General features: G+C 51.4%; 1 protein-coding gene and 2 long non-coding RNA genes across 6 annotated transcripts; 1 reads left to right on the forward strand and 2 right to left on the reverse strand.

The window, feature by feature from the left end:
* Positions 1 to 8,084: 8,084 nt before the first annotated feature.
* LOC311510968 lies at positions 8,085 to 19,765 on the reverse strand. 4 transcript variants are annotated; one of them, XR_014709171.1, is made up of 4 exons: positions 19,487 to 19,744; positions 14,705 to 14,789; positions 12,860 to 13,092; positions 8,085 to 9,129 (listed from the first exon to the last, which is right to left on the reverse strand). It is a non-coding gene; the product is annotated as an uncharacterized lncRNA (long non-coding RNA). The 4 variants fall into 4 exon arrangements; XR_014709170.1 differs by lacking the exon at positions 12,860 to 13,092 and having other exon boundaries at positions 19,487 to 19,755; XR_014709172.1 differs by lacking the exon at positions 14,705 to 14,789 and having other exon boundaries at positions 19,487 to 19,735.
* A 239-nt stretch (positions 19,766 to 20,004) lies between these two features.
* ADIPOR1 (adiponectin receptor 1) lies at positions 20,005 to 52,897 on the forward strand. Its single transcript, XM_084611135.1, has 8 exons — positions 20,005 to 20,151; positions 38,137 to 38,327; positions 39,646 to 39,774; positions 40,910 to 41,081; positions 45,407 to 45,593; positions 46,407 to 46,594; positions 50,416 to 50,609; positions 52,074 to 52,897. Exons 2-8 carry the CDS (start codon positions 38,142 to 38,144, stop codon positions 52,200 to 52,202), a joined length of 1,185 nt encoding a protein of 394 aa, XP_084467261.1. The 5' UTR covers positions 20,005 to 20,151; positions 38,137 to 38,141; the 3' UTR covers positions 52,203 to 52,897.
* Positions 33,263 to 34,435, reverse strand: LOC311510872. The gene is made up of 2 exons (XR_014709157.1): positions 34,314 to 34,435; positions 33,263 to 33,890 (listed from the first exon to the last, which is right to left on the reverse strand). It is a non-coding gene; the product is annotated as an uncharacterized lncRNA (long non-coding RNA).
* Positions 52,898 to 63,829: the final 10,932 nt, after the last annotated feature.

The raw sequence follows: 63,829 nt of genomic DNA on the forward strand, positions 1-63,829 counted from the left end.
TATGTTTGCTGGCATTCAAACAACATCCGTTCTTTATCTCTCTGTGTTATCCTCAGGAGAGTGATATCATTCATGCTTACTTGGTTGAAATAGGGTGCTTTTCTTAAGGGGACATTCAGAGGTGCCTGTTCCTGCTGGGCTGTTTGCCTGTGGCTGAACAGAAATGTTCCCCGCTGTTAGCCACGGGGGAGGGTGAGGGGCTAGCCACGTGGTGGGGGGAGGCAAAATGCGACCTTGTAACGAAAGCACATGTGCTATGCATGTAATGTTAACAGCAAGGTTTACCGTGAAAGAGTGTACCCATTGTTCTATAAAATGTGTCTTTTTAAATACCACTGTCCCTTTTTTTTTCTCCACCAGCTGCATGTGTTTCAAGGGTCACAGGATCTTCTCCTTCCCAGAGGCTTGCGAATATTAGAAGGTGAAAAAAATGCACTCGTGATTAAATGTTCTCTGAACTCATGCTGTCCTTCCCCACTGACAGCACAGATGAATACGTGGAGGCAGACAATGTCAGAGTGCAGGAAAGCACAAAATGACTGGGAGGAGAGGTGGCGGGCTGAGGAGAGTAAGTGGCAGGCTGAAGAGAGGGCTGAGGCTGAAAGGTGGTGGCAGCGTGATGAGAGGAGGCAGGATTCAATGCTGAGGCTACTGGAGGAAATGGCTTAGAGAGATCTGGCAGGCCCAGAGCCGGGGCTTCCATCAATTTTCTTTTCAGGATTTTAAATGCCCTGTCAGCCTCTGGGGTCCAATAGAAGGGGTCATGATCTGCTCCTTTTACACAGTCGTACAGGGGTTTAGCCCACAGTCCAAACTCTGGGATCCATATCCTGCAAAAGCCTGCCATACCCAGAAATGCCCTGAGCCGCTTACGGTTACTTGGGGTAGGAACTTGACAGATAGCTTCCTTTCTTTCGCTTGAAAGCTGACGCTCCCCTTGCCATATGTGAAACCTGAGGTACCGTACCTCTGGGAGGGCAATTTGAGCCTTACTCCGTGCTACACGATATCCCCAGAGTCCAATAAAATTCAGGAGGCTCACGGTGGCTTTAAGGCAGGGTGTTTGGCCCACAGTGGCAATTAACAAATCATCTACATACTGCAGAAGGAGGGCCTCCTCATTATCCCACTCCTGTAGGTCCCTGGCCAGAGCCTGGCCAAAGAGGGTGGGGGAATTTTTAAATCCCTGGGCCAACACTGTCCAGCAAAGTTGCTTTTTAACCCTTTTTCGGTTCCCCCACTCAAAGGAGAAGATCTCCTGTGATGGGGTGGCAACTGGGATGGTAAAGAAAGCATCTTTCAGATCAAGGACTGAAAAATGGGTATACTGTCCCCCTATAGAAGCCAATAAGGTGTACAGGTTAGGGACAAGAGGGTGCAGAGTCTTAACCCGTTCATTGACTGCCCTTAGGTTCTGTACCAGCCGATACGTGCCATCAGGCTTCTGTACGGGTAGAATGGGAGTGTTCCAGGCTGACTGACATTCCCGGAGAATACCATACATTAGGAATCGATCTATAGTTTCCTGTAAACCTTCTCTGGCTTCCCTCTTGATTGGATACTGTTTTACTTGCACTGGGCCTTTCCCTGGTATGAGCTGAATAGTAATAGGGGTCTGGTGGGTGGCCTTTCCTGGAATCCCTGATGCCCACACGAGGGGGTACACCTGGTCTTCCCACGGGCTCCATTCTGGGGCTTGCATGGCTGAGGGCTCAACTGCAAGGGTCATGATCCAGGCATTCTCAGGGGGTAAGGTAAGGGTTATTTCGTCCTCAGTAAAATGCAGGGTGGCACCGAGGCGACAAAGTAGATCCCGTCCCAGCAGAGGTGTTGGACACTCAGGGAGGTATACCAGCTTGTGGGATATAGTCCTGTCTCCCAAAGCACATTCCGCTGGGGCATACACTGGGCACTTGGTGTCCCTGCCTGTGGCTCCCACCACAGTAAGGGAATCTGCTACTGGCAACTGAAGAGGCTGATTTACGGCAGTTCGGGCCGCTCCAGAGTCCACTAAAAAATCTATTTCTGAGCTTCCCACCCGCATCTTTACTCGGGGTTCCGGGGGTAGGGTGGTCCGTCTCCCCTGACACCCCTATTCCTGCTCCACCATCGCCATCATAGGGGCACCCCCCTTTTCTTTCCTCTTTGGGCACTCATTTTTCCAGTGTCCCTCCTGTTGACACAGGGCACACTGGTTGCAACCCAGTCGTCTCTCCTGCAGGCCCGGACGGTCGCATCCACGGCCCCTTCCTCCCCGGCCACTTCTCTTAGTGCCGGCCTGTACCGCTGTTACCATCAATCTCACTTGCTTTCTCTCCTTCTCTGTCTCTCTCAGACTATAAGCTCGGTTTGCAGTCTCTAAAATTTGTGCCATGGTCATGCCCATTAAATCGTCCTTTTTTTGTAACTTTCTCTTAATATCAGGGGCTGCTCTGCTTGTAAAAAATCCCTTAATAATTGACTCAGTTGCCTGATCATCGGGGTCTGCATTAGTGTTCTGTCGAATGGTGTCCCGAATACGCTGTAGAAAGGCCCCTGGGCTTTCTTTTAAATCCTGCATTACTTCATATGGCTTTGCCCAATTATTATGTCGGACAGCCGAGTGACGGAGTCCATGCAAAAGCAACTCCTTATAGGAGGTAAGGCGGGTCATATCCCCAGGATCATTTGGATCCCACCTGGGGTCTGCTCGGGGGACTTGTGCATCCGGGTCAGGGACATTAATACGATCCCGGTCGTACCGTCTCTGCGCCTCCTCCCTTGCCTTGGACACAACCCGTTGTCTTTCAACCTCAGACAATAGGGTTCGCAGGAGGACGTTACAATCATCCCAGTCCGGCTTGTGACTACTGAGGCACCCCTCAAAGACTGATATAAACCTGCTTGGGTTGGTGGAAAACTCTCCTGCCTGTGCTTTGAAAGCAGCCAAATCCACAGGATTAAAGGGCACATGAGTATAAACCTGCATAGTTGTGGCCGGACGCCTGTCTGATCCAGACCGGGCGACTTTAGTTTCGGTGATTAAGGGGTATAGGCCAACCATTGGGGACTTACAAGGTGTGGGTGTAGGGGCCGAAGGGGACACCGCCTCTGCCATTACAGTGGGGGTGGGGGTCTGGGGACTAACATTAGCTGCTACCGAACCAGTCGGAGTCAGATTACAGCGCTGTAAAATATCTGGTCGAGTACATAAAGTCAGAAACAAATGCGCATAGAATCATAGAATCATAGAATATCAGGGTTGAAAGGGACCCCAGAAGGTCATCTAGTCCAACCCCCTGCTCGAAGCAGGACCAATTCCCAGTTAAATCATCCCAGCCAGGGCTTTGTCAAGCCTGACCTTAAAAACCTCTAAGGAAGGAGATTCTACCACCTCCCTAGGTAACGCATTCCAGTGTTTCACCACCCTCTTAGTGAAAAAGTTTTTCCTAATATCCAATCTAAACCTCCCCCACTGCAACTTGAGACCATTACTCCTCGTTCTGTCATCTGCTACCATTGAGAACAGTCTAGAGCCATCCTCTTTGGAACCCCCTTTCAGGTAGTTGAAAGCAGCTATCAAATCCCCCCTCATTCTTCTCTTCTGCAGGCTAAACAATCCCAGCTCCCTCAGCCTCTCCTCATAAGTCATGTGTTCTAGACTCCTAATCATTTTTGTTGCCCTTCGCTAGACTCTCTCCAATTTATCCACATCCTTCTTGTAGTTTGGGGCCCAAAACTGGACACAGTACTCCAGATGAGGCCTCACCAATGTCGAATACATTACATGTGTAATGTCACACCAATGTCGAATACATACATATGTTCATTTCATTTCCTTGTTCTCTGACAGAACAGGAGTAACTGAAGGATCGTGTTGTAATTAACTGACCCTCCTGGTGGCCACCACTCCTGGTCCTCTAGTTGATATTGAGGCCAGTCAACTGTACAGAATTGTTTTAATTGGCTCTTAGTCATTGGATCCGCACCAAATACCTTCCAGTTTGCTAGAATGCACTCTAGGGGCGTACACCGTACCCTAACCTCTGAGCTCTGTCCCTGTCCCATACCTACAGGGTAACTCTGGGCGTCCCCAGGTTCCAACAGAGCGTATAATCCGGATTTTAAAAGGTTCCTACCTTATTCAAGGGACCGGTTCTTCACCGTGGCCTGCAGCTGCTCCTCCCCCATGTCTAAGGGACCGGTTCTTCACTGCCGTCCACAACAGCTTCTCCACTATATGAGTGCGTTGCACCGTTGTGCCCTCTGGGGTCGATCAAATCGCGTCTCCTCCGAGGCCCCCGATGAACTCACCGGTGCGCGCTGGGCGTCGGCTCTCGCCGCAATCCTCGACCTCCAGGAGGGGTCCGGGCAAGGCTAAATTGCAGCCTCGTCGCCCACCCAGGGACGCCAAAAGCTGTTGCTGGCACCCAGTGCCGAGAGGCTGAACAACAGCTTGAGTTGGTTCGTTACCCGGTGTGCTGCACCCAATAATCACAACGGGGTGGAGAAGCAGAAAAGTTTATTTGCAGCTGCAAAAAGGTACAGGGAGAATAAAACCTTCAGGAAGTTACACAGGCTTTTATACATCCTTTTCCCCAGCATACTTATCCAATAGCAAGCTGCCCCAAGTATCCATATAGCCAGCCAATCCAGTTCCCAGCTAGTTCCCTGATTCTTTGTATCATTTGTTAAACTCTACATAAAGCTGCTTTATTCAGCATTGTTCTTCCATATCTCCCCTGTTTGGCCTTGCTTAGTTTCAGGCAGTCTGACTCTGCAACATACTGTTGCAGATTTTTAGCATAACTGCTGCGAGTGCCTCCAGGCGGGGGGGCCAAGGACACTTGGGCCTAGTACGCAGAGCTGCTGCGAGTGCCTCCAGGCAGGAGGGGGGGCCAAGGACACCTGGGCCCAGTGCGAGGGGGCTTCATCGACACGCGTGGTCTTCCATCCCCTCGAGTTACCTAGTGGCCATGCCCCAGTGTTCCCAACACTGAGGAGGGCTGGCCTGGGGCTGAACGTCCCCCCAGTCCCTGCTGGGCTGGGGCCCCTGGGCCTACCCGCTACCCCAGACAGGGTGGAGCTGAGGCAATGCTCTCACGCCGGCGCTGGAGCGAGTTTCCCCCGGCCTGCGCTCAGAGGGCCAAGGCAGAGGTGCCGGGACCCGCCCTGCCCCAGGCTCCCCCCGCCCTGCCCGGCGCCTGGGGGTCGTGCTGTGCAGGAACAGCAGTGCCACAAGCTGGCAGCTGCCCGCAGCCTGAGCCTGCCCTGGAGCAGGGCCTAGCACAGCTGCAGGCAGAGCACACTTCCCCCGAGGACAGAAGGGCATCCTGGGCCCAGACATGGCACCGTGTAGTGCCCCCTGCTGTCACAGGCCAGAGAAGAGGGACTGCCGAGCAAGCTGAGCCCTGTGGGGAAGGAACACCACCCCCTGGGCGGGCTGATGGGCTCTGGAGAGGCATCCAGGCCCACCTCAGCCAGAAGAGCAGCAACCTCCATGTGGCACATTGAGAGCAGGTCAGTGCTGGGCAGCGGGGTGGTGCGCCTAGGTTCTCAGGAGAGCTCTGAGCCCCCTGCACCCAAGGGGGAAAGTTGCCCCCTCTGGCTTCGTGTCAAGGTTTGGACTCCCACACACGCCCATGGTGTGATGTCTGCCAGTGCTGGGAGGGTCCGATCCCTGCTTATTCCCAGAGCCTGGTACCTCCCAGCAGGGAGACAGAGCCCACAAGTCTTCCACCCACTGCTCCGCCAGTCACTGCCACCTTGGCTTGGAGGCTCCTCCGGCAGGCCCGAGAGCTGCCAACTTCATGAGCAGAGAGGGCAGAAGAGCAGGCAGAGGCAAGGCAGCTCTGGGCTCAGCTGTCCTAGAGGATGGGAGTGCAGGTGCCAGAGCTGACCCCAGGGGACAACTGGTCTGGGGGCTTCTCCAGTGGCAGCGTGAGAGCTGGCCCTGCATGGTGCAGGCAGGTCATGCCCATACTGCGGGCACTGGGACCCTTCTCACCCTGGCTCTGGAGTGCAGTGTAAAGGCAGTGAGCAAATGAGCAAGGGCCCCAGCCTGTGCCAGGACCTGTCCGGCCACACACACTTATGAACACGAGCGCACTGAACACGAACATCAGGTACTTCATGCAGCCCGGCATGCCTATTGGGAGGCCAGCCCGAACACAGGGCGCCTGAGCACAGCTGGTGATCGGAGCCGTGCACTGACTGGAGAGCCCTGCAGAGAGAGGTACAGGAAGGGATCACTCCTGTCAAGGCTGATTCCCCACTCTGGCACTTTGAGTGCAGAAGGGGGGGCCCGCAAGGACTCTAAAAATTAACACTGGCCCCTCCAGGCTTGTATTATTTCATAGATATTTAGGTCAGAAGGGACCATTATGATCATCTAGTCTGACCTCCTGCACAACACAGGCCACAGAATTTCACCCACCACTCCTGCAAAAAACCTCTCACCTATGTCTGAGCTATTGAAGTCCTCAAATCATGGTTTAAAGACTTCAAGGAGTAGAGAATCCTCCAGCAAGTGACCCGTGCCCCATTCGACAGAGGAAGGCGAAAAACCTCCAGGGTCTCTTCCAATCTGCCCTGGAGGAAAATTTCTTCCCGACCCCAAATATGGCGATCAGCTAAACCCTGAGCATATGGGTCAAGATTCACTAGCCAGATACTACAGAAAATTCTTTCCTGGGTAACTCAGATCGCACCCCATCTAATATCCCATCACAGGCCATTGGGCCTATTTACCATGAATATTTAAAGATCAATTAATTACCAAAATCATGTTATCCCATCATACCATCTCCTCCATAAACTTATCGAGTTTAATCTTAAAGCCAGATAGATCTTTTGCCCCCACTGCTTCCCTTGGAAGGCTATTCCAAAACTTCACTCCTCTGATGGTTAGAAACCTTCGTCTAATTTCAAGTCTAAACTTCCCAATGACCAGTTTATATCCATTTGTTCTTGTGTTCATTTTGGTACTGAGTTTAAATAATTCCTCTCCCTCCCTGGTATTTATTCCTCTGATATATTTATAGAGAGCAATCCTATCTCCCCTCAACCTTCTTTTAGTTAGGCTAAACAAGGCAAGCTCCTTGAGTCTCCTTTCATAAGACAGGTTTTCCATTCCTCAGATCATCCTAGTAGCCCTTCTCTGTACCTGTTCCAGTTTGAATTCGTCCTTCTTAAACATGGGAGACCAGAACTGCACACAGTATTCCAAGTGAGGTCTCACCAGTGCCTTGTATAACCGTACTAAAACCTCCTTATCCCTACTGGAAATACCTCGCCTGATGCATCCCAAGACCACATTAGCTTTTTTCATGGCCATATCACATTGGCGGCTCATAGTCATCCTATGATCAACCAATACTCCAAGGACCTTCTCCTCCTCCGTTACTTCTAATTGATGAATCCCCAGCTTATAACTAAAATTCTAGTTATTAATCCCTAAATGCAGGACCTTACACTTCTCACTATTAAATTTCATCCTATTACTATTACTCCAGTTTACAAGGTCATCCAGATCTTCCTATATGATATCCCGATCCTTCTCTAAATTGGCAATACCTCCCAGCTTTGTGTCATCTGCAAACTTTTTAGCACACTCCACTTTTTGTACCGAGGTCAGTAATAAAAAGATTAAATAAGATTGGTCCCAAAACCGATCCTTGAGGAACTCCACTGGTAACCTCCCTCCAGCCTGACAGTTCACCTTTCAGTAGGACCCGTTGTAGTCTCCACTTTAACCAATTCCTTATCTACCTTTCAATTTTCCAATTGATCCCCATCTTATCCAATTTAACTAATAATTCCCCATTTGGCACGGTATCAAACACCTTACTGAAATCTAGGTAAATTATTCCCAAGGTTACAGCTTTTCTCTGACCTTGGATTGGTAGATGCTGCCACCACCCAAGTGCAGAACCCCTTTGAGAGCCCAGGAAGGCGCACTTGGGAATTCCTTCCTGTGAGGTACCCTCAAGCCCTTTCAACCCCCGATCTGGGGAAGAGCTGAGAAAGAAAAAAAAAGGAAATCAGCTGTTGCCACCCAGATAATTAAACAACATGCACAAACCTCTTAAGACACAAAAATCCAATTCTGTTCTTAAAAAAGTAAATTTTATTAAAAACAAGAAAGAAAATGAAAATACATCCGGGGACTCAGGCTATTGCTAGATTTTAAAAGAGCAACTACAAGGATTATGCACCAAGAATAGCTTTCTTGAGGTCCAGCTTAAAGGTTACAAGCAAAACAAAAGCACCTGGGGTTAGCACAGAGGAATCCACAAGCCATAAAGGCATAAACCTAATTGCGTCTTTCTAGACATTTCCTGATCTACTGACATAGCTGGGGTTTCAAATGAGGAGTTTCTAGGTATGATACTGATGATTTTTTCATACCTGGCCCAAGCTTCTTACAGCACAGCTCTTCCCTGCCGCCTCGCTCCAGGAGAACAGCCACAGACAGACAAAAGGGAAGTCTTCTCTCAATTTTAAAAAGTTCTAGCCTTCCCATTGGCTCTTTTGGCCAGGTGCCCACTTACTTCCTTTTACCTATACATAGCAGTGAGACTTTTTAACCCTTTACAGGGTTAAAAGAGCAATTAGAGAACAGCTAGTAAGAGGGATTTTATAGCTACTAGCTGGCGGGCTGTCCATAAAAGGGAGCTACCCCTCCCCTTTCATTATCACGCCCCCCAAATCACAGAGGGTGTTGGCCAGCCTGGTTCAGATCGGGTCCACACCGGCTGGGATTTCTTCCTGGAGGTTTAGGAAAACAGAGTTAATAAGATACATGCACCTCTAATTTTACTACTAATTACCTGAAGAACTAAACAGTATTTTCCACATTTTAAGGACTACAATGACCTAGAATACAGGGACATTTTAACCCAGCTGATTCTGGGAAACCTTCCCGGGAGAGTGCATCAGCCACTTTGTTAGAGGCTCCTGAAATGTTGTATCTCAAAATCAAAGTCTTGAAGAGCTAAGTCTTCTCCACCGAAGAAGTTTTTGTGTTAGTATTTTTGACTGTGTGAAGTCACTTCAGTGCAGCATGGTCAATCTGCAGGTGGAAACGCCGTCCCCAAATATATGGGCAGAGCTTCTCCAGAGCATACACCAGGGATGGCCAACCTGAGCCTGAGAAGGAGCCAGAATTTACGAATGTACATTGCCAAAGAGCCACAGTAGTAAGTCAGCAGCCCCCCATCCGCTTCCACCCCCTGCTCCCAGCGCCTCCCACCCACCAGCAGCCCCGCCAATCAGTGTCTCCCCTTCCCTCCCCATCAGCTGTTTCATGGCATGCAGGAGGCTCTGGGGGGGGGGGGGGGAGTGAGGGCACGGCAGGCTCAGGGGAGGGGGCAGGGCCTGGGGCAGAGCCAGGGGTTGAGCAGTGAGCGCCCCCCGGCACATTGGAAAGTTGGTGCCTGTAGCTCCAGCCCTCCCGGAGCCCATACCTAGACAAGGAGCCGCAGATTAACTTCTGAAGAGCCGCATGTGGCTCCGGAGCCCCAGGTTGGCCACCCCTGCTCTAATTTCTATCAGACTCTTTCCAAATAGCTCTCAGATTTCTGTTCTTGCAAGTTCTCTGCCACTTCCATAGATATCCACAAGATGGCACCAGTGTATAACAAGTTTCTTTGCTCCTCTTATGGGAGGCTTTTTATGTTTGAGAATAACAGCCGTGTTAGTCTGTATTCACAAAAAGAAAAGGAGTACTTGTGGCCCCTTAGAGACTAACCCATTTATTTGAGCATGAGCTTTCGTGAGCTACAGCTCACTTCATCGGATGCATACCGTGGAAACTGCAGCAGACTTTGTTTTATGATCTCTGTGTGTATATAAAGTCTACTGCAGTTTCCACGGTATGCATCCGATGAAGTGAGCTGTAGCTCACGAAAGCTCATGCTCAAATAAATTGGTTAGTCTCTAAGGGGCCACAAGTACTCCTTTTTTATGTTTGCTTCCTTTCCAGGGGGGTATTTCTGCCTTACCCAGACTATTCACAGGAATCCCTTCCCATTTTACATAGTTTTGTTGACTATTTCAAAGCTCTACCCTGCTGAGGGAAATGCAGGAGATCCCATTCTCCCCAGGGCCCAGGGAGGAAGGGGAGAGCAGAGCGATTCATACGCTATAAGGGACCACGCTGACAATCCTGCCTGACCCGCCCCCCCCGGTCACAGAACCTCTCCCAAAAGCTGGATGGAAGCACGTCTTTTAGAAACATACCCAAACTCCTCACAAAGATTCCAAAGGAAGGCGAGTGCACCCCCTCCCAGGAAAGATGTCCAATGTTTATTCACCCTCATTTCAAGGGTGAATTTGTCTAACTTCAGCCTTGTTCTGCATTTGCCAGCAAGGCTGAAAAACCCCCCACTCTCAGATCTCTTTCCCACAGGCAAGGACCTAGACACAGAGACCACATCACACCTCAGTCATCTCTTCGACACACTGAACAAGCTGAGCTCACATCGTAAGACCTGTTTTCCAGATCTTGCATCATTTTTGTAGCCCTCCTCTGACGTGTCTCCAGCATTTCCACATCCTTCTTGGAGGGTGGCCCCAGAAGTGGACACAGTGTTCTAGTAACAGGCTTCCCAAAGCCGTGTATCTTCCCATCTTCCACTTGATAGTCCCCATTTTATACAGCCAAGCCACAACATTGCACTGATAGCTCAGGTTGAGGCAAATATCTCTGATGAGCCCTAAGTCCTTCTCCGAGTCACTGCTTTCCAAGACTGAGGCCCCCCTCCTGTAGGTATAGCATCAATTCTCTGTTCCCCAAGTACTATCTTGCATTTGGCTGTGTGTGATGGGGCGGATCAGCCCTGCACTAGTACAGAGGGGGTTAATCCTTCCCTCCTAGCAGAAGCAGCCTGCGGCATGGTCCACCTGGAAGTCCAGTATAAAAGCCTGCAGAGCTGCTCAGTCAGGGTGGGACTGCCGGAGGGGAAGGAGGCTTGACACTGTCTCCAGCAGAAGAATGGCCTGCACCCCAGGATGCAGAGACCAGTCACACTGCAGAGGGGAAGCAGAGGATGCTGCAGATATGGTTGAATCTGAGGAAGGGGTAGGAAGTGACCCAGGGAGTCCTTAAAGGGGAATGGTGCTAAGACTGTTCAGGCTGACATGTTTCAGGAGGATCCCCGCCGGACCACTGCTGAGAACACATCACCAACAGGATCCTGGAGAGGCCTGTAACTCCCCTTTCCTCTATGATTGCAGAATCATGTCTTACAGCTGCTTACAGTTTGGCCCTTTAAATCAGGGTAAATAAATGAACCAGTTTCCTCTGGAAGTGCCCTGAATGCTTATCTGTACATGAGAAGATCTCCTAATACAGCGGTTCTTAAATTTTGGCAACCTGAGGTCCATTTTGATTTTAAAAATTTTCATGGACCCCCAAGCTGGCTTCTAATTTTCCCTGGGGGTGCTCAACCCCCACTCAGTCCCAAGCCCCAACCCCACTCCACCCCTTTCCCCAAGGCCCTGCCCCACCTCTTCCCACCCCCTCTCCACTCCTGCCCCTCCTCTTCCCTGCCTCTTTCCACCCCCTCCCCTGAGCGTTCCCTGTCCCCACTCCTCCCCCTCCCTCCCTCCCAGCTGTTCCATGGCATGCAGGAGGCACTGGGAAGGGTGGGGAGGAGTTGGTCAGCGGGGCCAGCAGCCCCGGACATGACATGCAGACCCCGTGGAGTACCCTCCTGGACCCCAGTTTGAGAACCACGGTCTTAATAGGAAAGAGCTAGGTACTATTATTGGTGCTTATTCTACCTGGAAGCTAGTCTCCCCCAATGCCACAATTGCTCTTGGTATCTTCTCTCTCTGTTATGATTGTTATTACAGAGATTGCCCAGCTGCTGGAAGCCACATATTTGTGAGATCTCAGCTTTCACTGAAAGAAAAGTTTCTAGATCTCATGATTGCAGAGAAAATCTTGAAAACATTTTTCTTAAATCTCATCATTTTGGGAGCCTAACGTTTTTTGAATGCTGGGGGTTGACAACACTGGCGTAGGGGCCTGATTTTAGGTTTGAAAATGCTGTCTGAAGAGTTTACTGAGGGTTGGATTGTGCCCCGTGTTTGTGGAGTGGGGATTGGAAAAGCCCCTTGAGTTTCTTCTGGGGCTGGAGGGAGGAATGTAGGGAATTCAGAATGCCGGTGCTGCTGACTCTGGCACATAATGTGATGTTGGTCCATGCTGCAGCCACTCTCACACTGACACTAAAAGCTCCAGCCTTCATATTATTTTGTGGAAGCAAAACCAGCCTGAGACACTCCCCCAGACAGTTTCCTATAGCCGAATAGACTATGCACTAAACTGCCAGCCCAGAGACCAAATCCCAGCTTTTGCATTGGTTTCTGCTAAGGGCATTGCTAATGAGCTACAGAGCCCATCACCTGTAGATCACCAGTTTGGAACCTGCCCACTTCAGCAGGTATTAAAAATTGTTCCCATCTATCAAATATGTGGTGGCACCTGCATAAAATGAGTTGGCTATCTAGCTCCCACATCAGAAACTCCCCACTGTACGTTACACTAAAGCGTGAGTTCAGGTCAGGAGCTCTCGTTACCTGCCTCAACACGCACTTCAAAAGTGTTTGTACAGAGTCAAGCACTTTTAAGCCCTGTTCTCAGCTGGGTCTCCCTGCAGATGCTGTTGCAGCAGGGGCCAAAATCACCTTGTTAAAAATGTGCAAGAGCTGGTAAAAGACTAATCGTCACACACATGTTGGGGAGAAGTTCCAAAATCAGACCACCAGCCAAAAACCATGATTCTGCGCTCCTGGCCTTGGCAATACTGGAATTCAGTAGAAGACCCTACACTCTGAAAGATGCTTCCCCCATTTCTCTGAGGCTACTGACCTTCAAGATAACATACGGTCCATCATGTCTGAGGCTTTTGCCTATGGTTGGGTTGAGGCCAGAGTTCACTGAAGCTAAGACTATCGGTTCCTGTTATGGGCTGGCTTTATGTTTCTGCCTGCGAGGGTTGCTCCAGCGTTGCCAGCTCATGTGATACTATCATGAGTGTTGTGAGATTTGGTGTTTTTCTCAAAGCCCCAGCTCTTTCACTCAGGTGAGAATTCCAGCTTCCACTAAAAAAAGAAAGTAAGTTTCGAGCCTTCCTGGTTGTGGAGTAAAGCTGGAAAACATGAACCCTAAAGGCTCAAAAAGCAGAGAGCAAACAGACCACAGTGTTGACTTTTTTAAAAATCAGATGATTTTTGGGGTGTGACTGCTGCTTTTGAATGCTGGAGTGCTGAATGGCAAGACTGTGCACAGTTTATAAATGACAAGAGAAAGGACCAGAACCTGGTAGGTGACTCCTAGGGCAGGAGACTTTTAGAGTCATTGTCATAGAGTTTAAGGCCAGAAGTTACCCTTAGATCACCTAGTCTGACCTCCTGTATATCACAGGTCACCAACATCACCCAGCACTCACACACCAAACAAAATGAGACCAAAGTATTACAGCCCACCGGAGCAGGGGCAGCGAGTTGTATGGGCCCGTGCTGCCCGGGCTCCAGCAATATTCAGGGCCCGGGGGCCCGGCTCCATCAATGTTTGGGGCCAGGTCTCACCCCTGGCCCCAGCTGCTGCCCCCACGCATCTCCTCCAAGTGTCCCCTGGCCCCCACTTGCTGCCCTCGGGGCCCCCGCCCAGAGCATTCCTGCCTCTCCCCTGCAGCTCCACGCTGACTCGCGCATCAACTGCCACCACCAGGTCCTAGTGCCCCTCCGCTCACTAATGGCTGGGCAGGCTGCCCTTACCCTGCCTTTCCACCTCGGACCCTTCCCTTTCCCAGCAGGATCCTCCACCAGCACAGGGGCCCCCCCACCCGCAGTCACCGCTCCTGCCCCACGGTGGGCAAGGGGCAGCCCTATCCCTCACCCCCATTGAGGCTATAGTGAGGGGCAGCAGGGGAGGAGAGGCATATGTGATGGCAGCCTCCCTGGCACCCACCACAGGGGAGGCAAGGGGGCTTCCTGGACTTGAGAGGGGCCCTAGGAGCAAGTGTAGTGACAGTCGTGTGAGGTGAGTGTGCTGCCGGGGGGAGAGAGGGAGGCCCCTCCCCCAGAGCTCACTGCTGCCAGAGGGGAGAGGGCTGGGGGGAGTCCTCCTCTCTGTCCCCACTCCAGGGGCAGCCTGCCTACACCTCAAACTCCCCAGCTCCACCCCACCCCACAGCCTGCACCCCCAGCCAGAGCCCTCACCCCAACCCTCTGCCCTAGTCCTGAGTCTCTCCCACACCCCTCATCCCTGGCCCCAGCCATAGCCCTCATCCCCCCACACCCTAAGCCTCTGCCCCAGCCCTGAACCCCCTCACACACCCCAAACCCCTCATCCCCAGCCACACCCCAAACCCCTCATCCCTGCACCCCCTCCCTCCGCACTCACTCTGACCCCCAACTCCCTCCCAGAGCTTGCATCCCCTCCCTCCACACACCCCCATCTCCAAACTCCCTCCCAGAGCCTGCACCCCTCACCCCCTCCTACATCCCCAGCCCAGAGCGTGCACCGCAGACCCCCTCCCCTACCCAAACTCCCTCCCAGAGCCCAACCTCTATCCCATTTTGCACCCAAACTCCCTCCCAGAGCCTGTACCCCAATCCCCTGCCCCAGCCCAGGGCCTGCACCCAAACTCCCTCCCAGAGCCTTAGGCGGGGGGGAGTGGGAGTTCTGGGCACCAGCAAAATTTCTACAAACCTGCCACTCCTGCACAGGAGACTAGATCATTACATGTCACAGGCAGAGAATAGGAGGCCCTGGGGTGCACCAGTGCTCGAGGCCCCTGCAATGGCAGAGAAATGATTAAATGGGATATACCCAGATAATCCTGGCAAGTGACCTACATCCACACACTGCAGGGGAAGATGAAACCCCACCCACGGTCACTGCCAATCTGACCTAGGGGAAATTCCTTCCTAACCCCACGTATGGTGATCAATTAGACTCTGAGCATATGTGTAGAAAGAATAGTAAATATGGCAGGCGACCAGCTTGGCTTAACAGTGAAATCCTTACTGATCTTAAACACAGAAAAGAAGCTTACAAGAAGTGGAAGATTGGACAAATGACCAGGGGAGAGTATAAAAATATTGCTCGGGCACGCAGGAGTGAAATCAGGAAGGCCAAATCACGCTTGGAGTTGCAGCTAGCAAGAGATGCTAAGAGTAACAAGAAGGGTTTCTTCAGGTATGTTAGCAACAAGAAGAAAGTCAAGGAAAGTGTGGGCCCCTTACTGAATGAGGGAGGCAACCTAGTGACAGAGGATGTGGAAAAAGCTAATGTACTCAATGCTTTTTTTGCCTCTGTCTTCACTAACAAGGTCAGCTCCCAGACAACTGCACTGGGCAGCAGAGCATGGGGAAGAGGTGACCAGCCCTCTGTGGAGAAAGAAGTGGTTTGGGACTATTTAGAAAAGCTGGACATGCACAAGTCCATGGGGCCGGATGCGTTGCATCCGAGAGTGTTAAAGGAGTCGGTGGATGTGATTGCAGAGCCATTGGCCATTATCTTTGAAAACTCATGGCGATCACGGGAAGTCCTGGGCAACTGGAAAAAGGCTAATGTAGTGTCCATCTTTAAAAAAAGGGAAGAAGGAGGATCTGGGGAACTACAGGCCAGACAGCCTCACCTCAGTCCCTGGAAAAATCATGGAGCAGGTCCTCAAGCAATCAATTCTGAAGCACTTAGACGAGAGGAAAGTGATCAGGAACAGTCAGCATGGATTCACCAAGGGCAAGTCATGCCTGACTAATCTAATTGCCTTATATGACGAGATAACTGGTTCTGTGGATGAGGGGAAAGCAGTGGACGTGTTGTTCCTTGACTTTAGCAAAGCTTTTGACACTGTCTCCCACAATATTCTTGCCAGCAAGTTAAACAAGTATGGGCTGGATGAATGGACTATAAGGTGGATAGAAATCTGGCTAGATTGTCAGGCTCAACGGGTAGTGATCAATGGCTCCATGTCTAGTTGGCAGCCGGTATCAAGTGGAGTGCCCCAAGGGTCAGTCCCGGGGCTGGTTTTGTTCAATATCTTCATTAATGATCTGGAGGATGGTGTGGATTGCACCCTCAGCAAGTTTGCAGATGACACTCAACTGGGAGGAGAGGTGGATACGCTGGAGGGTAGGTATAGGATACAGAGGGACCTAGAGAAATTGGAGGATTGGGCCAAAAGAAATCTGATGAGGTTCAACAAGGACAAGTGCAGAGACCTGCACTTAGGACGGAAGAATCCAATGCACCGCTACAGACTAGGGACCAAATGGCTAGGCAGCAGTTCTGGAGAAAAGGACCTAGTGGTTACAGTGGATGAGAAGCTGGATGTGAGTCAACAGTGTGTCCTTGTTGCCAAGAAGGCCAATGGCATTTTGGGATGTATAAGTAGGGGCATTGCCAGCAGATCGAGGGACGTGATCGTTCCCCTCTATTCGACACTGGTGAGGCCTCATCTGGAGTATTGTGTCCAGTTTTAGGCCCCACACTACAAGAAGGATGTGGAAAAATTGGAAAGCATTCAGCAGAAGGCAACAAAAATGATTAGGGGACTGGAACACATGAGGTACGAGGAGAGGCTGAGGGAACTGGGGATGTTTAGTCTACAGAAGAGAAGAATGAGGGGGGATTTGATAGCTGCTTTCAACTACCTGAAAGGGGGTTCCAAAGAGGAAGGCTCTAGGCTGTTCTCAGTGGTAGCAGATGACAGAACAAGGAGTAATGGTCTCAAGTTGCAGTGGGGGAGACTTAGGTTGGATATTAGGAAAAACTTTTTCACTAGGAGGGTGATGAAGCACTGGAATGCGTTACCTAGGGAGGTGGTGGAATCTCCTTCCTCAGAAGTTTTTAAGGTCAGGCTTGACAAAGCCCTGGCTGGGATGATTTAGTGGGGGATTGGTCCTGCTTTGAGCAGGGGGTTGGACTAGATGACCTCCTGAGGTCCCTTCCAACCCTGATATTCTATGATTCTATGATATGAGCAAGAACCAGCCAGCCAAGCACCTGAGAGAGAGACTGCTTGGTGCTATCTCAGAGCCCTGACACACCCCACCCAGTGTCCCATGTCCAGCCACAGTCATCCCTGAAGCTTCAGGGAAAGGAGATTAAAAAAAAACCTCCCAGAAAACACTGGGGGCAGGGAATCCTTTCCTGACCGCTGCTGAAACCCTGACATGTGAGCATTAGGAACACCAAACATAAACTGGAAAAGAGCCCCAGGGCTGCTGAGCCCTGCCCCCCATCACCACAAGCAACCCTGTCATACAATTGCACTCACAAATTTGTCCAGCATTGTCTTAAAACTAATTAAATTGTTTGCCACCTGCAGTGAGGGGGTGTGGTCTCCTTCCAATATTGACAGGGAGGAATCCCTGCCCACCCCCTGGTTAGCAGAGCCAGAAGGCCACAAAAGCATGGGGGCAGGACAAGAAGTACAAAAGGCGAGCCCTGTGCAGCTCAGTTAGGGTGGAGATGCTAAGGGAGACAGATACTCTCCACCTGCTGCTGAAATGGCCTGAAAAGGACCTCGGCTGCGCCAAAGACTTGCAGGCCTACCAGACACCCCACGTGCAGAGAAGCTGCTGGGACTGCCACTGGCAGTATATCCCAAGGAGATGGAGGACAATCCCAGGACCCAGGAACACCCTGAGGGGAGGAAGGAGTCCGGGACAGCTGACTACTCTGGCTGCATTGCTGCCTACATTCAGGTCAGCATGTTGCAGCTGGATCTCCACTGACGCAATGGTGGAACACTTCACCACTGTTAGGGCCCTGGAGTGGGACCCAGTGGAGTAGGGGGGGCCTGGGCCCCCCTCCTCCCTGATACCAACCCCACCCCTGGGTGGCAGCCTCCCGACCACAAGCCAAAAGGCCTGAATTTGTCTGCTGTCTGCCAACGCTAGGATGAAGGGCTGCTTAGCTACTCTGCTCTGCCTGAAGGCCAGAGCCACATAGACTGTTTGGTGCCCCACCCTGCTTGAGGGCCTGGGCTCCTAGACTGCCTGTTTGCTTTGCCCTGCCTGTGGGCCAGAACCCCTTAATTTGTTTGGTACTCTGCTGTGCTTGAGGACTTGACTCCTAGACTGATTGCTACCAGAGCCCTAATGTACAGATACAAAATGGAGGATAACCACCCAGCTTGGCGGCAGCACTGCTGAGAAGGATTTGTGTGCTGCGGTGGATCACAGCCTCCGCATGAGTCAGCAATACGATGCTGTTGCAAAAAAAAAAGCAAATGCAATTTTAGGTTGCATTAACAGAAGCATAGCATGCAAGTCATGGGAGGAGACAGTGCCACTCTACTCAGCCCTGGTTTGGCCTCAGCTGGAGTATGGTGTCCAGCTTTGGTCACTGATGTCTAGAAAGGATGTAGAGAAACTGAAAAGGATCCAGAGGCAAGTGTGACGAAGTGGGACTGTTCTTAATGTTTCCTCTGACTACTGTAGGGGTGCCTCAGTTTCCCCTATGCATGATAATGGTCTTCAGATACAGTGCAAATATGTGATGGTCACATAAACACCACCCTATACCGCAAACCTACTGACCGCTATGCCTACTACATGTCCCCATATCTACTCTAGTGACACCGTCAGAGGACCCAGCCACATCAGTCACACCATCAGGCTCATCCACCTGCACATCTACTAACGTGACAGACGCCATCATGGGCCAGCAATGCCCCTCTGCCATGTACACTGGCCAAACCGGACAGTCTCTACGTAAAAGAATAAACGGACAGAAATGGGACATCGGGAAGGTAACATACAAAAGCAATCGGAGAAGACGTCAATCTCCCTGGACGCTCTATAACCGGTTTGAAAGTAGCCGTACTCCAACAAAAAAACGTCAGAAACAGACTTCAAAGAAAACCCCAGAACTAAAATTCGTTTGCAAATCTCGCTCCACGAAGCTGGGCTGGAACAGGGACGGGGCGCGGCCGGCCCACCGCAGACGCAGCTTTGCCTCGGCCGGCCGGGGCCCCCGCCCCCCGCCCCGGGGGGCTCCCCCTGCCCGCGGCCGGGGCCCCCGCCCCCCGCCCCCCGGGGCTCCCCCTGCCCGCGGCCGGGGCCCCCGCCCCCCGCCCCGGGGGGCTCCCCCTGCCCGCGGCCGGGGCCCCCGCCCCCCGCCCCGGGGGGCTCCCCCTGCCCGCGGCCGGGGCCCCCGCCCCCCGCCCCGGGGGGCTCCCCCTGCCCGCGGCCGGGGCCCCCGCCCCCCGCCCCGGGGGGCTCCCCCTGCCCGCGGCCGGGGCCCCCGCCCCCCGCCCCGGGGGGCTCCCCCTGCCCGCGGCCGGGGCCCCCGCCCCCCGCCCCGGGGGGCTCCCCCTGCCCGCGGCCGGGGCCCCCGCCCCCCGCCCCGGGGGGCTCCCCCTGCCCGCGGCCGGGGCCCCCGCCCCCCCCGGGGGGGACTCCCCCTGCCCGCGGCCGGGGCCCCGCGCCCGCCTCGGTAGCTGGCGCCCCGCCGCGGCCCACACGAGCCAGCGCCCACCATCGCGTCGCCTTTCAGGGGCCACCGACGCCCGGCGGCTTCTGCGGCGGCCGCACGCGGCTCCCGGGGCCCGCCCGAGACCAGGCGGAGGGCAGCGGCTGGCGCCGGGCGCAGAGGCCGCACCGCAGCGTAGAGACCCCTCAGGGAGCGGGGGAGGCCTCCGCGGGGGCCGGGACAGCCGCCCGGGGGCCGGAGGCCACAGGTCCCGCGCGGCGCGGCCCCGGGGGGGAGGGGGCGGGGCGGAGAAGCGCCTCCGGCCCCGCCCCCAGGAGAGGCGAAGGCAGCAGCCCGCGCCGGGAGCCGGGCTGAGGGAATCTGCCCCCGGCGGCGCGAGAGGAGGGGCGGGGCCAGAGAGCAGCTCCCAGCAGGGCGCAGGCGCCCGTCCGAGGGACGTTCCGGCGGGCAGGCTGCCGAAAGAGCCCACGTGACTCACGCATCCAATCACACTAAGCGAGGGGAGACCTGCGACCAATCAGGAGGAAGCTTCTGCCTTGGCCACTGCAGCCTGACGCCCACTCCCAGCGGAAGTGCGGATGCCCTGAGTCACGTGGCGCGTAGGGTGAGCCGTGCTTCCTGCGGCGGAAGTGGCGTTACGCCGAGGGCTCCTTCCGGTGTTGCCGCCGCCGCCGCCGGACCGGCCGCTGCCGCCCGGGATGTAGGGGCCGGTGAGTGCGGGCGCGGGGGGAGGGGCGCGGACCGGGCCGACGCGTCCCGCCTCTCCGCGGTGCTGCGGTGACCTGCCCGCGCCGGGGTGACCCCTCGCCCCGCTTGCCCGAGCAGGCCCCGCGAGCGGGCGGCTGGGTGCCCGGGGAAGCGGCACCTGGAGCCGGGGCCGCGCTTACCGCGGCGGCCGCGGAAACGGGCCCGAGCGCGGAAGCAGGAGAGTCCAAGGAGGCGCCGGTGGGGGAGACCCGCTTGCGAGCCGCACGGGGCCCCCCGGCCGGGCCCGGCCAGGTCAGCGGTGCTCCGGCTGCGCGGCTTCGGGCCTCGGCCCCCCGCTGCTCCGCCTGCCCTGCCCCGCCCCGCGGGGACCCGCAGGGGCTGCTTCCGGTGGCAGGGATCCGGGCTTGCGAACAGTTCGCCCAAAGGCTGTGGAGCAGCCAGAGGCTCTAAAAGCTTCCTAAATTCGAGCCGCGTTTTTTATTTCACTTAGTGAAAGGCATCCACGGCAGAGACAGGGTGGGGGAAGCCCCATCTTCTACTGGGCCGACTTCTGCTGGTTGAGAGACCGGCTGTCAAGCCACGGAGACCTCTAGAACTTGCCTCGCGCACGAGCAGAAGTTGGCCCAATGGAAGATTTTACCTCAGTCACCTTGTCTCTCCAGTGTCCTGGGACTGACACAGCTACAGTTACGCTGCGTGAAAGGCATCTGTGTCCTGCAATGAAATGACAAAGAGAACACACTGAGAAATGCAAAGCCAGTGCCCCTAAAGATGTGAGGCATCCCTCATCCAAATGGAGCCAATTTCCAGCAACCCAAAGAATGGGGATGGCCCCATGTCAGACACTGAAAATAAAGGGAATGGCTTAAAAAGCATGGGAATGGCCATACTGGGTCAGACCAATGATCCAAACCAGTTACTGATCAATGAAAGGACCTTCCCTCTTATCCCAGGGCAGCTGACTTTGCTTAAGAGCCTGTGGTGAGGAACCTTGTCAAAGGTTTTCTGAAAGCCCAAGTGCACGACGTCCATCTCATATTGGCTGGACACATGTCACCTCAGGTCAGGATGCAGAGGAAGTTTCTTGACACCTTAAATGACTGCTCCTTGGAGCAGCTAGTCCTGGAACCCATAAGAAGAGAAGCAATTCTTGGTTTAGTCCTAACTGGAGGATAGGATCTGGTCCAAGAGATGAATAGAGCTGGACCGCTTTATAACAGTGACCATAATATAATTAAATTCCACATCCCTGTGGTGTGGAAAACACCACAGAAACCCAACACTGTAGCATTTAATTTCAAAAAGGAGGACTACACAAAAATGAGGAAGTTAGTCATAGACTATCAGGCTTGGAAGGGACCTCAGGAGGTCATCTAGTCCAACCCCCTGCTCAAAGCAGGACCAATCCCCAATTTTTGCCCCAGATCCCTAAATAGGATTGAACTCACAACCCTGGTTTTAGCAGGCCAGTGCCCAAACCACTGAGCTATCCCTCTCCCCAACAGTGAAATCCCTGCAAGCTGCGTGGAAGCTTTTTAAAGACACCATAATAGAGGCTCAGCTTAAATGTATATCCCAAATTAAAAAACATAGAGAACCAAAAAAGTGCCACTGTGGCTAAACAACAACAAAAAAGAAGCAGTGAGAGGCAAAAAGGCATCCTTTTAAAAAGTGAAAGTTAAATCCTAGTGAGGAAAATATAAAGGAGCATAAACTCTGGTAAATGAAGTATGAAAATATAATTAGAAAGGCCAAAAAATAATTTGAAGAACAGCTGGCCAAGGACTCAAAAAGTAGTAGCAATTTTTTTTTAAAGTACATCAGAAACAGGAAGCCTGCTAAACAACCAGTGGGGCTACTGGAAGATAAAGGAGCACTCAAGGATAAGAAGGCCATTGCAGAGAAACTACATGAATTCTTTGCAACCTGAGCCATTCTTTTTAGGTGACAGATCTGAGGAACTGTCCCAGATTGAGATGTCATTAGAGAAGGTTTTGGAACCAATTGATAAAACTGAACAGTAATAAGTCACCAGGACCAGATGGGATTCACCCAAGAGTTCTGAAGGAACTCAAATGTGAAATTGCAGAGCTCCTAACTGTAGTTTATAACCTATCATATAAATCAGCTTCTGTATCAAATGACTGGAGGATAGCTAATGTGACCCCAACTTTTATAAAGGGCTCCAGAGGTGATCCCGGCAATTACAGGTCAGTAAGCCTGACTTCAGTACCGGGCAAACTGGCTGAAACTATAGTGAAGAACAGAATTGTCAGACACCTAGATGAACATGATTTGTGGGGGAAGCGTCAACATGTTTTTTTGTAAATGGTGAGGCATGATTTCCCATCTACTAGAATTCTTTGAGGGGGTCAGCAAGTATGTGGACAAGGGGGATCCAGTGGATACAGTGTACTTAGATTTTCAGAAAGCCTTTGACAAGGTCCTTCACCAAAGGCTCTTAAGCAAAATAAGCTGTCATGGGATAAGAGGGAAGGTCCTCTCATGAATGGGTAACTGGTTAAAAGATAGGAAACAAAGGGGAAGAATAAATGGTCAGTTTTCAGAATGGGGAGAGGTAAATAGTAGTGTCCCCCAGGGGTCTGTTCTGGGCCCAGTCCTATTCAACATATTCATAAATGATCTGGAAAAAGGGGTAAACAGGGAGGTGGCAAAATTTGCTGATGATACAAAACTACTCAATCCTGAAGCACTTGCATGAGAGGAAAGTGATCAGGAACAGCCAGCATGGATTCACCAAGGGAAGGTCATGCCTGACTAATCTAATTGCCTTTTATGATGAGATTACTGGTTCTGTGGATGAAGGGAAAGCAGTGGATGTATTGTTTCTTGACTTTAGCAAAGCTTTTGACACGGTCTCCCACAGTATTCTTGTCAGCAAGTTAAGGAAGTATGGGCTGGATGAATGCACTACAAGGTGGGTAGAAAGCTGGCTAGATTGTCGGGCTCAACGGGTAGTGATCAATGGCTCCATATCTAGTTGGCAGCCGGTATCAAGTGGAGTACCCCAAGGGTTGGTCCTGGGGCCGGTTTTGTTCAATATCTTCATAAATGATCTGGAGGATGGTGTGGATTGCACTCTCAGCAAATTTGCGGATGATACTAAACTGGGAGGAGTGGTAGATACGCTGGAGGGGAGGGATAGGATACAGAAAGACCTAGACAAATTGGAGGATTGGGCCAAAAGAAATCTGATGAGGTTCAATAGGGATAAGTGCAGGGTCCTGCACTTAGGACGGAAGAACCCAATGCACAGCTACGGACTAGGGACCGAATGGCTAGGCAGCAGTTCTGCGGAAAAGGACCTAGGGGTGACAGTGGACGAGAAGCTGGATATGAGTCAGCAGTGTGCCCTTGTTGCCAAGAAGGCCAATGGCATTTTGGGATGTATAAGTAGGGGCATAGTGAGCAGATCGAGGGACGTGATCGTTCCCCTCTATTCGACATTGGTGAGGCCTCATCTGGAGTACTGTGTCCAGTTTTGGGCCCCACACTACAAGAAGGATGTGGATAAATTGGAGAGAGTCCAGCGAAGGGCAACAAAAATGATTAGGGGACTGGAACACATGAGTTATGAGGAGAGGCTGAGGGAGCTGGGATTGTTTAGCCTGCAGAAGAGAAGAATGAGGGGGGATTTGATAGCTGCTTTCAAGTACCTGAAAGGGGGTTCCAAAGAGGATGGCTCTAGACTGTTCTCAATGGTAGCAGATGACAGAACGAGGAGTAATGGTCTCAAGTTGCAGTGGGGAAGGTTTAGATTGGATATTAGGAAAAACTTTTTCACTAAGAGGGTGGTGAAACACTGGAATGCGTTACCTAGGGAGGTGGTAGAATCTCCTTCCTTAGAGGTTTTTAAGGTCAGGCTTGACAAAGCCCTGGCTGGGATGATTTAACTGGGAATTGGTCCTGCTTTGAGCAGGGGGTTGGACTAGATGACCTTCTGGGGTCCCTTCCAACCCTGATATTCTATGATTCTATACTCAAGATAGTTAAGTCCCAAGCAGACTGCAAAGCTCTACAAAAGGGTCTCACAAAACTGGGTAACTGGGCAACAAAATGGCAGATGAAATTCAATGCTGATGAATGCAAAGTAATGCACATTGGAAAACATAATCCCAACTATACATATAAAATGATGGGGTCTAAATTAGCTGTTACCACTCAAAAGAAGGAGATCTTGGAGTCATTGTGGATAGTTCTCTGAAAACATCCACTCAATGTGCAGCAACCATCAAAAAAGCAAACAATGTTGGGAATCATTAAGAAAGGGATAGGTAAGATACAAAATATCATATCGCCTCTATATAAATCCATGGTATGCCTACATCTTAAATATTGCGTGCAGATGTGGTTGCCCCATCTCAAAAAAGATCTATTGGAAAAGGTTCAGAAAAGGGCAACAAAAATTATTAGGGATATGGAACAGCTTCCATATGAGAAGAGATTAATAAGACTGTGACTTTTCAGCTTGAAAAAGAAATGACTAGGGGGATATGATAGAGGTATATAAAATCATGACTTGTGTAGAGAATAAATAAGCAAGTGTTATTTACTACTTCTCATAACACAAGAACTAGGGGTCACCCAATGAAATTAATAGGCAGCAGGTTTAAAACACACAGAAGGAACTATTTTTTCACACCACGCACAGTCAACCTGTGTGAACTCCTTGCCAGAAGATGTTGTGAAGGCCAAGACTATAACAGGGTTCAAAAAAGAACTAGATAAATTCATGGAGGATAGGTCCATCAATGGCTATCAGCCAGGATGAGCAGGGATGGTGTCCCTAACTTCTGTTAGCCAGAAGCTGGGAATGCGTGACGGATGGATCGTGTGATGATTACCTGTTCTGTTTGTTCCCTGTGGGGCACCTGGTGTTGGCCACTGTCGGAAGACAGGATACTGGGCTAGATGGACCTTTGGTCTGACCCAGTATGGCCATTCTTATGTTCACTGTCTCACCTTTGTCCATATGATTGTTGAATCCCTCAAAGAATTCTAAGAGACTGGTGAGACATGATTTCCCTTTACAAAAGCCATGTTGATTTTTCCTCAACAAATGGTGTTCCTCTATGTGCCTGGTAAATCTGTTCTTTCCTATAGTTTCAATCAATTTGCCTGATATTGAAATCAGACCTACCAGCCTGTAATTGCCGGGATCGCCTCTGGAGCCTTTTTCAAAAATTGGCGTCATTTTAGCTGTTCTCTAGTCATCTGGTAAAGAAACTGAATTAAGTGATAGGTTACACACCAGTTAGTAGGTCTGAAATTTCCTCTTTGTTTTTCTTTAGAACTCTAGAGTGAATACCATTTGCTCCTGGTGACGTATTACTGTTTAGCATATCTATTTGTTCCCAAACCTCTTCTAATGACACCTCAATCTGGGAAAGCAGTCATGGAAAGGCCAGCTGAAATGCATGGGGATTGCAGCCAGGTGCAAAGGCAGCCAGGGCTGGGCATCTTATTGAACACATGCTGAACAGAGGATTGAACCTACCAGCCAGAGAGTGCTACAAGAAATGGGAGTGTGGGGGGAGGGGTCTTGGGGCTATATCCATGCGAGAATCCTAGCTCCAATGGCATTTCCATATGTCTTATATACTAGCCAGAAGCTGATATGGATCTGATAGGTTTGAAGCTCTGGCCCCTTCAGCTACTGTTTGGGAGTTAGCTTCACTCCTCTATTACCCCGCCCATCACCACCTTTTCTGGGGATCTTTCTCCCTGACTATTAACTCCAGTGCTGCCTCCTGCTGATAACTTTCCTAAGGGTATGTCTACGCTACGAAATTAGGTCGAATTTATAGAAGTCGGTTTTTAGAAATCATTTTTATATAGTCGATTGTGTGTGTCCCCACACAAAATGCTCTAAGTGCATTAACTCGGTGGAGTGCTTCCACAGTACCGAGGCTAGCCTCGGCTTCTGGAGTGTTGCACTGTGGGTAGCTATCCCGCAGTCTCCACCGCCCGTTGGAATTCTGGGTTGAGATCCTAATGCCTGATGGGGCTAAAACATTGTCGCGGGTGGTTCTGGGTACATATCGTCAGGCCCCCCTTCCCTCCCTCCCTCCGTGAAAGCAACGGCAGACAGTCGTTTCGCGCCTTTTTTCCTGAGTTACCTGTGCAGACGCCATTCCATGGCAAGCATGGAGCCTGCTCAGCTCACCGTCACCGTACGTCTCCTGGGTGCTGGCAGATGCGGTACTGCATTGCTACACAGCAGCAGCTCATTGCCTTGTGGTAGCAAACTGTGCAATAGGCCTGATAACCATAGTCGTCATGTCCGAGGTGCTCCTGGCCACCTTGGCAAGGTTGGTCAGGAGTGCCTGGGCAGACGTGGGCTCAGGGACTGAAATAGGAGTGACTCGATCAGGTCGTTCTGTTTGGTCCTGCCAGCAGTCCTATTGTATTGTCTTCTGGCAAGCAGGCAGTAGATGAGGGTGGCTAGCAGTCCTATTGCACCTCTGCTGCCAGCCAAAGATGTAAGAGATAGATGGCGTGGATCAAAACAAGAAATAGACCAGATTTGTTTTGTTTTCATTTGCTCCTCCCTCCCTCCGTGAAATCAACGGCCGACAATCGTTTCGGTGAGGTCTGTCAGGGGCACCTTGAAAAGTTTAATGGAGATTCAGTCCTGCCTGAAATACTGGGGAGGGATAGCTCAGTGGGTTGAGCATTGGCCTGCTAAACCCAGAGTTTTGAGTTCAGTCCTTGAGGGGGCCACTCTGCGTGACAGTTGTTTTTGTTACTCCTTGATGTAAAGCCATCCACTTGGTTAATTTGAATTCCCTGTAAGCCAACCCTGTAAGCCATGTCGTCAGTCACCCCTCCCTCCGTCAGAGCAACGGCAGATAATCATTCCACGCCTTTTTTTCTGTGCAGACGCCATACCATGGCAAGCATGGAGCCCACTCAGATCACATTGGCAATTAGGAGCACATTAAACACCATGCGCATTATCCAGTAGTATATGAAGCACCAGAACCTGGCAAAGCAAAACCGGGCGAGTAGGTGACTTCAGCACGGTGATGAGGACATGGACACAGACTTCTCTCAAAGCACGGGCCCTGGCAGCATGGGCATCATGGAGCTAATGGGGCAGGTTCATGCCGTGGAACGCCGATTCTGTGCCCGGGAAACAAGCACAGACAGGTGGGACCGCATAGTGTTGCAGGTTTGGGACGATTCCCAGTGGCTGCGAAACTTTCACAGGCGTAAGGGCACTTTCATGGAACTTCGTGGCTTGCTTTCCCCTGCCCTTAGGCGCAAAAATACCAAGATGAGATCAGCCGTCACAGTTGAGAAGCGAGTGGCAATAGCCCTGTGGAAGCTTGCAACGCCAGACAGCTACCGGTCAGTCAGGAATCAATTTGGAGTGGGCAAATCTACTCTGGGGGCTACTGTGATGCAAGTAGCCAATGCAATCAAAGATCTGCTGATATCAAGGGTAGTGACCCTGGGAAATGTGGAGGTCAGAGTAGATGGCTTTGCTGCAATGGGATTCCCTAACTGTGGTGGGGCCATAGACAGAACCCATATCCCTATCTTGGCACCAGAGCACCAAGCCGGTGAGTACATAAACGGCAAGGGGTACTTTTCAATGGTGCTGCAAGCACTGGTGGATTACAAGGGACGTTTCACCAACATCAACCTGGGATGGCCAGGAAAGGTACATGACACTCGCATCTTCAGGAACTCTGGTCTGTTTCAAAAGCTGCAGGAAGGGACTTTCTTCCCAGACCAGAAAATAACCATTGGGGATGCTGAAATGCCTATAGTTCCCCTTAGGGACCCAGCCTACCCCTTAATGCCATGGCTCATGAAGCCGTACACAGGCAGCCTGGACAGTAGTCAGGAGCTGTTCAGCTACAGGCTGAGCAAGTGCAGAATGGTGGTAGAATGTGCATTTGGACGTTTAAAAGCGCGCCGGTGCAGTTTCCTGACTCGGTTAGACCTCAGTGAAACCAATATTCCCATTGTTATTACTGCTTGCTGTGCGCTCCACAATATCTGTGAGAGTAAGGGGGTGTCACGGAGTCCCTGGGTGATGCTCTGGAACTTCTCCCCATGAAGCCAGTCAGGACTCTGGGGAAGTCTCCTTTCTGTGAGCAGCCTGTCTTCAGGACACAAAGCTCACACAACTTCCACCTTCCTGGGTCTGACCTCGGAGCATTCAGCATCCTCTGCCCCTCCGTGCGCTTCCCACAGCGAGTCCGCCCAGGCGAGGTCCTGGGGAAGCCAGAGGGTCCTGCACCCCAACTCTGCAGTCAGACGTGACTCTCAGCCAGCCAGTAAAACAGGTTTATTAGACGACAGGAACATGGTCTAAAACAGAGCTTGTAGGTGCAGAGAACCGGACCCCTCAGCTGGGTCCATTTTGGGGGCAGTGAGCCAGACAACCACATCTGCCCTTCACTCCATGTCTCCAGCCAGCCCCAAACTGAAACTCCCTCCAGCCTCTCCTCCTCTGTGCTTTGTCCCTTTCCCGGGCCAGGAGGTCACCTGATTCCTTTGTTCTCCAACCCTTTAGCTCTGACCTTGCAGGGGGGAAGGGCCCAGGCCATCAGTTGCCAGGAAACAGGGTGTTGGCCGTTCTGTGTCCAGACCCCTGCACACACCTGCCCTTTAGGGCTCTGCAGTGGTCATACACTCTTACCCCACCACCTAGATACTTAAGAACTGCCTAGGGGAAACTGAAGCACCCCCACAGTATTCAGAGGAAACATTAAGAACAGTCCCACTTCGTCACATCTCTCCCCCCTTTGAGATCGAACTGAGCAGGGTCACTTTAGCCGGTGACCTGGGGAAGTTCGAAGCCACCAACATTCACATGGATGCCCCAGCATCTCCCCCATTCCTTGGTGGAAGTTACACCAGGCCCTTCCCGTTTCACGCCCTCCCTTAGGTCAGGGGTGGTCGATAGCACTCGCAGGCCGTATGTGGGAAGGTTTATGCGGCCCGTGCCCTTTTGCCACCCTAAAACCCCAGGGGGTCAAACTGGGATTGGGTCTTCTCCCACCGTTCCAGTCTGGAGGGCTGCAATTCGGGCTCTCTTGGTTAAGAGCCCTCATCTTGACCTGGGATACATACTGTTCACTTACAGAACTAGCATGGAGACATTCCTTTCTCAACAACCTTGTCTCCCCAACAAGCTGGCCAAACACAGCCACTTGGTTATAGGACTGTTTAACTTTCTTAACAGTTTCACTTCGTCTGAGACCGTCTCAAAGCTCTCCACACTGGATCCTTAAACAGGAAAATCAGTGGATCCGTTCACAACAGAAAATTTCTGGCTGTTAGGAACTGAAACTTTCTTGATTAAATCACTTTCACACCCTTCATTTGCAGTAAACTGCTTGCAAAGACTCCATGAGGATTCCTTTCCCTAGGGCTTTTCTATGCAACAATTCACCCTTCACAGAAATTCTGCCCTTACCCTCTTCACCTAGAGCTTGCTCTAGAGGAACACTTTCCTGAGCAACAACAGACTCTTTCTGGGTGTCCCTTACATCCAGAATTACCTCTGGCCTATCAGGCGGATTCCTACACAATCCCCTTTCAGGCAAACTGACAGACTCCCTAGATAAAAGGTCAGAAGCATTCTCCTTCCCTTTGACACACACAAGTTCAGGAATCTTTTCCTTCTTGCTACAGGTTTCCACACCCTCAGTAGGCAACACAATCAAATCACCTTTCTGCTCTCCTTGTGCCCTGGCTAGGATCTCACCCTGATTAGACAGAGTTGCTACACCCTTTCCCAACAACACACTAGCAACAGGCAAAATACAAGCACCAGAATTGTCTGGTCTCTGGGATTTTGCATAGACACTAACTGGATGCAACCTAGTTACAGTGCCATTCTCCCAAGCAGACACAAACTTAGGACCCTTCCCTTCCTGGGCTTTCGCTGAATCCAGAACCAACTCTGAGACAACTGCACTATGTCATGGCGTCCCCGCACTACCCTCAACCATCACAGGCTGAAAGGCCCCTTCTTTCTCTTCCACAGACAAAGAAGAGCCGGACACACTTTCTCCTTTCCCAGACACACAGCTTGGGATCTCATTCCCCTTGTCCCAGCACACAAGGCTGGTCACAGACAGCTGCTTGGAGACCAGGGTAGCTCCCTCCACAGGCAAGTCAATACCCCTGACAGACACAGGCACATTTCCTTCACTGTCACAATTCTCCACCCAGGTAACAGGTAAGGTACAGGGACACTCATCTTCCACTCTCCTCGCCTTCCCACCCTGCTGACTAGACAAAGCCATTAGCTCACAAGGCTGCCTAGGCTCATCCCGACTTCCCTTACCAAGCACCTTGCCACTCCCAACAGATACCCTGCCCTGCCTGTGTCTCCCCACACTCAGCTGGGGTCTCAGCTCCCACTGTGCTCAGCACTGCCCTTGCTGTCCTAATGGGGGTAGGCAGTAAGCTCGCTGCTTTCCTCACTGCATCAGAGCCAGCGTGAGCCCCCTCTCCAGTGTGCAAGGGGGGCAGGGAGCCCCAGGGGTCTGGTTACAGGCAGTCAGGTACCCTGAGCCTAGCAGCTCCTCCCCCCTGCCAGCCAGGTCATCTGCATTTTCACTGACCATTTTCCTCTCCACTGACTGGTTCCCTGGATTCAAATTGAAACCCTTGGCAGTTACCGGAGCAAGGCCTGGATCCTGTCCCAAAGAGACACAGTCACCCCACAACAGGGTCTCGCAGCTGGTGTCCTGGAGAACCCCAACAGCCAGCCAGCCCCACCCCTCCTGTGTCTGCACAGGGATCTGGGCCATAGGCAGGGCGAGCGGCTTCGTCCCTGGGACCCTTACCCAGTTCACACAGATCCTCAGCATCTGAGGCTGCACCACCCAGGGCCTGACAACCGTTCTCTCTGTCCCAGGATCTCGCCACCCCAGGAATCTCTCCCCATTGACCATCACCTTCCGCTCCCACTGCAGGTCCGAGGGGCCTGGCCCCAGGAAACTCCACACAGACATATCGGTTGGGGTCAGGAGTGGGAGCCTGTCCACATCCCCAACCATCTGGCTGACGGAGTCTATGGCCTTGGGACCCAGCAAGGGAGCTAGACACCAGGGCTTTTCCGCAGGGTCCCCCTGGTTCAAATTACCAACCTGTTCAAAGGCAGTGAGGTGGGCATCCACATCCCCCCTCCCTTCTTAACCAGGGGCAACAATTTAGTCTCGAGGTTCCCTGCGGAACTGGCCCCCCGGGGTCTATCCGCACTCACCCCGGGGAGGTCCCCTAGGCCTCTCCGCTCCCCCACCGCCAGTTCATGCTGCTGCTGCTTCTGCAGCTCTTTCTCGGGCTCTCGCTGTCTCCCACAGTCCTCTCGCTCTCTCGGACTCAGCTCCAATCCCGTCCGTCTCCGATCCCCCGATGGGGAACCCGATCGTGAAGACCCTCGTCTGGTCGGGGACAGGAGTCTTGGCGATGCCTGGCTCCCACTCCAGCTGCTCCCAGATCCTGCTATAGCCCCATTTGGGGTCAGGAATCTGTTCCTTAGAGCCGTCATCCTCCTCCAGCTGCACGATTAACTGTGCCTTCGTGAACTTTCCAATGCTCAACCCTTTCTTTCTGCACCGGGTTACAATGTCCTTCTTAAGGAGACGGTGACAGGCCATCACTCCGCTCCTCCCCAGTTGTTGTGAACTCACAGGCCTGTGTGCTCTCAGCTCCCCACGGTTTCCAGGGAGAACCCCTAGTGTGCCAGCCCTTCTCGAGGTCACCACCTCTTTGCCAGGGTCGAGCTGCAGACTCCTCCGGTCCCAGCACTCACTGCAATCCCCAGGGGAATTCTGTTACTGCAAAAGTCCTTCTCTCTCCCAGGGCCAAGCCGCAGGCTCCTCTGCCCCTGAGACTGCTCACCACAGTCCCCAGGTGGACCCCATTATTGCACAGTCCTTCTCGCTGGTCACACACTCCCAGGGGTTAACCACCCCCCGTAACCGCTCCTCTCTGAGTCTTCAGCACGCCTGGTCCCCGTCAATCCCCCTTCATTTTACTGCTCCCCCGTCACTTACTGCAGGAAGTGCCATCCATGGGGTGCAATACATCCCACCACTGCCAGCAGTTGTCAAGGAGTCCCTGGGCAATGCTCTGGAACTGCTCCCCATGAAGCCAGTCAGGACTCTGGAGAAGTCTCCTTTCTGTGAGCAGCCTGTCTTCAGGACACAAAGCTCAGACAGCTTCCACTTTCCTGGGTCTGACCTCAGAGCATTCAGCCTCCTCTGTCCCTCCGTGCGCTTCCCACAGCGAGTCCGCTCAGGGGGGGCTCCTAGGGAAGCCAGAGGGTCCTGCACCCCAACTCCGCAGTCAGACGTGACTCTCAGCCAGCCAGTAAAACAGAGGTTTATTAGACGACAGGAACATGGTCTAAAACAGAGCTTGCAGGTGCAGAGAACAGGACCCCTCAGCTGGGTCCATTTTGCGGGGCAGTGAGCCAGACAACCACGTCTGCCCTTTACTCCATGTCTCCAGCCAGCCCCAAACTAAAACTCCCTCCAGCCCCTCCTCCTCTGGGCTTTGTCCCTTTCCGGGCCAGGAGGTCACCTGATTCCTTTGTTCTCCAACCCTTTAGCTCTGACTTGGCCTGGGCCCTTCCCCCCTGCAATCAGTTGCCAGGAAACAGGGTGTTGGCCGTTCTCTGTGTCCAGACCCCTGCACACACCTGCCCTCTAGGGCTCTGCAGTGATCATATACCCTTACCCCACTACCTAGATACTTAAGAACTGCCTAGGGGAAACTGAGGCACCCCCACACTATCCAGAGGAAACATTAAGAACAGTCCCACTTCGTCACAGGGGGAGACGTTTATGGCGGGTTGGAAGGTTGAGGCAAATCGCCTGGCCACTGGTTACGCGCAGCCAGACACTAGGGCAGTTAGAAAAGCACAGGAGGGTGCGATGTGCATCAGAGAAGCTTTGAAAACCAGTTTCATGACTGGCCAGGCTACAGTGTGAAAGTTCTGTTTGTTTCTCCTTGATGGAAACACACCCCCCGCCACCCACTCTACTTCCCTGTAAGCCAACCACCCTCCCCACTCCCTTTGATCACCGCTTGCAGAGGCAATAAAGTCATTGTTGCTTTACATTCATGCTTTCTTTATTAATTCATCACACAAATAGGGGGATAACTGCCAAGGTAGCCCAGGAGGAGGGAAGCACCAGATGGGGTGGTGGAGGAGGGAAGGACAAGGCCACACAGCACTTTAAAAGTTTAAAGCTTATTGAATGCCAGCCTTCTGTTGCTTGAGGAATCCTCTGGGGTGGCGTGGCTGGGTGGCCGGAGGCCCCCCCACTGCATTCTTGGGCGTCTGGTTGAGGAGGCTATGGAACTTGGGGAGGAGGGCGGTTGGTTACACGGGCTGTAGTGGGGGTCTGTGCTCCAGTTGCCATTCCCGCAGCTCAACCATACACTGGAGCATATTAGTTTGATCCTCCAGTAGCCTCAGCATTGAATCCTGCCTCCTCTCATCACGCTGCCACCACCTTTCAGCTTCAGCCCTCTCTTCAGCCTGCCATTTACTCTCCTCCCAGTCATCTTGTGTTTTCCTGCACTCTGACATTGTCTGCCTCCACACATTCGTCTGCGCTCTGTCTGTGTGGGAGCATGAGGTCAGAGAACATTTCATTGTGAGTGCATTTTTTTCGCCTTCTAATATTCGCTAGCCTCTGGGAAGGAGAAGATCCTGTGATCCTTGAAACACATGCAACTGTTGGTAGGGAAAAAAAAGGGACAGTGGTATTTAAAAAGACACATTTTATAGAGCAATGGGTGCACTCTTTCACGGTAAACCTTGCAGTTAACACTACATACATAGCACATGTGCTTTCTTTACAAGGTCACATTTTGCCTCCCCCCACCACGTGACTAACCTATCCCCGTGACTAACAGCGGGGAACATTTCTGTTCAGCCACAGGCAAACAGCCCAGCAGGAACGGGCACCTCTGAATGTCCCCTTAAGAGAAGCACCCTATTTCAACCAGGTGAGCATGAATGATATCACTCTCCTGAGGATAACACAGAGATGAAGAATGGATGTTTTTTGAACGCCAGCAAACATATACTGCAATGCTTTGTTCTGCAGTGATTCCCGAGTACGTGCTACTGGCCTGGCATGGTAAAGCGTCCTACCATGGTGGACGGAATAAGGCTGCCCTCCCCAGAAATCTTTTGCAAAGGCTTTGGGGGTACATCCAGGAGAGCTTCATGGAGATGTCCCTGGAGGATTTCTGCTCCATCCCCGGACTTTTAACAGACTTTTCCAGTAGCTATACTGGCCGCGAATGCCAGGGCAAATTAATCATTAAACATGCTTGCTTTTAAACCATGTATACTATTTTAAAAGGTACACTGACCAGAGGTCCCTTCTCCTCCTGGCAGGTCTGGGAGGCAGCCTTCGGTGGGTTCGGGGGTACTTGTTCCAGGTCCAGGGTGAGAAACAGTTCCTGGCTGTTGGGAAAACCGGTTTCTCTGCTTGCTTGCTTGCTGTGAGCTATCTACAACCTCATCATCATCATCTTCCTTGTTCCCCAAACCTGCTTCCGTGTTGCCTCCATCTCCATTGAAAGAGTCAAAGCACAGGGTTGTGGTAGTGGTGGCTGAAGCCCCTAGAATGGCATGCAGCTCATCATAGAAGCGGCATGTTTGGGGCTCTGACTCGGAGCAGCCGTTTGCCTCTCTGGTTTTCTGGTAGGCTTGCCTCCACTCCTTAAGTTTCACATGGCACTGCTTCGGGTCCCTGTTATAGGCCTCTGTACTTCATGCCGTGGGAGATTTTGACAAATGTTTTGGCATTTCGAAAACTGGAACGGAGTTCTGATAGCACGGATTCCTCTCCCCATACAGCAGTCAGATCCCGTACCTCCCGTTAGGTCCATGCTGGAGCTCTTTTGCAATTCTGGGACTCCATCGTGGTCACCTCTGCTGATGAGCTCTGCATTCACCTGCAGCTTGCCACGCTAGCCAAACAGGAAATGAAATTCAAATGTTCGTGGGCCTTTTCCTGTCTACCTGGCCAGTGCATCTGAGTTGAGAGTGCTGTCCAGAGCAGTCACAATGGAGCGCTCTGGGATAGCTCCTGGAGGCCAATACTGTCTAATTGCATCCACACTACCCCAAATTCGACCTGGCAAGGCCGATTTCAGCGCTAATCCCCTTGTTGGGGGTGGAGTAAAGAATTCGGTTTTAAGAGCCCTTTAAATTGAAAAAAAAGGGCTTCGTCGTGTGGACGGATGCAGGGTTAAATCGATTTAACGCTGCTAAATTCGATCTCAACTCTTAGTGTAGACCAGGGCTTAGTGGCAGCAGTATACTGAAATTCACCCAACTCTTGACATTTCATTGCTGTGGGCAGAGCTCTGACTAGTAGCATTGATTAGTCTTGTCACTTTCACTCTGCCGCTGCTTGTCAAGTGAAGCATACCAGAGAGGTGCTGGAGCTGTCTTTGTGCAGGCTCAGGAGTGCAATGCCACATCCTTACATTCTTTGTATTTAGAAAGATTTCCCCCCCCCCCCCCACAACCATAAAGACTAAAAACTTATTTTGCAAATTCTGTAGGATTGACAGGTTAAGCCCTTACACTCACACGGAAAAAGAAAAGGAGTACTTGTGGCACCTTAGAGACTAACCAATTTATTAGAGCATGAGCTTTCGTGAGCTACAGCTCACTTCCTCAGATGCATATCGTGGAAACTGCAGCAGGCTTTATATATACACAGAGAATATGAAACAATACCCCCTCCCACCCCACTGTCCTGTTGGTAATAGCTTATCTAAAGTGATCATCAGGTGGGCCATTTCCAGCACAAATCCAGGTTTTCTCACCCTCCACCCCCCCACACAAATTCACTCTCCTGCTGGTGATAGCCCATCCAAAGTGACAACTCTTTACACAATGTGCATGACAATCAAGTTGGGCTATTTCCTGCACAAATCCAGGTTTTCTCACGTTCCCCCCACCCCCATACACACACAAACTCACTCTCCTGCTGGTAATAGCTCATCCAAACTGACCACTCTTCAAGTTTAAATCCAAGTTAAACCAGAACATCTGGGGGGGGGGGGTAGGAAAAAACAAGAGGAAACAGGCTACCTTGCATAATGACTTAGCCACTCCCAGTCTCTATTTAAGCCTAAATTAATAGTATCCAATTTGCAAATGAATTCCAATTCAGCAGTTTCTCGCTGGAGTCTGGATTTGAAGTGTTTTTGTTTTAAGATAGCGACCTTCATGTCTGTGATTGCATGACCAGAGAGATTGAAGTGTTCTCCGACTGGTTTATGAATGTTATAATTCTTGACATCTGATTTGTGTCCATTTATTCTTTTACGTATATTCTATGACTCGATACTGGGTTATTTGCTGAGCATTTTCAATGTGTACAGCACTATACAAAAGCAAATGTAGGGCCAAATTTGCCCCTGGTATTAGTAGGGACCACCTCCTGATTTAACTGACACCCACACTCCGTAGTGAATTTGGTTCATTGTCCCTGCCCTGAAGTGCTCAGAACGTAAGACCTGCCCCCATGGACTTCAGCGGGTGCAGGACCCAGCACTAAGGCCATGAGTACACATACAGCTGCACTGGTACAGCTGTGCCGTTGCAGTGCATCCAGTGAAGACGCTGAATGCCAACGGGAGAGCCTCCCATCGGCGTCAAGCACCACGTCTGCAAGTGGCAAAAGCTCTGCTGCAACGTAGCGCTGGGCACGCTGGCACTTACGCCAGTGTGACGTATGTTGCTCGGGTGGGTGGAAAATTCACAGCCCTGAACGATGTAAGTTTTGCCAACATACGCAGTAGTGTAGACGTAGCCTAAGATAACTAAGATGGATTCCTAACAGTGGGATGCTTTGCATAAGCTACAGGTGATGGGATGATATTTGTAGGCTTTCTGAAGATGTATTTTTCCCTGGGTTTGGAAGAGAGGGCGAATGCTTGTCACCCTGAGGTAAGAAAGTAGCATGGGGTCAGATACCAACGGTGTGATCAGGGTGGCTCTCATGAGTGAGGGCTGAACAGCGTAGACAGCTGCCAGGCCAGCATCTCCTGTGTCTACATCCTGAGCTACACCAGCGTGAGCCCCTGAGCATCCTGCTTCTTGGTCTTCTCCTGAGTGGAAATGGGCAGTCATACCAAACCGTGCTGGTTTCGTCATGTGACGTGATCTTGGCTAGTAAATAGAATGAGGCTGAAATCCTCATCCCTTCCGTCTACACAGTGTTACTTCGTACTTCTCTAGTCATGTTCACAGGCGAAGTGCTATACAAACCCTGCTCCTCAAACGCCTCATGAATTGGGCATATTAGTGTCACCTGTGTCCTGTGGAGGGGGGAATTAAGGTTCCAATTAAGGCTCTTTTGCTGTGACCTGGGTCAAATATTGTGTAGTACTCTCTCTGAGAGTTTTCTGTTGTACACAGTTCCTGGGGTAATCCTTGTGCTGATGTGCATTTCCTCAATAAGCCATTAGCCATTGTTTGGCCTTTTTACTGTTGTACCTGAGAGGCTGCTTGTGGGTATTTTCAACCTCACAACGTGTTTCAGTAACACACACCTACCCAAACTTCATAACTTCACATATGATGATAACACATACAATCCAATGAGATGTTAATGTCTAGCAGATCGAGGCTTTTAGAATGATACTTCACAAGTCATACTTCGTACAAAACCTATCCTAATTACGTGACAGTGGTGAATATTGGGGTGTCAGGGTGTCACAGTGGGGTTGGGCTTTTCCAGTTGTCATGAACTCTGAATGGGCCCATGCCCAGAGTACCAGGGCTGCTGCTGTGGACACTGAGCTGAGGAGTTGGCTCTTGTAGATGCTCTCACCAGTGTTGGCCAAGGCAGTAAGTTGCAAAGCGTTGGGTCACTTGGTGTGGCGGATTTGGGTTAGAATGGAAGGAAGCAGGCCTGCAATGTCACTTGTCTTGTTTTTATTCCTAGTGTGAATGTTCAAGGACACAGAAGCTCAAGACCTTTTGTGTGTTGACCAGATGTCGTCCCGCAAAGGGTCAGCAACCAGCCAAGGAAATGGACTTTCCAGCAGCAGCCGAGAAGGAGATGATTTGGAGCTGGCAGAACTGGGGCCGCTGCTAGAGGAGAAGGGAGACCAAGGAGCTGCCAGTTCAGCCAGCGTAAGCCACAATCCAACAGAATGCGCTCAGGCAGGGCAGCTGCTGGGATCTGCAAACCAAACCCATTTGGTGCTGTTTCTTCCTATAAATTGCTTCCAGTCAGTCCTGTTGAATGTACCCTGTACGCCCCAGAGTTACAGACAGATATACTCCTAGTTATTTAGGCTCTCAACACTGTCCTTGCAGATTAACCCAGAAATCTGCCTGTCATCCCATTAGCAGCATGGTGCACGGAAGAGTGGGGCTTTGGGCTCCCGCCAATAGACCTTGATCCTTGTCATCCTTTTACACCAGTACACAGTGGGGGTGAAAATGGACTGAATCTGAATGATCGGCAAAGAGTCGTGTGGCATCTTATAGACTAACAGATGTATTGGAGCATAAGCTTTCGTGGGTGAATACCCACTTTGTCAGATCTGGCGAAGTGGATATTCACCCACGAAAGCTCATGCTCCAATAAGTCTGTTAGTCTATAAGGTGCCACAGGACTCTGCCACTTTTACGGATCCAGACTAACACGGCTAGCCCTCTGATACTTGAATCTGAATGGTGAGAATTTGCACCCACTCTGTGGTGTTCAGAGTGATGTGTCAGAAAATCTGTCCTGGAAATCTTATTCCATTACATAGAAAGTAATCTGTCATAAGCAAACAATCCCTCTCACCCCAGCGTGCTCCTGTTTTCTGGGGCGGAGGGAGGAGGGTGAACTGGGCTCAGCCAGTCTTCAACAAACCTCGCCCCATAGCGTCAGCCAAGGAACTCCCTCTGCACGCCTGCTGACAGTACTGCCTGCAGGTAAACAGGTGCACTGCAGGAGTTCTAAGGAGCATTCTTATTGGTTCACCTGCTTTTGTGGCCTTTAAGCTTAGGGGTCATCTTCTAATACCTATTAGTAATAGATAGAGGCATGCAGCGAAAAGGGGTGGCTTCTGTCCTTTAATGCTTCTGCTTCGGCTGGTTCCTGGCCTATTTCCTGGGCTCACTTCCCTGGCCAGAGCAGAGTGGCCATTTCAGGCTGCACCCTGGACTGTAAAGAAGGAAAATCCTCCACTCTAATCCTTGTTCTAAGCAAGACTGAGTCTGGGATTATCCCTTCTGTGTGCAGTTTAAGACAGTAGCATGAAGCATAAGCAGTGGTAACTGGGGAGGCTTCCATCTCTTCCCCTCTCAGAAGGGCTGTAGCACCTGTACATTCTAAGGGTTCACACCGCTCTTGGTGGGAATATACTTGCTGTTTTCTAAATTTCCCCACATCTTGATGGTCCAATCTCTATGGTGGGTTGCGGCTTGTGACAAATAACGGCGTCTCTCCCTTTAGACCAAGGAGCAGCCATGCACAGCGCCACAGGAGGAGGAGGAGGAGGAGGAGGAGGAGGTGGTTCGTGTGCTGACTCTACCTCTGCAGGCTCATCACGCTATGGAAAAGATGGAGGAATTTGTGTATAAGGTATTGTCAGTTTATGACAGCCCTGAATGCTGGTCAATAGAGGACAGCTGCCAGGGCTCTGGGCCGCTGTCCTCTTCTGTGACTGAGTCTGAGGCATTGTGCTGGGTCTGCATTGGGTCAGTCTTCCTTGTTAGGAGGACACCATGAATGTGGGTGACTAAATCCAGTGCACTGGGGTTCCCCCTAGAATGGGCAGGGGGCCTGAGCCAAGAGCTTAACAAATTTTCAACTGCAAGGCCAAGAGGAATGTGGGAAGTGAACAGCAGCACCTGTGAAATGCTGTTTCTCCTTCCCGCCCTTGCTGTCGGTGCTGCTGAGAAGCCCCCTACAGCCAGCACTGACCCCAGCTGCAGTTTGGAGAATGCCAAGGACCTGACAAGTGGAACAATCTAGGTGTATCTAGTGCATGTGGCAGTGAGGACCATCCATGTCTGGCAGGGGCAAGTGTGGTGCGAACCCCTGTCCTAATCTAGCTCGGCAGGGCCCCTTGGACCCGTCCTGGGGTCTGAAGCACTGGCTGCTACCTGTCCAGTATTGCTGTGGTGTGCCTTGGGGACTAAGCAGAAGCTCCTGTACTCACTCTCACACCTGTGGAGCCCTGGGAGAGAAGGGCTAGTGCCGCGATTGCTGGGGCTGGGATGAAAACGTGGTCCCAGGGTACTCCTGTATGAACCCCATTGGGGTTTTTGTCACAATGTCTCGTAAGAGCTGTCACATCGTCGGCCGTGTCTCAGCTGACAGTGTTGCCTGTTAAGGTGATGAAGGGCCAAATTCTGAGGGTGCTAGTCTCCAACAGTCCCAGGGTATCAAGTGTAGGGAAGGCCCCGCATTCTGCAGGATTTGGCCCTATGTGGGCATCCTGGGGGTGTTTGCATAGCATTTAATTTTGCAGCAACAGAACCTGCTCTTGAGTTGTCATGTCCTCTGAGGAGAGAAGGCTGGCCCAGTTCAGTACTTACCTCACAGAAGAGACTGGCTGGTTCTGTATGGTTTTCAGCTTGACTTTCACAGTGATGGGCACCATGGAAACAATAGCGAGCAGTCCCAGGGGATAGGAGTGGTTCTGAAGCAGCTGCCATGCCTGACCGGGGGCTGCCAGTCAGAGTAACTGGCTGCGGGGGTTGGTGTGTTGCAGGTGTGGGAAGGGCGCTGGAGGGTGATTCCCTACGATGTGCTCCCGGACTGGCTGAAGGATAACGATTACCTCCTGCATGGACACAGACCCCCTATGCCATCCTTCAGAGCCTGCTTCAAGAGCATCTTCCGAATACACACTGAGACGGGCAACATCTGGACTCACTTGCTAGGTGACTGAGGGGAGTGCTAGCCTTGGGGCTGATGCGTATAGCTATGGCAGCACAAGCATGCCCTGCCCGGGACAGAGACCTCACAAGACAAGGGCCCGGCCTCAGAGAGCTCATAGGCTGACTGTAGTGCATGCCTTCTACTAGGGAAAAGTTTCACGCATCATCTGTCACATAAACATCCAGGGGAGGGAGGTGTCCTGTTCTCCCCCCATCCTCCTTCTTCTCTCTCTTTAGTGGGCATGAAGAAGGGGAGAATTTCTCCCCAGCGAGGGGATGGAGGGAGCTTGGTATGGGCCTGTCATTGTTGCATCCTCAATCAGAGGGGCAGAGACATCCCCTGGGAGTTATTTTGTCTTCCCCAAAGGGCTGGATCCCCTGCCAGGGCAGCAAACCTGCCTGTCTGGGAGCTCGGGACTCTCTTGGGGCCCCAGTGCTGCCTCCAGATCATTCCGCTGCCAGTGTTAGTGCAATATTTCAGGGCCTGGGTCGCTCTTGGGTTCCCATGGCCTGTTGTGCCAGATCCTCCGCTGGGCTGGGGTGGTAGCCATTAGAGCCCTGTGTGAGACTCGTGTAGATCCCTGAAGGACCTGCCGCCATACTAGTGGGAGTCCTGTGCTGGACTCTAGTAGCCATGGCCTCACTACATGCACTGAGGGAGCATGGAGCTGACAGAGCAATAACCCATCAGATTCTCGGGGGATGGACACAGGGATTCCTGTGGCGCGCTGGTGGGGATTAACCCCTGTGAACAGACATGTCTGTGTACAGAATCTAACTGACCTGCAGAGCAGAACGGGGACTGGCTGGGCTCGGGGAAGGTGGGCGCTGCTTCCATTGAGAACAGTGAAGAATGTCTGTCCCCCCAGTGGAAGAATGGGAGCTGTTCGGTGCTGAGCCATCCTTGCTCCCTAGAGCCCCCCTCCCACATCTCACTCTGTGCTGCGTGGGCAGTCAAGTGTCCCATTCAGGTGTACTTCTCCGTCACTAGGGAGTGCTCTTGCCTCACCTGGCACAGAACACACCCTGCCAGGGTCAAGGCTTGTCCCATCAGGGTGTGCAGCCTGCTTCCTCTTCGTCTGGCCTGGGATCCTGGCTTGGCGTCCGTGCTGAGCACCAGACAAGTAGTTGGATTCATTTTAGGGATTATGTTGCTGTCATTGCAGCCAGGGGGCACTTGACCTTTGGATGAGGGCTGTGTGTGGGGAGAACAGGCCACTCCCTTACCCCAGTGTCACAAGGCACAGAGGGATCTGACCCCCTAAGCCAACTGAGACTGTCCATGCTCTCCTAGACCCCATTATGGTGGGCACCAGCTTATTGTCTGGCAGCTGGCACAACAGCAATCTGTCAGTTCTCAGCTGTGCTCATCCAGTGTCCTCGGAGCTGGACTGGCTGGAGGAGGAGGTGCCGTCAAGTAACTGTAACCGCCAGGCAGGCGATAGCTCCTGGAAAGGTCCTGGCCAGCACAACTGCCACTGACCTCCTCACAGTGTCCCTGTCAGTGCTGCTGGGCAGCATGGCTCAGCCTCTATTTCAGCAAAGTGACGGGAGCGAACAGTGAGTGATGTCTGTGCGACAGGTTCGGTCACAGAGACCCCCTTGGGACTGCCACCTGATGTGCCGAGGCTGCCTCTGAGCCCGTTTTCCCCGCTAGCTTGGAACTTTAGTACTCTGCCTTGTTGAGCCAGACACACTAGCCTGCTGCAAACGCAGACCCAGGTCTGAGCCATGTTCCCCAAAAGCTGCAGACTTAACTGAAAACAGCTTGAGAAGTGCTCCTGTCTCTAGCACCCAATGCCCAATTCCCAGTGGGATCCAAACCCCAAATAAATTTGTTTTACTCTGTTTAAAGCTTATACAGGATAAACTCATAAATTGTCTACCCTCTATAACACTGATAGAGATGCACAGCTGTTTGCTCCCCCGGGTATTAGTCGCTAACTCTGGGTTCAGTAATAAGCAAAAAGTGATTTTATTAAGTATAAAAAGTAGGATTTAAGTGGTTCCAAGTAATAACAGACAGAACAAAGTAAGTTACCAAGCAAAATAAAACAAAAACACGCAAGTCTAAGTCTAATACATTAAGAAACCGATTACAGATAAATCTCACCCTCAGAGATGTTCTCATAAGCTTCTTTCACAGACTGGACTCCTTTCTAGTCTTGGTCCAATCCTTTCCCCTGGTACAGTCCTTATTCCAGCTCAGGTGGTAGCTAGGGGATTTCTCATGACCGCAGCTTCCTTTCATAGAATCACAGAATATCAGGGTTGGAAGGGACCCCAGAAGGTCATCTAGTCCAACCCCCTGCTCGAAGCAGGACCAATTCCCAGTTAAATCATCCCAGCCAGGGCTTTATCAAGCCTGACCTTAAAAACCTCTAAAGAAGGAGATTCTACCACCTCCCTAGGTAACGCATTCCAGTGTTTCACCACCCTCTTAGTGAAAAAGTTTTTCCTAATATCCAATCTAAACCTCCCCCACTGCAACTTGAGACCATTACTCCTCGTTCTGTCATCTGCTACCATTGAGAACAGTCTAGAGCCATCCTCTTTGGAACCCCCTTTCAGGTAGTTGAAAGCAGCTATCAAATCCCCCCTCATTCTTCTCTTCTGCAGGCTAAACAATCCCAGCTCCCTCAGCCTCTCCTCATAAGTCATGTGTTCTAGACCCCTAATCATTTTTGTTGCCCTTCGCTGGACTCTCTCCAATTTATCCACATCCTTCTTGTAGTGTGGGGCCCAAAACTGGACACAGTACTCCAGATGAGGCCTCACCAATGTCGAATAGAGGGGAACGATCACGTCCCTCGATCTGCTCGCTATGCCCCTACTTATACATCCCAAAATGCCATTGGCCTTCTTGGCAACAAGGGCACACTGCTGACTCATATCCAGCTTCTCGTCCACTGTCACCCCTAGGTCCTTTTCCGCAGAACTGCTGCCTAGCCATTCGGTCCTGTTCATTGTTCTGTTCCACCCCCTTATATAGCTTTGGCACAAGGTGGGAATCTTTTGTCTCTCTGGGTCCCCACCCCTCCTCCTAAATGGAAAAGCCCCAGGTTTTAGATGGATTCCATTACCAGGTGACATGGTCACATGTCCTGTGAGGCCCCAAGCCTTCATTCTTCCTGGTCTGATTCACAGGAAGGCTTGCAAGTAAACAGAGCCATTTACAACCAATTGTCCTAGTCAATGGGAGCCATCAAGATTCCAAACCACCATTAATGGCCCACACTTTGCATAATTACAATAGGACCTCAGTTTTATTTCATATTTCTAGTTTCAGATACAAGAATGATACATTTATACAAATAGGATGACCACACTCAGTAGTTTATAAGCTTTGTAATGATCCTTTACAAGAGACCTTTTGCATGAAGCATATTCCAGTTACATTATAGTCACATTCATTAGCATATTTTCATAAAATCATATAGAGTGCAACGTCACAGTCTGCTCTCCCAGATGGACAGCACAAGGGTCAGGGCCTTTCCAGGGAACCCCAGGCAGAGGCAGTTCTTGCTCGTGGCCTTCGGGTGAAGGTGCGGCTCACTGTACCCAGGGCTGCTAATGATGGTCAGATTCGCAGTTCCTCCAGCAGGGAGGGAAGTATGTCACAGATGTAGGGAACTAGCTCACAACAGCAACGTTCCTGGTAGGCAACCAGCACTGAGGGCCAGGTGCAGACTGAAGCCATGTTAAAACAATTCCAAGTCAGATCACTCACCTGGCCGTGCTAACCACATCAGCTGGTGTCAGTATCAATGGCCAGCCTGGCAGTCGAACGTCAGCACACATGGAGCAGACGTAGTGTTGCTAAGGCCTCTGGGGGAAGGAGCACCTCAACCGACTCTTCTCATTGCCCCTTCCCCAGGAGCAGAACTGATGGCGTGGCAGGGCGCTGCCCCACACATCTCTCTAGAGGCTCCTGGGTCTTTGGAGAATAAGTAAGGCAGCTTGGCCCTTCCCCACCACTATCCCCCCAAACAGGTTTGGCCCCTCCAAGGCAGCAGAGTGGAGTGCATGTTGCACTGGGCACAGCAACACCCTGCTGCAGGCCCTGCCAGGGAGATCCAGACTAGCCCCCATGTGCCTGTTCTTGTTCCCAGGGCAGCTACCAAGTTCCTCTGTTAACAGGACTGATGCTGTGTGACCCTCCTGTGCTGCCCTCTCCTGGGCAGGCAGGGGTAACAAAGACCCTGAGTGTTGATTTTCCCCAGGTCTGCTGTGAAATGCTGGCTCACTGCCATTGCACCGGTGCTCCCTTGGGCGGCTGTTGGAAGTAGCTCCTGCTGGCTGACTGACTCTTTGGTGTGTTGCTGCAGGTTTTGTGTTGTTCCTCTTCTTGGGGATTCTGACCATGCTCAGGCCCAACATGTACTTCATGGCCCCCCTTCAGGAGAAGGTGGTGTTCGGGATGTTCTTCCTTGGCGCGGTGCTGTGCCTCAGCTTTTCCTGGCTTTTCCACACAGTCTACTGCCACTCGGAGAAGGTCTCCCGGACGTTTTCAAAGTGAGTTGGCTACAGCAAAACAACCACAAAGCTGTGTTCAGCAGTAGCTGCTGCTAACTCCTAGTCGTGTCCTAGCAGCAGGCTGACCTAGAGGAGAGCTAGCCTGGCCTTAGCCTTCCAGGCATTGAACAACAACACCATGTGTGAGGCTTTTGGAGCAGACCTTGCTCAGGCCAGTCTGCTAAAGGGATTTACCTGCCAGGTGCTGCTTTGCAGAGCACTAAGGTCCCGGGGGGGAGCGGGTGTTCTTTAGAGCAGGCTTTGTTGCGGTGCCCTTAGCCAAAATGCCCTAATGTGCCATGGGATGTTACACAGCTGCTGCTCTTCACCCCAGCACTGGCTGCATTTCAGTGGGGAAGTGATTCCCATACGTATCACTTGCAAGCACTTGGGGATGAAAGAAGCTGTCAGCATTCCTGTGCAAACAAGAGCTAAGAGTTACTGCTTCCCACTGAGGCTATGCCAGTGTTTGTCCTGTCCATGCTGTCACTAAACAGTCAGAAAACTGCACAGACACACCTAATTCTGCTCATCCCCGTACTGCCTAGACAGACCCACCCTCCTTCGCCTCTGCTCCACAAACTCACCTGGAATGCAAGCAGAAGCGCCCACAGTATATTGCTGCAGTTCTTCCCAGTCACACTCCCCCCGGCCAGGCCTGCAGGCGTAGGCAGGGTGGCAAAGTCTGGACGGCTACAGCTGGAGAGCCAGAAGTTGGGCTCCCAGAACGGGAGCTGAGGGTGTAGACTTGCCAGAGTGAGGGGAGTGCACTTCCAAACTGACCCTGGGTTTCTCTTTGTGGCTGTGTTCTAGGTTGGATTACTCGGGAATAGCACTGCTGATTATGGGGAGCTTTGTGCCCTGGCTCTATTACTCATTCTACTGCTCACCGCAGCCTCGGCTCATCTACCTCTCCATTGTCTGTGTCCTGGGCATCTCCGCAATCATTGTCGCTCAGTGGGACCGGTTTGCGACCCCCAAGCACAGACAGACCCGAGCAGGTAGGAATGCCACAAGCTGCTCTGCTGGCATTCGTGGATGTTGACTTTCTAGCATGCTGGGTGTAGGTGGGGCCACTCCCGCTGGGTGTGAGCATGGAAAGCCCCAAAGCCTGAAGGAAGGGCTTGCAGCTAAGACACTTAACAGGGACCCAGGAGATCTGGGTTCATGTCCCACCTCTGGGTAGGTCACATCATTCCTCAGTCTGTAAACTGGAGATAGAGACTGCTGCCTCCCAGGGGACTGGAGTGGCTAACTTCAGTGCATGAGCCATTTGGGGACCCATAGAAAAGCTACCAATCGCTGTGGGCACAAACCAGTTTCCCCAGAAGGATTCACTCGACCGGTTCTCTGGCAATGGAAACTCCCATCTATGTGCATGTCTTTAGCTTCCTGCTGTACCTTCCTTGCTTTGCAATAGAGCAACGTGCCAGGAGAGAACCCGTGTTGGGCTTCAGGTGCCAGTCTGGGTAGACTGGAAATACAAGTAGCATGAGCCTGGTACTATTGATGTTAAGGTCACAGCTCTTAGTGTCCTCAGTGGAAACAGGATCACGCCCTTTATTTGTAGGCCACTGAGTGCCTGGGTGAGCTGTCACTTCATGGCACTCCCCCACTTGTGGTGTGATTCTGGGGTTGGCCGGTGTGGGGCAATGGCAGCCCCCTAGGAACAGGTCAGCAACTGACAGACACATCTGCTCTTGATTTGGGTGTGCTGAGCTAAGCCTCCACAACCCAGCCCTGGTGAGAAGAGCAAGAGAAGGGCCTGAAGCGTTCCAGTGACACAGTTGTGTCTGGCCAGCCTTGGTCCTGAGCTGCTGTTACGGAGTTACGGGCAGCGTACATTTCCCTCCCACAGAGCAGATGCAGGGCTCTGCCGCCTGGCAGTGATCGCTAGTGTTGCATGTTAAATAGTCCGGAAGGCACAGGTCATTTTCACTTAGATGTAGCTTAAATGAATGTTCCTGCCTCAGCCGGAGTCCTGGCTGCTTCCCACAGGGCTGTGCCGCAAATCGCAGGGTCATACCATTCTCAGTGCTCCCTGAACTGGAAAGCTCGGGCTGGCTTGAAACAGAGGCTGCAGAAGCACAGGGTTCTTGTGATCCTTGTTCAGGATCATTCCACGGCGGGAGGCTCGTCAGCCTGGGTAGCACTGAGGCCTGGAGGTGAATGGAAGCCTAGTGAAGGGGGTCTCGACCTGTTTCTTACTGAGGCCTCCCTGACATGGTATTAAAAACTCCATGGCCCTCCTGTGCCACAACAACTGGTTTTCTGCATATAAAAGCCAGGGCCTGTGTAAGGGGGTAGCAAGCAAGACAACTGCCTGGGGCCCCACGCAAAGCTACGGTGCTCAGGTGTCGACTCCAGCCCCGGATGGCGGGGCTCAGGGCCCTGGGCTTTAGACCCATGCGGTGAGGCTTCACTTTCTGCCCTGGGCCCCAACAAGTCTTAACGCTGGTCCTGCTTGAGGGACCCCCTGAAACGATCTCACAGCCCCACAGGGGGCCTCGGAGCCCTGGTTGAGAACCACTGGTTTAGTGAGCCCAAGGGTTTTCCTCTCCGCTGGGGCTGGGGGACCCTTGACCATCTGAGAGCTGGTAACCCTCCAAGGGGAGCAGGAGCTGCGGAATTGTTGCCAGAGGTTGTGACTTTGTCCAGGGAGCCCTTCCCAGAGCAGCTTTCACCAGGGACATCTGCTTTTATCTCTGCATCAGAGAGCTCCCTTCTCTGGACACTCAACTTTAGAAACGAGCTCCCTCCGGGGTGGGGGGGCAGCGCACCTGCTCTTCGCCACTTGCCATGTGGGCTCTGGGCTGAGCGGGGCTGCAGTGGTTAATGCTGCCTGTGTCTGGGCTGAGCTGCTGTAGCTGTACTGATCGCAGTGTCCTGGTGTGCTGCCAATGGCCCCAGATGCTTGGTGGAACAGCTCATGTGCTCTGTTGTATGTGCCACAGTCTGCTTCCCGCAGTCCGCATGGTATCCCCACTGGGCCTCTCCCAGGCAGTACCCAGGTCACAGCCCCAGAGAACAGGAGGGAGTCACATGTGGGAAGCCCACGCTGTATAAAATACAAACCTTGTCATTGCTGGCCTGTTCTGAAGATGAGTAGAAATGCACCAGGGCCAGTCAATGCAGGGTTAACCCAACCCAACCCAACCCAACCCAACCCAACCCATCCAGCCTGGGCGTCTCTCTGGCTACACCAGTGTATGTATTGAGGGGAACATTTTAACACAACACAGAAATAGAGACTGCACAGCCAAGGCCAGTCCCTATCCCAGAGAGCCTGAATGCCTTCACTGCTCGACTCCTGTGCAGTTATATTTGATGCATTGACCTAGATTTTGCTGTTTCATTTCCCTGTTTTTGAAAAGGAAACAAGCCTCAGGACAGTCAGCGCTTTTAAGTGCAAGCTGCTTGACTGGCACGGATTGGCCTTGGCTACCTGGGCCACAAAGGGGTGTGTATCTGGAGTTAGCTTGAAACCCTGCTCAGTGCTAGTGTAGACACAGCTTAACATCTTGAAGATCATCTGAGCTGGCAGTGTTGTAACCCCCCTCCCTCCTGCCAGAGGCTTTGAGCAGGTTTCCACCTACCATGCAGTGTTTGCTGGATATTTCTATTTACATGACCACAGTTAACAATTCTGCCATTTAAACTGACCTGCTGCTTGTTCTGAATCCCAAACTGGGGAATCTCAGCTCAGCTGCTGTGGCGAGGGCTCTGTCTGCAGCTTCAGGAAGACATCACTGCATCTGTTCCATTTGCAAATTTTTCTTTGTAATCCAACATCTAGAAATCTTTTTAAATGGGTCGATTCTGCAACAAGGGGTGGATGCTGCAGTCAAGCCAATTCCTGTGTGCCTAGTTCTAAATGCTGCAGGAGCCCAGAGAGCTCAGGAGACAATCAGTCTGCAGAGAAGGCTGTGGACGCTGGGGATCATGTGTCAGTGTTAGTTCTGAGCTGAACTTAGGGTGATTCTCTCTGTGCAGAGCAGAGCCCAGCTCTTTAAATGTTTACACTTGTCTGGGGCACTTTTTGCAAACGACTAAAGGACCAAGTCCTTGGGGAGCACGAGTAACCCTAACAGCTCCGCGCTGGGCAGTTCAGCCATTTCTGAATTGCCTATGCCAAAAAGCCCCTTGCGTTTTCCAGACTGGGCTTCCATGGGATGGAACTCAAAAGCAGCTGCCAGGCCTCGGCTGAAACTTAACCCCAAAAGTACATTTCCATGTAGCTTGGAGAGAGTAAGGGAAAGAGCAGTGCTTTGAGAGCCAGCTGTATTGAAATCCAGCCTGCCCCTCAGGCCATGTAGGGCAGAGCTAGAACCAGCCCAGAAGGTTCTGAATGAAACCACCTGCGACTGGTGGGGTGGTTCAGCCTTTGTTCTGTCCTGTGGGGGAATGACTGGTTCAGTAGATTGCTAGTGTGATACATGGGCTCTTGGTCTCCCGCTCCAAACAGTTTCCATCTGACCGGCACATGAAGGAGTCTGGTCTCAGTCCACTCTTATTGTCCCATCATCGATGGCCCATGCAGGCCTCTCTGGAAGGCTAAACGAGAAGGCCACGGCTCCTATGTCTGTGGAGTCAGATCATTGCTCTGCAACCCTTCTCCCTCCACGGCAGGCTTTGGGGGGCAGCTTGGAGGGATGTGGGAGCTATCCATCCCGAGCGGTCAGTCCAACCAGGCTTCCCAGCACTGAACTCCTGGCCTGGAGGAGACCTGCATTCTGCTATCGTGGGAGCTGCAGATCAGCCTCCAGCGCAGGTGCCTTGGCTGTATTTTGAATGAAGGCTGAGGGCTCTTTTTTCTCCCCAGGGGTATTTTTGGGGCTGGGGCTGAGTGGCGTTGTGCCCACCATGCACTTCACCATCGCTGAGGGGTTTGTGAAAGCCACCACCGTGGGCCAGATGGGCTGGTTCTTCCTCATGGCTGTGATGTACATAACAGGAGCAGGATTGTATGCTGCCCGCATCCCAGAGCGCTTCTTTCCTGGCAAGTTTGACATCTGGGTGAGTACAGCCTTTTCTGGGGGCGTGGGAAGAGCCTGCCTTCTCCTTGAGGGGTAGACTAGCCGGAGCACTGCAAGGCGGATGGTGAAGAGCTGAACGGGATGCAGGGGAAGGGCAGAGACAATGGGTAGGCTCGTTCAGCAGAGCAGGGTGCAGGAAACTCCAGGGTGAGTTTGTCTAAGTCTAGGGTCCAGCTGGGACCAGTAAGCAAGGATTCTTTGGAGCCCGTGTTCAGGGTCCCTGAAAAGAGAAGAGGTGGTGGTGGCTGTAACATTAGGAAAGCACTGGCCTCTCCTGGAGGCTGGCTGGAAGAGGCCCTGTCTGGAAGTCTGTGTAAACATGCTGTCATTGCCAAGTGGCAGGCCTGTCCCGTGATCCAGCATCCTACTGAGAAAGCCGGGAGAAGTGGTGCTAGATGCAATCCAGAGCACAGCCTGGGGCTGGACCCATAGCTTCTGGGTTAGACTCTTCTGGGACAGCTCTGGGATGTGGTGCTCTGCTGGTAATGAAAGGCAGATTGTGAAGAGAGCAAGAGGGGAAAAAGAGAAGGCAGGGGTAGCCTGTGGTTCCAGGATGCAGCATGCAATCCAGCCGTGCTGCTTCGATCAGATTGGAGCAGTGCATGTGGGGATTTGTAGTTGCCTTGGGCCAGTAGCAAGTGCTCTACTGACCCTAAAGCTCTCCAGTCCCTGAGTCTGTGGCCTCCCATTGGCCTCTTCAAAATGGACCCCTTACATCCCTTGCTTATTGACTTTTGAGGCTGAAGTAGTAATCTCTTTTCCAGGGGCAAATGGTGATTTCCCATTGCCCCAGCCTTTCCAGGGGACCCCAAACTGAGCTTGGCGAGCCAGACAGCTTCAGTGGTGGAGCCAGCTGTGCTCGGGGAGTTGCCTGCCTAGGTCGCCTGCGGGCTCTGCAGCCCAAACCACCTAGGTTCCTCTTTCAGAATTGCAGGTCTTTCATAGACGTCTGTTGATATCTTGGCCCCAGTATGTGTTTCAAACTGAAAGTTCGAAGGCTGGTGGGTTCCTTCCTGCAGCTCTTAGCTGCTGCCGGGGGCTAATTTCAGAGGGACTTGACTCTGCCATCCAGGCCATCTCCCTTCCATGTAGCTTGGCTTGTGGTTCCACACAGATATATGCAGAGAAATGTACCGCTTTGTCACAGGCAGTTTTAGTTCCGGTCGGGTGAGATAAATGGCCCATTTCAAATAGAATCTCCCTTTATCCCGTGCGTTGAGTTTTTCCACCTGGTGCTGAGATGTAAACGACCAGGTAAGCAATGGGTTGAATGAACAGGTCATGACTAGAGGCACTGAAAGGACCTCTGACCTGTCTGCCTGGTTTGTGATGCTGCAATCTACTGAGAGCTCTGACAGTTCAGTCTGGGACAGGACTCACCTTTTGTGGTGGTTGGCTTCTTGCTGGTCTAACTTTTAAGGGCTTTATCTCACCTTCCCCACAGTTCCAGTCACATCAGATCTTCCACGTGCTGGTGGTGGCTGCAGCCTTTGTCCACTTCTACGGAGTCTCAAACTTGCAAGAATTTCGCTATGGACTTGAAGGGGGATGCACGGACGATTCCCTACTCTGAGAACACCTAATGACTCTAGTACGAGCTTCCTAAGTGCTTTTTTTAAACTACTTCAGACTCTCAACTGTTTGGGTTTTTTGTTTTGTTTTTTGAAGAGGACGTTCTCCATCAAAGTCCATAATGACCAAATCCTTTCCCTGCCTCTGAGTGACGTGCTGGGCATTGCCAGTGATGGCCAATAGGAAGAAGCACGTTCAACTATTAGCCCTTCATGGGGAATAAAAACCCTCCTCAGCCACACACTGTTCTAATCACATTAGGATTTTCTGTCTAGTGCAGAAAACCAAGGCTGCAGATTGCCTGCTCCGCAGCACAGCAGGGTGGCCCTATTTTTAGCCCAGTTCTGGAAAGACAGGAAACTCATGTATTAGTCAACGGTCTGGGTCTCCTCCATATCTGTAGGAGCAACCCTCCGCCTTCCTGAGGACTGGCCCCAGAGCCTGCAGTGCTAATGAACGGGGCTGTTCACAGGTTCATGTAACTTACCTTTTAACTATCTTTTTCTTGACACAGTAATGTAAATGGAATAAGAGACTATTTAATATTTAATACTAAGCTTTAACGAGAGACTTGGTTCCACTTCAGTGTGTCTGCCCACAAGTGTTGGTGGTAACACAGGAGGGTCAGGACAGTATTTTAGGGGGATGTAGAGCTGCTGTAGCTGACTGAAATAAAAAGGTCAATAGTTATTGTCATGCTGGGAGCCTCCGTGTCCTGGTTTGTCAGGTGTCAGCACCGGGCACTGCTGACGGTGAGAATGGAAAGGTGGCTCCTGCCGAGGCTGGTGTAGAGCCTGCAGCTAAGCCAGTGGGAGTCTGCTGCTGGGCTGTGGGTCCGGATCAGGCCACGAGCACAGTGCTGAGAGACTGCAAATCATGCAAAATGTTGGTAAGGGGGAACTTCAACTAACCTGCTTAAATAGCAGCAGGTCCAAATTCCTCAACACATTCAACAGTTGCTTTTTGCAGCAGGAGAGACGGACTTGTCAGTAACGGGCAGGGATTGGGTCAGGAAGTAATAGCAGCTTCGGGTGGCCCAGCCTGTTGTCCAGTTCAGCATTATAGGTGCGGTGCCCCTAACTTCAGAAAGGAAAATTCCACCACAGTGAGACAGCTTATCGCAAAGGCCCTGAACTCAAAAATAGAGGCAGTAAAATTTTTCATGTGGCATCGATGCTACATAAGGAAACAATACGACCGTCTCTGAAGATGTGTGTACCACTGAACAAAGGGAAGCAGCAGGGCAAGAAGTAAACTATCTGGCTAAAGGTCAAGGGGCTAAAGCTCCTTTGCAATATGAAAATCTAGCCCCAGTGAAGCCAATAAAAAGGAGCATAAACTACACCTGGCAAGGTGAGTGGAACGAACAGAGCTAAGCTAGAATTCAGAAAGCTAACTCAAAACACCCCTTCATTGCGGATGAGAAGCAGGAAGGGCTAGATCCACAAAGCTATGTGGGGCAAGTCTACTCTACATCAGCGCAGCTGGGGAAGACCCGCTGTGCCCAGGGGAGAGCGCTTCCCTTGGTTAGAAGCGGAAGCTATGTTGGCGGGGGAATGGCTCCTGGGGACAGCGCGACACTTGTCACTCGGGGAGCGGGGGTGGCTTTTACACACCCCTGAGCAACATAAGGCACATCGACTTGGGCAGAGTAGCATCTCAGGGCAGGTCTACGCTGTCCCCTCAAACCAACTGCTGAGCTGCTGCCAGGGCCTTAACGCTACCTCCAGCTAATGAGGTGCCCGGAGCCCTGGCAGCATTCTCAGACTAGAGCTTCCCACCCCAGTCCCACAGGTGTTCTCTGAGCATGCCCGGACAGGAATGTGGCTGTGCCTATGGACCCTGGCAGGGGGAGAAAATGGGGAACCCTGGGCATAGAAGGGCAGAGCGTCTGGCCTGGGGAGAGAGTGTATGGAGTCCTGGTATGAGAGGGAGGAAGGAGGTGGCCACACATGGAGCCCAAAGCATGATGGGAGGAGTTGCAGGGAGTCCCTGAAGTAGAGGGGCATGGGAGGGAGAGAAATGGAGGGGTGTCAGGAGCCCCTGGGGTGCGTGAAGAACTCAGCCTGCAGAAGTTAGGAAGTGTGTGACCCTTAATGATCTGAAAATGGTGAGGTGGCAAAATTTACACCTAGATCCACAAAGAGACAAGTGCTTAATTGTTTGTTTAAGCCCCACTGACGGTTCTCAAAACCCCTCAAAAACCCTGAGCTACCATCTAATCCCTTAGGTGCTTAAGTTCCACAGGTGGGCCTGGCCTAACCCACCTAAGCACTGGTGCCCCCTCACACTGAAACTGCAGCCCTGCCAGCCTCAAAGCATTCTCGAATGCATTCACCTGCCCATCTCAGCAGCAGAGCCTGATCCTGCAGGTGTTCTGGGAACATGCCTCAGACCTGGTGGTTATATGTCACAAAGGATCGCCGGGGGGGTGTCTGTCCCAGTTCAGTGGTCAGGACGCTCACGTGGGCTGTGGGAGACCCAAGTTAAATCTGCCAGATTTGGAGAAGCAGCTCTCCCCAAGCCTGGGTAAGTCCCTTCTCCGCCAGGCTCTTGGTTATAACATGGTAGTTTTGTGTCAGAAAGGTCTGGGTCATAGGTGTAGCTTGTGGAGGGCACAGCAAGCCTTGGGCAGGTGTGAGATTCGCCTTCCCTCATGCAGCTTGTTGGCCCCTCCAGACATAGAAGTCAGACTACCCCTATGCTCTGGATGTTGACTGGTAGGGAAAGGGCTGGCCTGGCTTAGGTTATCAACTCCAGGTGAGGGCTCATAGGTGAGAATCCCGAGTGCAGGAAGCTGCCTCTGCCTGTCTGTCAATGAGAGTTAGGCACCTAAATACCTCTGCATTTCACCCCTGGCTGGCTCAGGTGGCGCCCTGCTTGGCTGGCTGGCCCTCTGAGGACCATTCCTTAGGTGCCCAATTCTCTCCATGGTGAGGGTTCCACTCTGCAGCAGGGCACTGGGAGTTAGGTGCTGCAATGCCTATGTGAATTTAGCATTCAGTTCTGTAGATCGGTCAGGACTAGAGGGCCATGTGCAATGCCACAGTGATCGAACCAAGCTAGGTGAATGAGCAACATGATGGCAGATTAAATTTAGGTGATGCCCGCTGAAGGGGAAATGTGTCATCAGGATGGATGTTGATAAATTGCAGAGGGCTCAGAGAAGAGCTACAAGAGTGATTAAAGGATTAGAACTCCTGCCTCATAGTGAGAGACTCGAGGAGCTCCATCTATTTAGTTTAAAACAGGTTTAAAACAAATAAAAGGAAGTTCTTCACTCAGTGCACAGTCAACCTGTGGAACTCCTTGCCTAAGGAGGTTGTGAAGGCTGGGGTTATAACAGGGTTTAAAAGAGAACTGGATAAATTCATGGAGGTTAAATCCATTAATGGCTATTAGCCAGGATGGGTAAGGAAGGGTGTCCCTAGCCTCTGTTTGTCAGAGGGTGGAGATGGATGGCAGGAGAGAGATCACTTGATCATTACCTGTTCAGTTCACTCCCTCTAGGGCACCTGGCATTGGCCACTGTCGGTAGGCAGGCTACTGGGCTGGATGGACCTTTGGTCTGACCCAGTCTGGCCATTCTTATGTTTAACCAAATGAAGGCTACGGGGTGACTGGATCACAGTCTGTAGGTACCTTCTTGGAGAACCAAAATGTGATAATGAGCTTCTGTTGGAGCAGACAAAGGTAGAGTGAGATCCACTGGCTGGAACTGAAGCTAAACTTAGTGAGACTGGAAAGAAGGTGTAAATGTTTAACAGTGAGGGAATTAACTATGGGAACAACTCCCCAATGGTCATGGTGGATTGTCCATCGCTGGCACTTTTATATCAAGATTGGCTGTTTTTCTAAAAGATCTGTTCTAGTTCAAACAAGAATGAAGTCACAACAGTCCCAGGGCCTGTGTTATACAGGAGGTTAGCCCAGCTAGGTCCTCTGGCTTTGGAAGCTATGAACACACTTCACCATGTCCAAAGTTAACTGTCACTTGAGGAAAGAGACTGGCTCATCCCAGTGCACACCTCACCGCACGCACCATCTCAGTGTGCAGCTGTGGGCAAATGAAGCAAACAAAATATTAGGTGGTAAAAGGAATGGGATGGAGAGTAACACAGAGAATATCATTATTAGTAGCAACTGCTCAAGTGGTGCAGTAATGAGGAGGAAGGTTCAGCAATATAAAGTGAGAGAAAACAGAAATGTAAAAGAAAAGTGTGCAACGGGCTTAGGGAGACATCACACAGGAGTCAGCTGTGTGGAGTCTGGAAAGGTCTGATAGGCCAGCACAAGATGAGCAGCCATCCAGAAGGTATGCAGCATTGCCCACTGCATCGCAGCTACAGAGGGCTGTTCCTGAGACCCCAGGTGTGGTCATTCGCCTCTGAACTGGGGAATAATGCTGCTTTGTTGTTGTCATGCACTGTCAGAGAGCCCTTGGGAGACACGAACAGTAAACAGCAGGCCAAATCTAGACAATCCAGATCCCAGTTATGGTGGTACTGAGTGGTACTCGGTGGTTCTTCACTCTCCATTTGTCAACTCAATATTATAATGCCATTATATACTGTGTGCAGTACTAGGCCCCCAGCTCAGAATGGATATTGAAGCAGCAGAGAGGGTTCAGAGAAAGGCAAGGAGAATGAAGAGGTACTTAGAGAAACTCTCCTCCAAAGAGAGGTTGAAAAGACAGGGATTATTACAGTAGAAAGGCAACAAATAGAAGCAGACATGCTAAAAATATACAAACTAATGCATGGCTAGAGAAGGGAGAGTGGGAGCTTTTGTTCTCCCTGTCTCATACCACAAGGAAAAGGGACATTCAGTGTAATTAAAAGGTTGCAAATTCAAAACTGATAAAAGGAAATACTTTTTTTAATGTAATTAAACTGCGGAACTCACTGCTACAGGAAGTTACTATTTAGCACTACTCCAAGGGAGCATGGGCATGTATGTGGCTAACGACAAGTGTTAGAATAGTTTGCTTTAAAAATAAAGTTTTCGCTGGGCTAAAACATTCTGCTTCAGGCCTTGGACTGATCGGATTACACAGAGATTTTCATGGGAGGGAGGCGGGATGCGGCAGAATATACGCTGTTTGCTACAGCAGGTTTCCAACACCTTCCTCTGAAGTAGCTGGTTCTAGCCTTGGGCAGCAACAGGCCACTGGGCTAGGTGGGCCTTGGGGCTGATCCATCTGGCCATTCCTGCATACCTATGTCATCCCTCTTCATGGCATGAGAGCAAGTGTTGTTTACCTTAGCCCCAAAAGGTGGGCTGGGGGCATTACAGCCCCAGTCCGGCCCCAGCCAGACCATGGGGCAGCCTGGGCTTACCTGAGTCACAGCCTCTCCCAGTGCTGCTCTGCACATGGGGCACCAACCTTGAGGCTAGTGCAGCATGTCCCCCCTACCCCACAGCGCTGCGGGCAGGGCCATGGTCCATCTGGCTGCGCCATCCCATGTCGCCCCACTGAGTTCCCCAGAGGAGATGCAGGGTTACGCAATGCCTTTGTGTAGCCACACCAGCCAGTTCAGGTGGTGTCATGAGACAAGGCTCCTACCCTGAAGCACTGGTACGGTACGTAAGTGACTCCCAGAGTGGAGGGGGGGTGTCTCCCTGCCCCCCGCCCCCCTTCTTTCCCCCGCAGGGCCGGCTCCAGGCACCAGTGTTCCAAGCAGGTGTGTGGGGTGGCAGTCAGAAAGGGCGGCAGAATTTCCACCGCCGCGGCAATTCGGCGGCAGCTTCTCCCTTTTGTTGTCCGCAGCTGCAGCAAAAACTGTAGAGGCGGCCCTGTTCCCCTGTCCCTGAACTACTCCCCCCCACACGCCCCTGGGCTGCCTCCCCCCTGTGCAGAGGGTGGTGGTCTGCCAGCCCACAGTCCTCACACACCCCCCCCCCGCAGGTGATGGAGCCGTGGTTCGCCCATGCTGCTGCTGTACTATATCCCTTCTCCTCCGGAGACACTTTTCTGGGGCCTCCTGCCCCGATCTATAAGGCCCCGCAAGTTGCTTTGCTCCCCAAAGCTGTGGGCCAGGCCTATCCTCTGTCGGCCCAAGCTATAGGGTCACCTGGTGCCCACCCCAATTTGCACGGGTATCTTAGACCAGCATCCTCTGCCAGAGGCAGGGCTCAGGTTATGGGCAAAACCGCCCTGCCCTGCTGCACCTTGGCATGGTCTAACCCCGCCCTAGCCAATGGGCCAGCTAGCTTCTTTGCTGGAGGCAAGGAATACACTTTGCCACTTGGGCCCTAGCTTTCAGTGAACCCTGATCCCCTCCCCATACTGCTCTCAGCCCTATGGCTGTGTCTATTCTGGCAGCTTTTGGCACTCTGCCACCACTGCACGCTGTAGCCTAGAGTGGGCACTTGTCTGGCCCTACTCGTAACTGGGCTGGAGGAGCAGCTCAGCCCGGTCTATGCTATAGCTACCAGGAGCAGGCACTTGCTTGAGAAGTATCAACGAATTTGTCTAGTCCCCCTCCCCTGCTTCTCCCCACTTAAAGCTAGCGCTCTTTCTGCACGTGTTTAGCTTTCCTGTGCTTCCACGGCTACTCTCCAGTCCTGGTAGCATGATGCCCAAGTGGTGTGGCCTGCGGGCTTCCCACAGGGCACGTGGCAGGGGTGTATTGGCACCTCCATTTTCTGCAGCGAAGGCCGTGCCGTGTATGTGTCCCCAGAGCATGGCCTCGCCTCTGCTCAACATCAGGGCTGCCCTGTCCATCTGTCCACAGGGCCTTCAGTTAGCGTGGGCAGTAGGGCAACTGAGTCCTGCTGGCAGAAATGGGACCACTCTGGGTGTTTACCTCAGCAGGGTGAGATGGGCTGAGCATGGGGAGGGATTCTCTGCATGGAGAGGGGGCCTCCAGAGCAACTGATATACTCAGCTGGGAAAGGCAAATATCTAAGAATGCATGGGGTGGTGGAGACAGCTCAGCAGGTTCCTGACCTTTGTCCCCTCATCAGCAAACTCCCACCCTGCTCTGCCCAGCAGGTGCTCCAAGAGCAATTCATTAGGGTGGGATAGGAGGCCACTGCCACACCCTGCTCCTAGCATTGCCACAGCCTGTGCAGAGTCCAGAAGCACTACCCGTCTGCGCATGTCTCAGCAGCACCGATTCTTCTCTCATGGCCCAGACGCAGAGTCATTCATGGAGCTGGGAGATGCAGTCCCCTTCAAAAAGTTCCCTTTTACCATCAAAAGTGGAGGCCACCCCCAAATGACCACTGAACACCTACCATCCCTGCTTCACAAATCTTCAGAAGTGGCTGCAGACTCAACGCAAGACCCCCTGGCCCTTGGTTATAGCAATGAGGAACTACTGTGGGGTCATCCTCTTGAAAGCCAGCACCAAGGTGTCTCAGACTGGCCCCCCCACAGACTTGCAGCTGTGTGACACTCTCCAGGTGCTGCTGCTGGAGGGCCCGTATCTGTTCAGAGACGGGGGGGCTGCTGCTGAAGAACCTTTAGCCTTGATCCATTGGGGTTGCTCTCAAAGACATGTTAGAGTCAGGGTGTGTGTATACATCACACACACACATACCCAACCACAGGGCAGAATGGAGGTTGTAGGCATGTCTGAGCTGGGCATTTCCCTGCCTTAACATATTTAGAGTCTTAAATTTAACCTTAAATTGGAAATCTATTTCCAAAATGGGGAAGAGATGGCCAGCCCTCTGTGGAGATAGAGGTGGTTAGGGACTATTTAGAAAAGCTGGACGTGCACAAGTCCATGGGGCCGGACGAGTTGCATCCGAGAGTGCTGAAGGAATTGGCGACTGTGATTGCAGAGCCATTGGCCATTATCTTTGAAAACTCGTGGCGAACCAGGGAAGTCCCGGATGACTGGAAAAAGGCTAATGTAGTGCCAATCTTTAAAAAAGGGAAAAAGGAGGATCCTGGGAACTACAGGCCAGTCAGCCTCACCTCAGTCCCTGGAAAAATCATGGAGCAGGTCCTCAAAGAATCAATCCTGAAGCACTTGCATGAGAGGAAAGTGATCAGGAACAGCCAGCATGGATTCACCAAGGGAAGGTCATGCCTGACTAATCTAATCGCCTTTTATGATGAGATTACTGGTTCTGTGGATGAAGGGAAAGCAGTGGATGTATTGTTTCTTGACTTTAGCAAAGCTTTTGACACCGTCTCCCACAGTATTCTTGTCAGCAAGTTAAGGAAGTATGGGCTGGATGAATGCACTATAAGGTGGGTAGAAAGCTGGCTAGATTGTCGGGCTCAACGGGTAGTGATCAATGGCTCCATGTCTAGTTGGCAGCCGGTATCAAGTGGAGTGCCCCAAGGGTCGGTCCTGGGGCCGGTTTTGTTCAATATCTTCATAAATGATCTGGAGGATGGTGTGGATTGCACTCTCAGCAAATTTGCGGATGATACTAAACTGGGAGGAGTGGTAGATACGCTGGAGGGGAGGGATAGGATACAGAAGGACCTAGACAAATTGGAGGATTGGGCCAAAAGAAATCTGATGAGGTTCAATAAGGATAAGTGCAGGGTCCTGCACTTAGGACGGAAGAACCCAATGCACAGCTACAGACTAGGGACCAAATGGCTAGGCAGCAGTTCTGCGGAAAAGGACCTAGGGGTGACAGTGGACGAGAAGCTGGATATGAGTCAGCAGTGTGCCCTTGTTGCCAAGAAGGCCAATGGCATTTTGGGATGTATAAGTAGGGGCATAGCGAGCAGATCGAGGGACGTGATCGTTCCCCTCTATTCGACATTGGTGAGGCCTCATCTGGAGTACTGTGTCCAGTTTTGGACCCCGCACTTCAAGAAGGATGTGGATAAATTGGAGAGAGTCCAGCGAAGGGCAACAAAAATGATTAGGGGACTGGAACACATGAGTTATGAGGAGAGGCTGAGGGAGCTGGGATTGTTTAGTCTGCAGAAGAGAAGAATGAGGGGGGATTTGATAGCTGCTTTCAACTACCTGAAAGGGGGTTCCAAAGAGGATGGCTCTAGACTGTTCTCAATGGTAGCAGATGACAGAACGAGGAGTAATGGTCTCAAGTTGCAGTGGGGGAGGTTTAGATTGGATATTAGGAAAAACTTTTTCACTAAGAGGGTGGTGAAATACTGGAATGCGTTACCTAGGGAGGTGGTAGAATCTCCTTCCTTAGAGGTTTTTAAGGTCAGGCTTGACAAAGCCCTGGCTGGGATGATTTAACTGGGAATTGGTCCTGCTTCAAGCAGGGGGTTGGACTAGATGACCTTCTGGGGTCCCTTCCAACCCTGATATTCTATGATTCTGTGAAATCTCCCTTTATAATTCTTGTTTCTGGGATAATTACACATCCCAAATATACCTAACTGTGCAGGATTGGATAACTTGCACCCAAGAGTTTGAAAAGACTGGCCAAGAAGTTCTCTGAACCACCAATGTTGATTTTTAATAAATCTTGGAATAGTAGGGAAGTTCCAGAGGACTGAAAAAGATAAAATATTGGCATGAGATTGGTTAAAGTGGTAAATGGGACAATCCAGATAATTACAGGCTGGTTAGCCTCACATCAATCCTGAATGAAATCATGGAAAGTATACAGAATGCCTTCAGGAAAGCGGTAAATGATGGCAGTATAACTGATGCCAAGCACCACGGTTTTATGCAAAATGGGACTTGTCAAACCACCCCAACATTGTTTTTGATGAATTTACAAATTTGGTAGATAAATGTAACTGAGACACAATGTTTGCAGTCTTCTGTAAGGCATTTGACTTAGTACTGCATGACATGCCAATTAAAAAATCAGACTATTCAAATCAATTTAGTGCATATTAAACAGATTAAATTCTGACTGATACATTGCAAGAAGTAAATGTTAGTAGGGAATCAATCATTGGGTGAGGCTTTTAAAGTGGGTCCCATAGGGATTAGTTATTGGTCCAACATTATTCCATATCTTTATCAATGGTCTGGAACAAAATATAAAATTATTGGTATATGTTTGCTGGCATCACAAAAATTGGTGGAGGGGTAAATGATGATACAGGTCAGTTCTACAGAGCAATCTGAATCACTTACGCTGGATTCTTCTAGAAAAGATGTTTTAATACGGCCAAATGCAAGAACGTACATTTAGGAACAAAGAATATAGGACACATGTACAGGATGGGGGAGCTTTAAGTGATTCTTAAAAGGACTTATAGGTCACTGTGAACAATGAACTGACCATGAGCTTATTGCTGTGGCTAAGGCTAGGTCTAGACTGCAATCACAGGGCGACTGCTTTAAAGCTAGCTGGGGTCTGTCTAGCTAGCTCAGGTCCTGCAGCAGTGAAGCTGTGGCTACACGTACTTCAGCATGGGCTCAACAAGCCTGCCTGCAGCCCTGGGAACCTGGCTTGTAGCGAAGCATGACCTGCTGCAGCCTCATTGCTCTAGGACCTGAGCTGAAGGTCAATAAATTCATGCTGGAAATAAGAAGCAAATTTTTAACAGTGAGGATAGTTAAACATTGCAAGAAATTATTAGAAGATGTAGTGGATTTCCTATCGCTTGAAGTCTTTCATCAGGACTGGGCAACAATCCCCCCATCACACTCCTCCAGGAGCAGGGGCTCATTTCTCTCACAACACACACCATGGCTTCTCAAATAGGCTGCAGTAGTCAACTACGGTCTTAAAGTTATCCTTTTCTATTTTAAATCAAGATTGAATCTTTCTAAACGATACACTCACTCAACCAGAAATTATAGGCCTGATGCAGAGATAACAGGGTGAAATTCTCTGACCTTTGTATGCAGCAGGCCAGACTAAAAGATCACCGTGGTCCCCTCTAGCCTTAAAATCATGAATTCCTATAAGGCTTTTTAAAAACAGTGATATATACTCTGCCTTAACTCCACTCAACAGTTTAGGATTGAGTTTCTTATTTTAATTATTAAATTGTTCATAGGTGGAATAGTAACCAAGAGACCCAAAGAGAATGCAACCATGGGATATAATTTCAGATTAGAAACATCAACCTTAAGTCAGTTTTATAAAATGTTAACTTTTAGAGCCCAAGTCATCTGGTGGCTTTGTCTCACTCCCACAGCACAGCTCACTCCACTTTCCTCCTCTCCCTGTTGAGTAGCTCTAGTCTAATGGATTTTCCGTTTGGTTGGGTTTATTTATGAAGTGTTTAGGATGAAAGGTTATTTTTGGTCCTTCTTCATAGCTGGGAGTTTCTCCTTCAGCAGAGGTGAGTACATAAAATCTTCAGAGAACTCCTTAAGAACTGCCCTCTAGCAATGGGGCTGAGGTCACAAGCTGCCCTTTGCAAAGGTGGCCATTACCCATCATTGTTCCCAATGGGAATGAAGCCATGCTGCCTCAGAAAGGATGGTGATACTCCACCACCTACGGTCAGGAGGCAGTGAGGAGCAGGTACATGAGGTGTTAACCATCTTTGCTATGGCCTCAGTCAGCAAAAAACTTCTCAGTACTTTGGGAATAAGTTCTCAGTCCACCTTTAGTTTGTGTCTTGCTTTATCAAAAATAAATGTGTTTTGCACAACTGATAATCACAAAGCTCAGTGAAAGAGGAAGGAGATTTTAAAATGCAGAATATATCTTACACTCTACATACTTGGTATTTGCACTAACAATATTTATTATAAACTATTTTTT

This window comes from Lepidochelys olivacea (genome assembly GCF_965140295.1).
Source record: "Lepidochelys olivacea isolate rLepOli2 genome assembly, chromosome: 21".
NCBI lineage: Eukaryota > Metazoa > Chordata > Testudines > Cheloniidae > Lepidochelys > Lepidochelys olivacea.

What these genes read in the sequence shown, in the direction of transcription:
- ADIPOR1 (XM_084611135.1), top strand. Translation starts at nt 38,142, where the DNA reads ATGTTCAAGGACACAGAAGCTCAAGACCTTTTGTGTGTTGACCAGATG. An exon ending in GAGCTGCCAGTTCAGCCAGC is followed by an intron (nt 38,328 to 39,645) that starts GTAAGCCACAAT and finishes CTCTCCCTTTAG; the next exon opens with ACCAAGGAGCAGCCATGCAC. An exon ending in TGGAGGAATTTGTGTATAAG is followed by an intron (nt 39,775 to 40,909) that starts GTATTGTCAGTT and finishes GGTGTGTTGCAG; the next exon opens with GTGTGGGAAGGGCGCTGGAG.